Source organism: Cydia pomonella, chromosome 8 (genome assembly GCF_033807575.1).
Source record: "Cydia pomonella isolate Wapato2018A chromosome 8, ilCydPomo1, whole genome shotgun sequence".
Taxonomy (NCBI): Eukaryota; Metazoa; Arthropoda; class Insecta; order Lepidoptera; family Tortricidae; genus Cydia; species Cydia pomonella.
The window spans coordinates 4,937,684-5,009,772 of NC_084710.1; the positions used below are offsets into that span (position 1 = coordinate 4,937,684).

Genomic DNA, 72,089 nt, shown 5'->3' on the forward strand with positions numbered 1-72,089 from the left:
TCCCTTCTCCAAACAAAATTCTTTGGAAGCCTTATTAGGAAAGAATAGTTCCTTTCGTCAGACTTGTCCCCGAGTTCAAAACTTTTAATAAGCACATCTTCTAAGTCATTCTTCAGGTAGCTTTCTTTCTAGTTTTTCACTATACATATTTTCTTGTATAGTAAGTTTAGCATGCTTCTCAATAGTCATCTGGAATGATGTTTAGCGGTTTTAGTCATTTTAATATTAAGACGCAACAGGAGTGTTCTATACAAACGTACTCAACTGTTTCCTCCGTGGTTTTTGAAGCTACAGCATTGATTTTTTCAACAAAGATTATCATTATTTCATTTCATTAATTTATTTCATTCAATCAGCACTAACAGCTAAACCTTACGTGCTAATCGGCATTCTATTACTTAGTGTCTAAAATGTATTAATCACTTTTAAAGATACAATAAAAATACAATAATTGGAAAGACGAATTGCAATAGACAAAATAAAATAAAATTGAATTGAATTAATGAATTATGCGTACAATAGTGAAATATAGACTTAAGAATAATAAAAATGTCACAATTTTCTCAAATAAAATAATTAAAATGAAATTAATCTCTACAGTACAAATTAGGTATATAAAAAGATCATAGTTAATAATTAGTGAATTTTGAATAATAGGCAATGTCACATTTTACTGCAACAAAATTAATAATAAATTCAATTGTACAGAATAAATAAGGTACCTTAGAAAAATATATCAAATTGGCAAAATAATAATTATTGATTGATTTTAATACCCAATATACACTCAATGGTAAATAATGGAGCTAGTGGTAGCGATTTTCTGGATATAACGACATGATGCGGCTAGGAATTCGGTCTCGGTTGGGGTTACTATCAAAACGACTGAATCTCAAAATGACCTGTTTAGCATGAGGTCCAGAACGCAAAACGACCACAGTATCAAAAAGCCTATATCTCATAATAGCATGGTAGCAAAACGACTAACGAGTAAAAGGCCTTCGTCTCAGAATAGCTTAGTATCAAAACGACTTGTTCGCAAAACGACCACTCCGTGGAACGTCTACATCTTTAAATGCCTTAATAGCAAAAGGACTAGATCGCAGAAGAACTAAATCTCAAAATGGTTGAATAGCTAAACGACTTCGTGTTGAAAGGGCATGTAACACGTACTTTCATCTTGGTTTTTCTTGGTACACGGCAGTTTTACGAAAGTGGCTTTTGGTTTTAGTTTCATGACGATGTTTTCTGGTACCAAAGAGTTTTTTTGTAATAAATTCAGTTAAAAACCCTATAATTGTCTTTAGATCTTCGAAACTTACTTTAATTTAGGCTCCAATGTCTAACCTCAGTCCGAACTATAACATGTTATAGGTACACAAAGGTATGATACAATATAATACTTGAATAATATTATATACTGGCCACTTAAAATTTATCATTACAAGTCCTTATGACTCTCAATGACAGGCAATGTTATATTGTCTTAAAGTTTTCTTATTGAATGCTGAATTTATTTTGTGAAAAAATGGAAAAAAAAAATTGTGTATATTAAAAGTAACAAAAATAAAAATGCGTGCATATACGGCGACTACAAATATAATCACGTATATAATAACGTCAACGGAACTTCTTTATGGAGATGCAACAAGCGACAGGAGTGCAGTGCTTCTATTACTGTAAAACGTGAAAATGACACAGTTCTTCGTGAATCAGAACACGTTTGTGAAGCAGATCCAGACAAAATTATACGGGATATCATTGTTCAAAAGACAAAGGTCAATGTGTGCAAAAACATTAAATCCATCAAACAGAACTATGAAGAAGCCTGTCTTAAACATATTAATGAATGCAGCGAGCCCGAGCAAGTCCAATTTCCATGTTTTGAATCTGTCAAAGATTCTTTGCATCGAGCAAGACGTTCTTATCTGGACGTCAAAACGACTGAGTTTGCAAAGTCTGGCAGTGTTAAAATACCAAATATTATAGGCCATGACTTTTTAGGAGCAGAGTATAAGTTGTGTATTGAAACCAAATTGTTTTTGTTTTGTTATAAGAAAAACTTAAATCTGATACAATATTATGCCAGCCACAGCAAACATTTTTTCGGAGATGGTACTTTTAAAAGAGTCCCTCAACCATTCTGCCAGAATTATACTGTACACGTTGATTCAGGGAGCTCTGAAATTGCAACTAACATTGTGCCGGCTTTGTTTGCACTGTTGCCTGACAAACGTCAGAAAACGTATGAAGCAATGTTTTTATTAATACGCGATGTACTGAAAATTAATATAAGAAGATATAAATGTGACTACGAATTAGGCCAAGTTAGTGCCTTTAAAAATATTTTTGAAAACTCGAGCGTAACAGGGTGTTACTATCATTTTAATAAAAATATATGGGATAATGCTGAAAACTTTGAAATGACGGTGACATCCGAGCAAAAAGAAATCGTGAGAATGACAGCAAATCTGCCTCTTCTACCAGCGTCCTTGATTTGCGACGGATGGCAAGGTATCGTTATAAATGCTCCGACTGGCACTGAATTTGAAAAATTTAAAGAGTATGTCGAAAGATTCTGGATAAAAAAAACAAGTTTGATATCTTGTTGTAAAGAACGACATCGTACAACAAATGCCTTAGAGGCGTGGCATCGGCGTCTAAATGTTAGAGTACAGCCAAAGCCCACTCTCATTCTATTTTTGGAAAGTCTGAAAAAAGAAGCCGCTATCCAGAGCCTGAAATTACACAGATCTCTATTCCATTCAACAAACCGCAAAAAAAGAGACATTATATTTGATCGAAAATATAAGATGGAGCTGGAATCGCTGAAGGATGGAGATATTAGCTCATTTGAGTTTCTCAAAAGCATATCGGAAAAAAAACGCCAATTAAAAATGTGCCAATGATTTATTTTATTATTATGATATAAAAATCATTTGAGCTATTAGAGTTGGGAAACTCTGTTTAAAATGTCGTTATAATTTTAAAAATTTCATTGCGATAAGTAAAAGCAATTTTTTGTTAGTAATGAGTAAGCATATTTATTACCACGACATATATTGATTTATCTTTATTTTCTTTTGTTTTATTCCTTGCTATTTGACTATTAAGTAATTCTTTAACATACTTCATCTTCATGCATAATGTTTACATAATGTTATACAATGAGGTATCCATAGATGCCCGAAGAGAAATAGTGTTTCATGCCCTTTCAACAAGAAGTCGTTTAGCTATTCAACCATTTTGAGATTTAGTTCTTCTGCGATCTAGTCCTTTTGCTATTAAGGCATTTAAAGATGTAGACGTTCCACGGAGTGGTCGTTTTGCGAACAAGTCGTTTTGATACTAAGCTATTCTGAGACGAAGGCCTTTTACTCGTTAGTCGTTTTGCTACCATGCTATTATGAGATATAGGCTTTTTGATACTGTGGTCGTTTTGCGTTCTGGACCTCATGCTAAACAGGTCATTTTGAGATTCAGTCGTTTTGATAGTAACCCCTCGGTTGTTATGAAGATATCAAGTTGGTCGTCGCTGTCTATTAATATCTGTCAGATAGATTATTTCCTTTATTTATATTTTTTCTCTTAGGCTAGGATTTTTACAATATGTATATAAAAGTAAAATATAAAAACACTTAAAAAACAATACAAAAGATATAAACACATTATAAAAAACCTAAACTAGGGTGCCGCCAGCAGCGGGGCAGGGCCTAAGCTGCCGGTGGTCAGGGCCGCAGAGAGAGGAACCGCCCGATTATCCGCGCCGTGTCCAAGATCACCGCCTTCTGCATCTGACCCTTGATCCAACCACTTAGTGAAAGTCTCTCAAGGTGTTGGTCGAGACTTTTCGCTATGAGACCGTTCGCTGAAACGACTATTGGGACAATGATCGTCGAATCAACATCCCACATGGCGGTTATCTCGTGAGCCAAGTCTAGGTACTTGCTGGACAGATTATTATTATCAGATTAAGATTATTATTATAAATATCTGTGTCGGACTGTCTTGTTTTTTTGATATATTTGTTTCTTAAGGCGCTAGTGTACTTCAAATATTCGCAAAAACGGCCTAATTTACTAGGCCGAAAAAGAGAAGCATGGTATCCAACGTTGATATCAATTAGCCTAAAAAGCAAAAGAGTCCGACACAGATAATTTCATTACCATTTAGATCTCAAAATTTTCTTACTTTTGGTTAAGTTTTGGAGGAGGAAAGAGTCGAAGTAAAAAACATCATTTTTTGAGATTTGTATGCAGGATTTTTCGCCTAACCTAGCGTTGTCCTTATCGCACTAGTTTTAGGAGTCGCTTCCGTTAGTGAGACTGATAAATTTATCTAAAATATTTAAATTTCAGTTCCCGTATCCTCTTAATTATCTATTTAGTAATTTTACAGATTAGTTTAAAGGCATCATTAAGAATAAAATCTCCTCCTTAAAAATAACCGAGACCATTTTTATTGATGTACAGAAAAAAGTATTTAATATATTTAAATTAAAATTCTTCTAAGCCGAAATTGCTTGTGGCGGGTGGCGGAGGGATACGTGGGTAATTGATCACGTCTTAGCGCCAGCGGCTGCCGGCCGAACGTTTGCTAGCCAGATTAAAATGATCTGTTATTATTTCCAAGACAGCTTTCACTTTGACGGGGAAAATATTAAAATTTGTGAGCGATTTCGTAGAACTTCATTTTTACCTATAATTTTTGGGCTCATTGCTTTATTATTTTATCCAACCCTAATCCGGAAGGCTTAAAGCGCGTTTCGTGAAAACTCAAAAATGTTGTTGTAGTTAATGTTCTACATCTTTCTAGTCTAATTTCCTAGAAAGTAAACAAACGATATAATCTAATTCCTTTCATAGAAAATTATCATCGGGCACCATATTCACTTATTTCTGCGTAGAAAATAAAATAAGTATATACATTTTCTGGATATCATTGGGTCAACTGGTTCGATTCTATCGTATGGGCATGCATACTCTGCAGATAAGTGCAAGTGCGGTAATGTAGAGTGTATGTGGGTTGCACCCCATATGGTTCCAGTGCTCCGACGAATAATGTTATTTCTTGCCGCCATTTTCTGTTGATTTGTGGATCAGGGATCTGTCCAGCGTTATGCCCAGGTATTTGGGGGTGAAGGTGATATCCAGCCGACAACCCTCCCATATAAGGTTTAGATGCCGAGAAAACCGCATAGGTGTTTATGTTTATACCTGTGTTGTAGCAGAGTTTGGCCTGAGTTGATTCTCCTAGTAGTACGCTGAAAGAGACTTCCGCCAGGCTTTTCTCTACCACTTCGAAAAAGACCTGCGATTTTTTTTAACTTTATTATGAGGACTGACTGAAAGATTATCTAAAATTAACCTAATAATGGAAGTTTTATTTATATCGTTTAATTTATTATATTATATTATATTAAAAATTAAATATTGTTTCTAGCTCATGTCGTTCCAATCATTTAAATATTTCATAAATGTGAAAGTTCATTATTTCAATATTATGAGAAGACTACACCAGCATTACTGCTGACGTTATGCGGCGCGACATTGCTGCAAATGTCAAAAATTCGGGCAGCGATAATGATTTGCGGCAGCAATGGCGCTGCAATACTGCTGCAGTAATGCTGCCGATTTGTAGTGCCGAGTAGTAGTTATTGCAATTTAGTAGCTACTAATGTCATTGTCTCGATATGTTTAGTCCATATTCATATTTAAACCACATTTTCGACTCTCTTTGTTTAGCGTTATATTAGCATGTATTCTAAATGTTTGTGGTTATCGCTTCTTCTTCTTTCCATCTTGTTACCCCCTGCCGGGGTGTAGGGTTTGAATCATTTTCTCCCACTGACCCCGGTCCTGGGCAGCTTGGGTAACCTCCTCCGATCTCATACCCAATACACCCAACTATTGGTCCACGAAACGGCGCCAAGTAAATTTAGGGCGACCATGTTTCCGTTTTCCGGGCATCTTCCAGGTCAGGACCTCCTTGGATAGGTAGGTGTTAGACTTCCTGAGGATGTGCCCAATCCAATGCCATTTGCGCGTTTGGACGTGTGTGTGTGTACGCATGCTTGTTCGTATACGCGAGTAGGTACGAGCGAGATGAATAGAATGCACACGCTACCGAATATGTCAGTGTCAAACTGGCGGTTTCCGTACAGAACCAACACATCCAATGCTCAGCCTGCACTGTGGTTATGCGCTCTGCACTCTTTCTTCCGTGACGAGCTGACCTCTTTGCAATTTTTCTGAGGTCTACAATTGTATTGTATTGTATTATTGAAGGGAAGATTGAAGGGAAACGAGGACGTGGGAGAAGGAGAATATAATGGACAAGGAACATAAGAGACTGGTTGGAGTTGGACGTGGGCAGTACAGAGAAACTAATTCGCATGACTTCAGATAGAATGGCATATAGACATAATGTCGTCAACCTCCGGGATGGAGAAGGCCCTTAAAGAAGAAGACAATTGTACACAACACTGACTGTGTTACTTGTTAAAAGACCAAGGACACGTATCGAGTGATAATTGCCCGTTTTAGTAGAGTCTGCCTACCGAAATATTACACAAATTTTTGGCGGAAAATTTAAAAAAATCATGGGTTGGTCACAGTTTGTGTAGTAGGAATTATAGTTTTGATACTAGAACATATTTTTGATTTTCTGTGCACACGTAAGGTACCTAAGGCAATTAGTTAAATATACGTTGACGTGCGCTCAAAATCAGCTCACATTATTTCTACCACTATATAAAATACAATTACATGTATAGACATGTTTCGCCAAGATATTTTTATATATTATATATTGTTAAATCAAATTACTACTGACAAGTCACTTCACTCCACAGATTTATCCTAAATATTGGTTTTCAGTAACTAGTTACATTCCAATGTTTGGATTTTATTGATATTTTCCAGAATTTCTAGTTTATCCGTTTCTTTACACACTTGTCCTGTTCATGAGTTATTATTAAATTCACGTATTTAATTAAAGTTACAGGCAAATTGATAGTACTAGTACTTAAAGTATCAAAATAGTAATAGAGCACCAATCTACTAAATTGTTTACGACTTGTAAACATAGCAGTTTTTCGTTATACAACGCTTCACGTCAACTTCGCACATTGTCGTAATTATTTACGAGCTTATATGATAGTTTGCGGACCCCACTCGGTATAGTCATTATTAATATTATTTAAAATAGACCCCTTATAAACCGCGAACAATTTGCATGAATGACATAAATTGACAACAGCCTTTAGGTTTTTTTTAAATCATAGACAATTGGTGATACAACAAGGAAAAATCTGTCAACAGCTAGCTAGCCAGACTCTATAATTGTTTACTATTATAATATCAGCCCTGCACCGGCAGTCCCTAAGTTATGTATGTAGTACATTACCTAAATAAATATGTAAAATGAAAATGCAACTAAATGCTCAGTTGGCTGTCCACAGTTGACTACTGTGGTACCAAGAACTCTAATATCTTCATTAGCATCAGCGTATCAAGACTCGCTAAAAAGCATTAAATGAATATTTAACTAACTTTATGAAAAGCAGACTGTCTCTTAGAACCTCTTCAGTCGTTCATTTTAATTTATTGCTGAGAACATTTAGTTGACATCTAGGTCAGCGTTTTAAAAAGTTTCTAGAGCAAATACTTGGCCTGGACCTCCTTTTTGAATCAGGTCATAATTTATTCGAGTTTGTGATTTTAACGCGTTCTTTAATCGCATCGTTCTGCGAAATGGTAATTTTCTTACCCGAATTCGCCAAAACTGAAAGAAAAGGTTATAATTTTACTAATCTGGGTATGTAATATCAAATCAGGTCGTTCATTCCGTATCGGGTTTTCCATCTAGTCTTGACCTATTAGAATAGGATACATAGAATTTCATGTTAGACATTACAAGCGTGAAAAACTTGGCCATTGCGTTCATTACCTATTTTTTCTACGTAGTATTATCACAGTTAACTAACTTGATTTCTAGGTCTTTAGTCTGTTTCCCAAAAGTCTGAGTAAAGTATTGGATAGCTAATTAACAAATAAATTAACTGTCAGATAAAACTTCCTGCAAAACTTAGCACTTTATTTACCAGTTAAGCATATTTGAAGACTGTGACTTTATTCGTCAGATAGTGGCAAGTGGTATTTGGACATTGTGAAACAGGTATTTAGTATCTTCTGACAATGATGCAAGACCTTTGCGGCTTTCACACACACACACACACACACACACACACACACATACACACACACACACACACACACACACACACACACACATTTTTTGACAAGGTATGAAATGGCCAAGAGATATTGTTTGGCTGCACGTAGTGTAACATACACTTAACAATAGTGCCCAACCATATATCGTATTAGAAAACCAGTTTGACTTTAAAAAATTATAGAACAAGACTACGGTAAACAAGTGAATGAGCTTTCAAACGGATGTTACGGCTGTGATACACCGTTGGGCACAATAAAAATATCAACATAACCTAATAGCGCCACAAAAATCTCAACACCAATTCATCCTCACATCCGAATTCGATAAACGAAGCGGTACAGTCAACACAACATTCGGTGCGCGCGGCATAATCAATAATCGTTATGCAATGTCACGATTTGGTGAAGCGAGGAAAATTCGTACTCAAATAACACAGGAATAGGTTTGAGACGTGATGTTATTGTTTTAAACGATGTTATGGTCGTCGTCAAATTCACGGAAAGATATATTTTTCAGTAATATTTTCAATTAATTTAAGGTGCACGGCAGTACGTAAATTTGTTTATGGAACAACGTAAAAACCCAATAAACAGTAAAAATTAAATATCTAAGTAGGTATATTGGGCTAGGTCACTCATGTTATGGTTTTTTTTTAGGTTTTAATTTTAGTTTTGTAGGTAGTTTTAATTTTAGGTTACTTTTTATTCTAAGTTTGTTTTTATTTAAATGTATAGTTTATAAATATAATAAAATATACAAATACTTAAGTAAAAGTGACTAGTCATTACAACAAAATTATTATAAAATATAAAATAATCTTAAAAAAATTCTTCCCAGGTCTCCTTCATGAGTTATGAAGCCCAGAAGACTGGCCTCGTTACCATTTGGATGGCCAGACTTACTGTCTGGTCAAAGTAGCTGACAGCTCTCTAGTAAATTGTAATACAATCCACTATTTTACATCACAAGGATAAAACAAAATTTTATATATGTCCAACGATGAAGTTTTTATATTCAATCAAATTAAAAGGGCAATCCCATTGCTACGGTGTCCCAGTTCCTCTCAAGCGTAACAGAGCAAATGTAAAAGCGATAAGTTAGCAATTCAATTGACATATGACTTCGCCACGGGTCGCATACAAATGACAGATTTAAGAGATCTACAATTCCACTTACTCAAATAACAGGATTGTTCAGACTTAGTAATAAAATAAATAAAAAAACTTGTAAAACCATCAGATTTCTGATTTAATTGTTAATACCGGTTTGTTTTTGTTTTGATCCGAAGTTTCATAACAACACGAAAGAACTTTATTATAACCTAAATAAACCGGTCTATTCGACGAGCGATGAGACGGCCGTCCGGCCCGGTGATGTGGCTCGAAAACAAATATACCGACATATAAAGAAACCGGTTTTATTGTTTTAAACCGGTTAATTTGACTAGAAATTTATGGAAATTTTTCTCCTGAAAACCGATTTAAAAATAACGGTTTTATGAACGAAACCGAAATTAAAAGGTTTTGTGTCAAGTACATGATAACAGTTAAGAAATTTAACCGGTTTCCGAGCCTTGCTATTTAGCATCTATTTACATTCGCCTTTGTTTATATCTTAATTGCTCAAAGTTTAACTGAAAATGATTCCTTGAAAGAATAATCCGTTTTAGCTGTACTTATAATACATGAGGTGCAATGAAATGTTCAAGTACTAAGGTAGATGTCTCGGTAATTAAATGCCATTTTGTAATTCAAGTATTTGTCAATAGATGTAACTGCTGCAGGGTATCATCCAACCTCGACATTGGCAGAATCATCAACACTTTGATGGAGCCATAACACGAAAAATTTATTGATTGATCTATTGGGCATTTCCATGTCGTGAATTAAGACGTTAACATCACTACCGCTCAAAAATATTATTTCGGGAAAGAAGCAACAAAATTTAAACACAGATCCTACAAGTTTTTCGTACCAATGTGGTTTTTACAGCGCCTCAAAGCTTAAGTCTAAATTTTCATTATAACTACTTTCCGCATAATATTTGGCCATAAAAGTAGCAGGTAAGTAAGTATGCTAACTTGGAACCAACTTGAGCAAAGCTCATTTAAGTTTGTGCTACTCTTCAACAAGTTTTTTAGCATTGGGCGACGGTGGTTTAATTTCTGTTTTTCTTTCGTACCTATTCAGTTATACTTTAGTAATAAAATGCAAATTATACAGTATGTAACTGAACGCATCAAACCCATTAATGTTTAGGTCATACTGAGTAACTTTTACTATGAAACTAACGCCGAAATCGCGAAAAAAATTGACTCTCCCATAGGTAATTTCAACATCAGACCAGCAAAATGTATGAAACAGCCAAATTTTTTTTCGCGATTTCATGGTCCCATAGTAAAAGTTGCTCAGTATACTTCACGTTCAGTTACATACCTGTATATACATTTGAATCAATAGTTTCGTACGAAGCACAAATAGTTTTACGGATGCATCATGTTCCATTAATACGATTTCAGAATTGCGAAACAAATCAACAGCAGTCAATTACGCTATTGATATTTGCATGCAAGAGATCTGACGGGCACAAGCGACTAATGGACTGGTTTACTTTGGCGAGCATTTGTAATACAATATGAACACTCCAACGCCGACGCGTATTATAGGTCAAGTGTTTAGAAGTGCCTACATAATATGCGTATGTATTTCTGTGTAAGGGCAAGCGTAGACGTACGGAATGACTAGCCGGATTCAGAAACGGAATTTCGTATCTGTACGTAGGACGTATTACACTACTCTCTTGTACAGGCTAAGTAACTAGACTCCGACGACGCTAACTTTGCATAAACTTGGCATTAACAAATCCCATATAAGTGCCTTACTTGACGTAGCACTTGGCAGAAAAACCTTTGCGTGGTACGATTCAAAATAGGTACTTAATCATTTTATTTTAAGCTTCTCCTTTTTTCAGATTGATCTGTAATTGTCATGTTTTTGTGTGGTTTCGATTTCGTTGTATGCAACATAATAATATTTCTAGGAATGGGATAACGCTCCTTTTGATTTCGAAGAGTAAAAATAAGTAGACATATGTAGGGGTACATTTCATTAAACAACATCAACAACAACAACATCAACATTATTTCATTAAAGTTGCTATGTACCGAACCCCAATGGATCCTAGTTATCTGAATGAAGAAATTTATTATTATTATCTCCTTGGATTTCACGGGCCTATAAATCTCGATCTTTTGATAGGATATAGATCCAACACGTAGAGGCCCCTTGAAGACATTTAATGTCATGTAGAACGCCTGCTGGAACCCGTTCACAGTGCAACAATAGATACCCATGAACCGGTCGCAGCAGGCATTGGGACTATTGTAGAAAAAGTGAACAGTAAAACGGTCTATGGATTGAAATTTGGATGGACAATGAGACTGGATTATTGCAAAGACGTCCGGACACCTGCCATAAAAATGTTTTCACTAGTTATCGAGGCAGGCGGTGACTTGCCGCCCACTAGATGGGCCCCTGAAATTGCCGGCGTGAAGACTACCAGGAGCAACACCGGCGTGAGCAGCTCAGGGATGTCAAGAGGTGTACGCCGCTTTTTACCCAATGGCTGATAACAGCCACTGTGCAAACACGCGTCTTATACAAATTTTCACTTCCACCCCTGGAGCATCTAGCTCTAACGACTCTTCTCTGGACGGCCAATGAAGGCAAGCCAGAGCTGAGAATCCTGCAGGTCCCCTTGGGTTCCACTCCGATCGACGAAGACACGCCGGAGACGGAGACCCTGACCGACTCTCGGGAGTACTCGGCTCCGTGGGGTCGTTACTCCCCAGCAGCTCGCCACAAGCTATCCTGCGGGCTTATTATTATTAAAATGTTAAAAGGCCTCTACATACTGGCTTCGGCTCCGCGCATGACTCCCAAATGGAAAAAAACAGACAGAAGCTTGAAGTAAACAGTAGGTAACTCAATACATTAATGGGGAATATCCCTAAGGAACCTACTTATTATGAGGCTAAAGTGTCAGTCTAGACTCGGAATTACGTTACTGAATTTAGTAGGCAAGTAATTCCGACTGTGTAATAATGGGCTAAGTAGAAACGCTAAGTAGCCTTAGGGACATCAATCACGAGAACTAGATTTTATAAGACAACGACGCGAATAAGACGAAATCAGGAGCACTTGGTCTGGACTTTGAAAATGAAACTAGCGTTATCAGCTTTCATTCAAGCTATGTAAAACGTATTTTGGGATAACTGTTAAAAATCTGTACAATTTTATACTAATATTTTAAATGCAAAAGTCATTCTACGTGTATGTTATCTCTTTATGCTTGAGCCGCTGAACCGATTTAGATGAAATTTCGCATGGGGATATTTTCAATCCCAGAGAAGGACATAGGATAGTTTTCATCCCGAATACACCCCATAAGAGGGTATAATTGTTTATACATAGAAGTGGTATATTGATATACTAATTCTATGCAGACGAAAACGCGAGCAGAAGCTAGTTAGTTGGTTAGTGCTTCTGGGCATTTTTCGCAGATCGACAACCATTGTGCCTATTTTTCGTGAAACGAGTTAGCGCTACTCTAACCACCCCAGCTCCTTCACGAAGCCCAGCAATGTTTTCAGGTTGGTTTAGTGAACAGAAGATAATACGTATATCGTTATAAAAGGTAGCAACAAGTATTTAAAAAGAAATGCACCTGGTCTACATATTTTGAGAAATAATGTTGACGGCAGTTCGATTCGATTTAAATATTCGATAGCAGTGCTCATTACTATAAAATTACGCGTGGCATACATTTTTATGGTGTGTGTCTGTCTGAATTTCGCCACACGATAATGTATGTCTCTATTCTCTCTATTAACACATTGACGTCATTTGTGTTGAAAAGTAAGTTAATAACTTGTAAATGAAATGATTTAATATGGATGAATACAATGTAAAAATTACCACGGTAACCTAAAATGTTTTAGGATTTTATTGAAAATGTCTCAAATTGTTGTTAAACTTATAGTATTTTAATATATAAATAATTATAATAATAATTCAGCCTATATACGTCCCACTGCTGGGCACAGGCCTCCTCTCATGTGCGAGAGGGCTCGGGCTATAGTCCCCACGATAGGGACTTCACATACACCTTTGAATTTCTTCGCAGATGTATGCAGGTTTCCTCACGATGTTTTCCTTCACCGAAAAGCTAGTGGTAAATATCAAATGATATTTCGTACATAAGTTCCGAAAAACTCATTGGTACGAGCCAGGATTTGAACCCGCGACCTCCGGATTGAAAGTCGGACGTCATATCCACTCGGCCATTTTAATATATATTTATATCAAATGAATCGCACGTAGAAAATATTTTGCATACTCGTAAATTCTAAAATTTAGAACTTAAATTTAAAAAATTCTTTGTAACTATTATGTCGTAAATTCTAAAATTTTGAACTTAAATTATTTTTCCTTTTTTAAGCAAATAGGGTTGCTAAGTGATAGAGTTCAATAATATTTTACAAAAATTTAACAGGGAGAACAGTACTTACAGAGTAAAAAGAAATGTATTTTTTTTTGTACACTTCGCATGCACTACTTATAAGATGAGTATTGAGTACACTAATAACATTACATTTTGTTTTTAAATTTTAACTTTATTAAGTTCAAAGATTATCGAATATTGTTTTCAAAACATATTATTCAGGGTTGGCAAATACATGTGGAATATAATGTCTGATATATGTCCACCACTAACAGCAGGCAAATGTGAGCCCTTATACCTTTACAGCATATTTTCGCACATTTTCCACGTTATCTTAGTAAATTTGTGTCGGATGGTAGGTATTAACCGTCTAAATTTCATCAGCTTGTTAGCAGAAACACGTCATTTTAGATAGCCCCAGGAAAAAAGTCAGGAGCTTGTAAAATTTCGATGCCAAATACTGTCACTGTTAAGGTGACAGTCCATTTCCAACTGCAGCTGCACTACCGTTGCGACATTACTGGTGCGACATTACTGCAGCGGCCGACTGCTGCTGCTTGCGGCGTGCAGTCGCGGCAGCGTTCGTCAGTTCAGTGTCAAAGTCAATGAATAATGTCACTGTCAGACGTATAAATAAAATTACTAATTTACTTATTTGTATTTTTTACGAGAAGAAGTAAGTGACGATAATGCTACATGGTACACGAAAACGAAAAACAGTTTGCCTTTCTACAAAAGTCACATTCAGTCGAAGGCAGCTACGCAATATTATTAAAAAACCAGATATTGTTGGTGATCGTTTGTTTGCCGATTAAATGAATAACAATTTAACTTCAAATTGAAGAAATACAACCAAATTACTCGAATTAAATGAATTCAGAGGAGAAATATTTCTTCACTTAAGGTAAGTTAACATTTTGAAATTATCTTCCCCATCCTCTTGACTTAATGCGTGACCACCGCACACAGCAACCCGACGAGAGCGGGACTCATGTTGCTCGTGATGGATACGGTATGCGCACTTGATCCACTTGCATCACGTGATCCAGCCAAATCCAGCCGGTGGTGTCTGCACGTTTTTGGTGGCCAAGTACCGCCTGGATGTAGAAGTCTGCGATAAACGTCCCCTCAAAAAGCTAGGTAGGCTCTTTTATCCCGGGTTTACTTTATTTTTGCAAAGGGATTCGTGGGTTTCGGAGATGGCGATGCGACAAAATAAATTCTCCAATGCAGTCTTTCAGTGTTAGCAAAATATTACAGATTTATCTTTCTGAGTTTTCATATTAAACCAATCTTTCATTAGTTACCTAAAAGTAAAGAATAAACGAATAAATTGATTTGTAAGAGCTATAATTACGCAATTTACACTTAATATTGTCCAGTTTCCTATTTCAAACTAAAGCACAAATTTAAATCTTATAATCGCTCTTGTGTTGCAGGTGTCCATGGGCGACGGCACTCGTGGTCGTGGCAGATACAGTTTATGACTAGACCATATAAAACTTGATGGGCGAGACAAGAAATCCTTTATGAAGAAAGCTATTTACGTTAGCCAAGGGGCTGATAGAAAGAATATTTAATAAATTAATTGGAATAATAAATATTTTCCTCGTGATGGTGTGATAAAATAAATTCGTGTTGCGCTCTGTAGCAAAGTTTGTTTAACCCTCATGCCTTGAAGTCCTCGCAACTGTCAATACAATTTTATTTTAAAACCGCTGTCGCTTCTCTTGTGGTTAAATTTTGTAATTTTTCTTACGTTTGAGTATCCATATGCTACCATGAGGTGTTAAACAACAACTTTGCCTTTTGTATTTCTAGGTAATACAACTGAATTATTGCTTCTTATATCTCAGAAATGGCTTTGAAATGACAAAGTGAGAAAGTGTCACGATATTATACACCGTGGGCTGGTAAAACCTGATAGATTTAAAGTTGTATTCTTAATCGCATTTAGAGGCTAAAATATCATACAAATTTTCTGTAATCGGTCTTCTTTCAGAGATAATGGCAATTCTTGCGAAAATTTGTTTCTGCAATAACTTTGTGAAAAACGCCTTTTTCGCTGCGGCGCTGCCTCTATGTGACTTGGTTTAGTCCATACCTTCTGACAAACATTACTCAACTAAAAATAACACTCGCAATTTTGATCTATAGATGAATTAAGAAAACTTTACTTCTTCGTTGTAATGTTTTTTTTTCGCCAAGATGTAGAAAGAAATAACGTGCTGTGTGCAGAAAATGGCTTTTAAATCGGCTAAAAAAAAACAGAACATTTTTTTTCCGAATTTTATTAAACATTTTTTGATCCTCAGGAATGCGTGGTTAAGATCTGTCGGATTTTACCAACCCACGGTGTATATAATATGATATTACGACACTTTCACATTTTATCACGCCAAATTCACTGTGCCACGGTACTGTCAGCGAGAATTCAGTACCTAATTAATCCTGTTAAATATAAGCATCACTGAAACTCCTAAGCACGCCTCCAACTCCAGAAGTGATACATGCGCGTTGCCGACCCTTTAAAAACCTGTACACTTCTTTTTTCAAGAACCCCTACTGTAGACCTTCAGAAAAACATCGGCAGGGAGCTCATACTAAAGCCGGAGCGCCCGCGGGAGGAAATTCCTCTTAAGCCGCACAGTGCGCGACCATTGTTGCCACTAAAAAATGTAATCTACTGTGGTTTCGTAGTATCCTAACACAAATATAGAGGATACAGAGTAAGCTATTTCATTCGAAACATTTTCTCAGTCATATTTGGAAAAAGAGAGAAAGAGGAAAGAGAGAGGAAATTGCATACGACCACTCCGTTCAGACTTCAGTCTTAGAATCATCATAGAAATATTATGTTGTCACATTTTTATGCTATGTGTACATGATTGTACGATAATGGTTAGCATACCTACATCGATCTTATTCTAACACATAAGTGCGTCCTGTAATTTAGTAGTAGTAGTAGTAAAACTTTTTATTGTACAAAAATGAACACAAAACAGGAAAAAAAACACTCATCATTAATACAAAGGCGAATTAGTTTTCCAGTTTTTTCACTATTATTAGTTTGTAAATAATTTATATATACATACATACATAGCTACTATCTACTTATTGCCTACCATGAAAATCTTAATTTGAAAATCGTATATTTGCCTCTCTATCGTACTTGCCCTTTCGAGCTTATAGCTGTTCTCGGAAAACTACGAAAAAAGGAAAGAACTGTTTATTTAATGAATTTATCAGGAAACATTAAAAAAAACAATAAGAGCAACGCCAAGATACAGAGGAACTACCGCGAAACACAGAAACTATCGGGGTTGTTTATCCGCGGGTGTAATAAACTCCTTATATTGTAGTGGTTATATCCTCTTTGCTTAGAGCTACTAATATCTGTGACCAAAGACATTTCTGTAAAGATTTGACGTGCGGTTCGCAGTTGCGGTCGTATGTACACCAAACACTAAAAATCACCATGCTACGTGCAGTCGGTCTTGTCATCATTTTACTATGGAATTTGACAATAACACTGACGTATTCAGGCCGCTGCAGTAACGTCGGAGCAGTAGTGCAGCTGCGGTCGGAAATACGTTAAAATTACCATATTACGTGCAGTCGGTACCGTCATTGATTTTACTATGGAAATTGACAATAACACCGACGCGTTCAGGCCGCTGCAGTAATGTCGGAGCAGTAGTGCAGCTGCGGTCAGAAATGGACTGTCACCTTTTCTCAAAAGTGCCAAAAATATGTAAACGTTTGATACTTTGTTCGTATCGATATTTTAGACGTGACCGTACGTACGTACAAATCAGATCGAAATGAACGCATGAAACAGCTAATTGATATGATCCTAATATGATTCAAATATGACTTTATTATTTCTCTTGACTATCGAATATCCCAACGCCTTCCCTTCTAGTCTCTCGCCAACTATAATCCAACGCTCTTCCAATGAGACGTCATCAGAAACCTATTAAGTTGCATAAGCGTGCCATACATTCATTACTAATGTGCCGTCATTTGCCCGATTCGGAGTGATGTACGGGTCTTATTGCCGCAACAGCTGCGGTTGCCTCATTAATACGATAATTATCTCCGTCGGGGAACGCATCAGCGTCATCGCTAGGAGATAGATTTTCTTCGCCCGGCGAATTTAACGTATGCTCCATATGTATAACCTATTCGTATATATTTTAAGATTTGGAATAATCGATGGCTCCATATTTTATAACCCTTTCGTAAACATTTGGAATAATCGAGAATATAAAATCATGATTCGAATGTGTTTGGCGAAAAGTAGGGCAGTAGTCTAGCCGGTTCTAATAACATTAAAGTTAGCGTTTAGTTTAGTTCTGCTTGGCATATTTTTTATAGCATAGAATAGAATCCTAAGTAAATATTAAGTGTAATGTATTCTGAGTACACATATATAACCTTACACGCCGTCTTTGAGACTACGGGTGGAGTACTCATAATATGTATACAGTTTGGAAATTCAATACGGGCAAACCATTAAACGGTGGTTACCATAGGACCTAAGAAGTACATTAATATAACTTTTACTTAGAAATAAAATGAAAATATTAACCATATAAAATAATTCGCTCCGCAATGTACAGCAACACAGACGTTGCGAGATACGAGCTTTTTATAGTAATTGTAGTATAGTTACTATAAAAAGCTCGTATTTCGTTATGTCATATTTTATGTCTCTATTTTTGCAGCAGGGTCATAATTAAGTGCAACTTATTTGGCCCAAATGTTTCGTACAAACTTTTATCGCTGACTGTAATTTTCATTCCAAAGGCAACTAATACTCATTGAGACCATTCTAACAACCTCAAACACAATTCGTTTGCGTTGTTTTATCACAGAGTTTCCGTGACCACCTCCTGTCTCCATCATCAGATGAGCTTCATGTCAGCATAATATTTAAATGTCATCTGATTTACATATATATGCAAAATTTCAGCTTAATCGGAAATCTAGAAGTGGGTCAAATTTAGTTTTCAAGATTTGACCCACACTAACTAACAGGGCAAATTAAATAAAAGCTTGTAAAAACAGTACCTGCTAAAAAACGAAAGCTTTCTTGTTGCCGCCCTTGCCTCAAAAACATTGAAAAGTTCGTAAACAGTAGTTAAAAGTAGATACTTTTCTTTTTATTATACGAATTTACAAGTCACGCGTCCAATGCAATTCAACTTCTTTTTCCATGCGAGTTACTGAATAAATGATAATACCTCAGTTCTCAAATTTTAAAAATAAAATAAATAAATATTACAGGCACAATTTTACACAAATTGACTAAGTCCCACGGTAAGCTTAAAAGGGCTTGTGTTGTGAGTACTCCGACAATGATAGCTATAATATGTATACAAATACTTAAATACATAGAATACATCCATGACTTGGGAACAAATATCTGTGCTCATCACAGAAATAATTGCCCTTACCGGGATTCGAACCCAGGATGATCGTCTTCATAGGCAGGGTCACTACCCACTAGGCCAGAACGGGCGTCAAAGTTAGTATATATTATGATACTTGTTTTTTTTTAAAGATAAAACGTGTCATATTAAATTTAGTTAATTACCTATTTGTTTTTTATTTTACAATTTATATTTCTTAAAACCTTTGTTAAATTAAATGTCAAAGAGTAAATTGAAGCGCTTTGTGAGTCTAATTAATAGAAGTCCTCAAATTCATTAACCACCTTTCTATTTCAGCGACCTCAGTAAATTGTGGTGTGCCTTTTAACTTGACTATTCAACCATTAAACAAACATTGTAAAACCACAAAAGGTATTTTAACAAGCAGTGCCGAATTCGAATAACCATACAACATAAAATAGCTTAAAATAGCTCCCTAGCGCCTAATTTATATGCTTACAAAAATAGCGTTACTTGCAAAAATGATTGTATCTAACTACCTTATTCTTTGCAGAAATACGGCATTGTTGGTTACCCTTGAATTTTCCTAGAAATTTTCAAGAATCGAATCACGATGACAATGATTGACGAGATGGTCGATTTAACCACAGACCTGCAATAACACATAAACTGACAAGTGACATGACGCATTGAGTGCAGTATTAAATCCATTTGCGTATTTTTCGACAGGAAAGCTTTAATCTATGTTTTTTTTGGCTCTGTTTACTCTATGGCGAGGCTGATTTGTAAAGGGTTTATCCGGTAATGTTAGTATACGTGAAAGTTTGTAACAATAAAACTAATTCTACGGATTCCATTCACGTGTTTTTAGTCTTTTTTTAATACTACGTCGGTGGCAAACAAGCATACGGCCCGCCTGATGGTAAGCAGTCTCCGTAGCCTATTTACGCCTGCAATTCCAGAGGAGTCTCATGCGCGTTGCCGACCCTAACACTCCGCACCCTCGTTGAGCTCTGGCAACCTTACTCACCGGCAAGAACACAACACTAGAGGGTCTAGTGTTATTTGGCTGCGGTTTTCTGTAAGGTCATCTGGAATAAGATCCGCTGTGCTGTGCCCTACCACACAAAGCGAGATGACATTCACAATGCCCATGCCTCTCTTCGTTACTCGCGTCTTCTTAGTCACTCGCGCGCTATGTTTCGGAGAGCCTAGGTCTCCTTTCTCAAGCACTAACAGTGCCAGCAGCGTTCCCGACGGCTGTGATTCGCGTACCTCTAGGCTCTCCGAAACAGGTCGCGCGTGTGACTAAAACACGTAAGTGGATATACAGATATTTCTCTACAGTTCGCGTTCAAAAGTATCACAGTCTATTGTGACGTTATAAAGCAAAAGGTACCACATTGTACACTTACCATAAGGATGAAACTTGCTTGTATCTTTGTACGAATAACCTGTCAGAGCGTCCTTATGGCAAGCGACAATGTTGTACCTTTTGCTTGGAAACTTCACATTTGTACTACATAGTGTATTTCGGGGACATCTTATAAAGATTAGCCTAGCTCCAAACTAAGCAAAGCTTGTACTATGAGTACCTACTACGCGACGATATACATACTTGTATAGATAAATACATACTTAAATACATAGAAGGTGTCTTAGTCTACGACTCAGGAACAAATATCTGTGTTCATCACAAAATATATGTCCTTAACGGGATTCAAACCCAGGACCATCGGCTTCATAGGCAGGGTCACACACCCACTAGGCCAGACCGTCGAATATACAGAGACATGTCTCTCTTTATTAAGCTAGTTGAACATCACATGGTAGATAATTTTGATGTTTAGGCTGATACACTTTTGACGCGAACTGCACGTATGAAATACGATTTAACTATAAAAATTACGCTGTCTTTTTCGTTCTGATTTTTGTAGCTGGTAATGAAGGATGATCGGACAGACATTTGCATTATAATGAAGCATTGATGATATTATTTCAGTTAGTAATAATTTCTGCTCAGGAATTATCTCGTTTGAGGCAATTTGCGAAGAGCTCGGCTGCTGTTCAATGTTATGAAATACGCGTCCAATTTCGTATGCATAATTAATTAACTAATTAACGGTTCTTACAACAATTTCATCGGGTTGTAATATTCAATAAGCTTTCGATGTTACCTTTAGGTACTTACCTGGGTACGTGTTTCTACCTTTACTAACCGTACTGTACATACCATAGGTTAAGTTAAGAAGAATATGAAATATTAAATATGTAGGCTCCTCAAAATAACAATAATCAGGTGGCCGCCCCACGTGACCACCGCCATGAGGCGGGCGCAGATGGGAATGATTTGTATGTAGCATCTATTCCCATCTCTGCCCTGCGGGGACAGATGGGAATTAACCATCAGGTGTAGTAACTTTACTACTAGTATAAATCATATGTATACGACAAGCACAGGTAGAGACGGCTATTATAAAGCCTCATGTCACAAGTAACATTAAACATATATTTTAAAATCCACCTCCACCTTCTGGAGCCACCGGGTTTGTCACGTACGGATATGACGGATGGCAAGAGACCGGAATTAACGTTGGTTCCTTGGCGGAAGGGGCGTTGTCTCTTGTGGAATGCAATATGTGTAAGTACATATGCTGCATCTCATTTGAGACACACTCTGAAGTTGGCGGGATCGGCGGTAGAAACCGCTGCAAGGCTCAAACGCACCAAGTACTCCACCTTAGAAGTGGTGTACGATTTCATACCGGTCGCCGTGGAGACTGCTGGACCCTGGGGTAGGGAGTTTGGTAGGCGTTTACGGGAGAACGGTAATGATCCTCGCTCTGGGTCTTGGCTGGACCAACAGGTTTCCATCGCCATACAGCGAGGGAATGCTGCCGGCATAATGGGAACTTTTGGGCCGGGATTGTTGCAGAGTGGGGATGGGTGTTAGATTATAGATGTGTTTGACGAAGCTTGTTGCGGAATTTATAAGTTGTTTTAGTGTTAATGTACAATAAGTTTGTGACGATGCTTGTGCGGAACACATTTGTGTTTTGACGAAGCATGTAGTGCATTGCATTTGTATTTGATTATTAATAAATTTTGTTTTAAAACATGTTTCATCTGTCGAAAATTTATTTTGTTACCTTTATTTCCGACTTTTCGTTACAAACACAAATCTCTGTTTTGACATTTTGCTGGGACATCAGTTATCCGCGACCAAAACCAGTGAAACCTACGTCGAAACGTCGGACATAAAGGTAACAAAATAAATTCGCGATAGACCCGGTTTTAAATATATTTTAAAATGTGTTCAAAACGCGATACTTTTAAATGTAATATTAAACATAATTATATGCAAGAATCCGGAAAAATGCCGAGATCGAAGAGTTAAGTGCCCGTGCCAAATATCATCGGCGAAACGAAAGCCCACAGACTTCCCTAGTTCAGTTACCTACTCAAAATGGGAGAGAATTGGGCTATCAAGAGGGTGTTCTTGGGACGACCGACTGGTAGCTGTCCGGTGGGTCAGCCCAGGTATCGCTGGGAAGACAGTGTGGCGGTGGATCTGCTTCAGCTTCGCGTCAGTAGCTGGTAGGAAGTTGCGCAGGATCGGGACTGGTGCCACGCTCTCGTTTCGGAGGCCAAGATTCTTTTTGGATCACTGAGTCAAAATAGTTAGTTTAGTTACTGACATGCAACAAGTAAAGTCAAATACATAATGGAACAAATTATAATTTATTTGGAACTTTTGTTATTTATTAATTTTAGGAAATATTGAAGTAATTCGTTAACATTCGGTTTTATACAGATTTAAAAATGTTGATATATCGGGGTTTTAAACATCAGAAATGGCAGTCAAAGACCAAAAAAGCTGCAGTGATTTCAACCACGTTAGTTTGCAACATGTATTTTTGTAAATATGAAATACTGATCCAAACATAGTTAATTTTTCCGGTAATAATCCGGTATTACGGGAATATAATAGTACAAAGTTAAATAGCCTACTGCATTTATTCTTTAAACAGTGACTAACTGTCTGAGCAGTATTTATGCACATATTTTGTACGACAAGGCGGAAAATACATTCCTCGTACCTACATAGACGTACCTAATTGTTAACATCCTAAGGATAATATCAAAGTTTCCAAACTCCAACTTATGTTATAAGTTCCATGAGCATGCAAAGACACAGACCAGTAAGCTTCTAGCTACTCGTATTTGAATCGCAAACAACCATTTAAAGCGCAAAGGCAGCGCTTCTCCTATATCGGAGTCGCCTGGAACAATCGCATTTTTAACGTGGCCGCACTCCTTTGTGGACAAACTTCTGCTCGATTCCATTCCAACTGCGTTTTCCTTTCATGTCTGTTGCTGATGATGCTATATCTATGTCAATATTTTCACGGAGTTTTCAGTTTACTTATTTTGACCAAATTAGAATAAGATTAAACCTGTTTTAATAGATTAGCCAGTTCGATAAAACTTGTACGATTTAGTTACTTGTTTTGATATGATGTGACATGGTTAAAGCTGTAACGATATTTTTATCCTCACTTTCTTAGGTTCGTACTTACACATTTTTTGAATCAAAGTTCCCAAACTCTAACTTTGTTATTAGTTTGATGAGCATGCACAGACAGAGAATACGCTTCTTGGTACTCGTTTTTGAATCAACCATTTTAAGCGCAAAGCCAGTACTTTTCCCATATCCGAGTCGCCTGGAACAATCACATTTTTAACGTGACCGCACTCCTTTGTGAACAAACTTCTGCCCGGTGCGATTCCAACTGGGTTTTTCTTTCATGTCTATTGATGATGCTGTATCTATGACAATATTTTTAAGGAGTTTACTTATTTTGACCAGATTAGAATAAGATAAAACCTGCTTTTTAACGGATTACTACTTGACCAAATTTGAATGTTTTAGTTACTCGATTTTTATGATGTGATATGGTAAAAAGCTGCTAACAATATTACACTCACTTTCTTAGGTAATTACACTCATGAAATTCTTGATATCAAAATTGCCAAGCTATAACTTATGTTATTAGTTCCATGAGCATACACAGACACAGAATACTAAGCTTCTATCTACTCGTATTTGAATCGCAAACAACCATTTAAAGCGCAAAGCCAGCGCATCTCGTATATGGGCGACTCCAGCCTGGAACAATCGCATTTTTAACGTGGCCGCACTCTTTAGTGAACAAAGTTCTACCCGATCCGATTACAACTGGGTTTTCCTTTCATGTCTGTTGCTGATGCTTTCTCTATGTCAATATTTTTATGGAGTATACATAATTATTGTGACCAAATTAGAATAAGATAAAAACTGTTTTTAAAAGATTGGGTATCTAATAGATAAAACTTGTACGTTTTAGTTACTCGCTTTTGTATGATGTGACAAGGTAAAAAGGTGTTAACAATATTTTTATACCCTCTTAGGTTTAGTACTTACATTCATTCTATTTTTTTTTAATCACAATTCCTAAACTCCAACTTATGTAATTAGTTTGATGAGCATGCACAGACACAGAATATGCTTCTAGCTATTCGTATTTGAATAGCAAACAACCATTTAAAGCGCAAAGCCAGCATCTCGTATATTCGAGTCGCCTGAAACCATCGCATTTTTAACGTGGCCGCCCTTTGTGGACAAACTTCTGCGAGATTCGATTCGAACTGTGTTTTCCTTTCATGTCTATTGTTGATGTAGGTATCTCCGGTTTTAATGTTTTTTATGGTTTTACTCATGTTGACCAATATTGATTGACCCTTAACATCGCATAGGTTTTTTTATCCCCACATTGTTTTACTACCTATGGATTTATTTCTTACGTTTACAACTAATATCTAAGGTTCGATTCCAAATGTAAAAATCGGACAGACAGACGGACATGACGAATCTATAAGGGTTCCGTTTTTTGCCATTTGGCTACGGAACCCTAAAAAAGATCATATTTTGTACGTATTCAATACTCTGCCTAAATTTAAAATATTTTGTAATTCACATAGAGGTTTTAAGCATGCGTGTCAAGCACATGTACCTGACGACATACGACTTCTGGAAACTGTTTCATTATATGTCCAAATTGTTATTTCATACTTTTACCCTTATTATTTACATGGATTTGACCAAAATCCTGTTTTTACCTAAAGGCGGATTTGACCAACATCGAAAAAACATAACACTTTCATTATTAAGATAAGGTCTTTTCAAAATATTTCCAGAGCGAGAGAGGTTGTACGCTATCTTCATTTCTTGAAATCTTGAAATCCTGACGAGTTGTTGATCATCCTCCTTCCTTTGACGACCGGTTTGGCCTAGTGGGTAGTGACCCTGCCTACGAAGCTGATGGTCCCGGGTTCAAATCCTGGTAAGGGCATTTATTCGTGTGATGAGCATTGATATTTGTTCCTGAGTCATGGGTGTTTTCTATGTATTTAAGTATTTATACATATTTATATATTATATATATCGTTGTCTAAGTACCCTCAATACAAGCCTTATTGAGCTTACTGTGGGACTTAGTCAATTTGTGTAATAATGTCCTATAATATTTATTTATTTATTTATCCTACTACCTATATACTAGTCCAGAAACTTTTTGCCTCCACCGGCCATATCCATGCCTTTTTGAGTTTAAATTTGTGTAAAGAAAGTACTAATTATTACCTACTTTATTGAAAGTTAAACCATTTGAATTTTATTTATTTCGTTCTATTTTTAAACAAAATAAATCAATATTATTACCCCCATAAGTTTCAAATTCAACTGTTAATTTTTCTTGTATCATGTGATTGATGTATCTAAGGGTGGTAAAAGTAAGTACTTACCTAGTTTTATTTTTCATACCACCTAACACAATGACTTATAATAATTTTATTATTCAGCATTGCCTTGATTGCAGATTAGAAGACTTGTTCATTGTTGAATCAATTAATTTTCCTATCTCGCGGACCTACCACATGTATAGCACAGGATATGTAAGATGTTACGCTGAATGCAGAGCATCGTCTTGACTGAATTATTCATTTCAACCATTTAATTCAGACGACGTCTTGTATCAAGGATATGGGGTTTCTAACTCCTTGTCTAGTAAAGTTTATCCATGATATTGATTTGAACTTAAAGCGAAGATAAGCACAAAAGCAGGTTATTTAATAAAAAAATTCTTACAGAAATCCGTTTAAATATTTGCAGTCCACTAAAAGAGGCTAAATAAAAAGGAACCAAATAATTGCAAAAGTTAGGAGTTTAAGTATAGATGGAAAATCATGCTTATGTTTGATAACGTTTTGCCCTTTGTATCTACCGTATTTGTTAATTTATCTAAAGCTTTTTCGATTTTAAATCATATGTATAAACTTGGTACAACATTCTAATATTGGAATTTGGCAAGTTGATATAATTTTTACGTCACCACAGCATTATTGCACCAGCAGATTAAATCATAGTCAGTCAACATTAGGCAATTTATAGTTTAAATTCCATTTCCTGGCATTTTGTTCATATTATAGCGATCAACACCATGTCGGGTTAAAGTGTAAGGTTTCATTAACATTGTGTTTTGTAGGTATAAGAACATTAATTGTCTGAGATCTGAAGCACGAATGAAGTCTTTGTCGTGATAGGTTTTCTTTGAATCTTCTTATAAAAAGGTAATTTTCAACCCGGCGAGAACTTTCTTAAATATATATATATTGGGAATAGCTAGATTGAATCATGACCTGATATTTACTTATAAATAACACGGTCTCTAAATATTAAATAAAACGATAAATTTTAGGAGTTTTATTTTATCAATACTACAGTCTTTGTACAAGTTTTAAACAGATTGTGGTGAATCAAAAACAGAGTATAAACTTGTGATTATTTGGTACAATGCTTTATATACAATGCACCTGATATCTTCGATTTATATACAGTTAATATACTAATTAATTATTCAGTTGTTAGCTATTCGTTACTAATTTGCATTTCGCTAGGTAAATATTCGTTTTCCGTGTGGCACGTATTAACATTAGTCATTTACAATGTATTATCTTATAATACAGTAACACCTACCGAAATGGGTATAAACTATAGATGATTATACACAATAATTTTACTACTTTTTTACAATATCCTAGATAATTACAATCAATTACAAATAATCACAATAATATATTCATTGGTATCAAAATAAACATTCAACGTTAAACGTTGTAAAATAAAACTAGGAACCGCATTAACATTAACGTGTCACAAAATAAATATTAAAAAAATATCGCCGTAACAAGCCGAACAAATACAATTTAAAAAATTTCGACACAATTTAAATAAACACGAAAAGGCGGGGTTGAGTAAACAACTCCAGCATTTCTTGTTCTTTTGATGCCAAATACTTTCATTTCCAAGGATCAAGCGACTGCCACTGTGAAAAATTACTCCAATGATTAGGCAGAATACACAGGCGGCATTTATTTCTGTAATGTAACAGCTTTTACATTTTTATATTTTAAGAGTAGCATCTGGCTCTATTAGGTTTGCTCATCTTAAGAGCTACATAACGTAGGTAGCTTATTGCTCCAGTACACACACGTCAAGTAGTTTTTACAGGTGAAATTACATTATTAACAAGGTCTGAATTTGTATTCTTCAGCATATCGGTGGTTCATGTATTTATAATACATAAGAACTAAATAGGTTCTGTTTGACAGACCAGATTGCCGTCCGCGTGTTCTTTAATATAAAAGTTTTTCGATTATCACACATTTCGTTATTGATAGCCCCGAATCGTAATAATTCATTCGCGTCTGTCAAACTTCCCAGAAGTTTCAAAGACGATGAGGGTTATAAAAGGTTCCTACCTATCGTGAGTGATACTCAGTCCTATTCATAAGGGAACCAAAATGAAAAAATCCCTTCAAACCATAAAGGGATACTCACGTGTGTAAGAAACTTTTATTACACTCATGTTTGCATTGTGTTTTTATTTTTATCTGTAATTATTGTATTTACATCCATGTCTGTAGTTTGTACTTCTACGCTTGGCGCAGAAAAGTCATCGTATGATATATATTGCGGTGCTTGCTGCACTTCTACTTTAGCGATAACTGGACGTTTTTTTGTTTTTATATAACCTAAAGCCGATACTAAGACCACAAACACAATGAACCCCATGCAACATCCCACCACTAAGCTAAGTCTTCTTGTTAGTATGTCAGCAATTCCCATGTAAGTATTAGAGAACGGACTGTCTACAGCTGCGCCGAAAATTTCTATAGTATTTACAGTAGTACATTTACTTATAAGAGAATCGTTCATAAACGGTTTGAGGTTATTGAATATCTGTTCATCATTGTACAAATTGGTACTTGAATTTTCTGGCAGAAGAGCAATTCTTGCGTCGGGCATGGAGGCATCGGAGAGAGTTGACGTCTCGAAGTTTCCAAAAGCAATGACGCAGACAGTATAGCGAGCGCCTGGGGTCAAGTGGTTCAGCCGTATAGACCTTTGTGTTGCATTCACTATTTTTCCGCGAATCTGCAACAAATACAGGGAAAAACGTAAACAAAGCTGTACAATTTTCAAGTTTTCATATTAGGCAGATGAAAAATCTGTGCACATGAGCCGTAGCTGAAACGAAGATTTAAATGGATTCACAGTAGCACCATAAATATTTTTTATGGACCATTGAAGTGATGCACAGCGTTTGTATTCAAATGTTTGTTGTAAAGGTTGCCGTACGTATTTTATACAACTCGTTATACGGCAAGTTACTACGCTTTAATTTATTTATGGTGGCATTTAATGACAATTTCAGGTGAAATCTCCAGAAATTTTTTAGTACTTACAACACTATGATTTTGATCTCCAAAGTAAGCCACTCTGTAGCCATTTAAGCCATTCTGGTATCGACTTTGCCACGTAACGCTGACAGTGTATGTTGTGATGTCTTGTATAGCGACTCTTATTACAATGGGTAAGTCACAAAGTTTTTGAGACGGTAACTCTATAAAACTGTGCCCATGTAGTTCCTCGGGGTGTTCGCAGAGCAGGTTGGCGCTGCCGGCTAATATTATCTTATGATGGTCCTGCATCCACCTCCACAAATCTTGAGATTCACAATTACAAGTTAGAGGATTATCTGAAATAAAAATAATGGATATTAAACTCATCTGATACTGATACTATCAACTACTTACATCGTTTAATTTTAAACATTTGAACTAATAAATGCTTTTACGCATTGTATTTATTATATTTTGTAAGTGTCTCTGTTTGGCCCTATGGTCGACTGGTAGAGAATGTAATTTGGCATTAAGTGCGCACTTTTGTACATTGTTGTATATATTTTGTGCAATAAAGTTTAAATAAATAAATATCACGTACTTATATGTATGTGTGCTCAAAGACATTACCTACAAACGAGTATTTTTCTCCGAAAATCAATGTTTAAATTTTGCTAAAATTTACAACTATGTACTTGAAGTTTAAAAACGTAAGAATAAAATGTATGCTTACCATTAAACGAAATGCTTTTGACCTGCGTTTCTAGATACAAAAGCATATTCATTCTTATTACTTCGAAGTAGTTACGGCTCAAATCGATGTGCGTTATTTTATTCAAATGTCGGAAGGCATCTGGCGATATTGCTGCTAACCAATTTCCACTTAAATACAGCTCTGTAAGGCTCTGCAATCCCCGAAATACGTCCTTATTTATTCGATTAATGTGGTTCGACGACAGATCCAATCTTTGTAAACTATGTAGGTCCGCTGTAAACTCTTCGAGGTCCCGAATGGCGTTTCGAGATAAATTTAATAATCGTACCGAATATAATCCTTGGAGTCTCTCTCTGGGGATGTTGTCTAACTTATTCTGGCTGAGATCTAGTATATTCAAGTTATGCAGTTTAGCAAAAGCACCAGGAGATAGTCGATCTATTGAATTTTCTACTAAAATTAACCTTTTGAGGGCTGGGAAATTTTCAAAATCTTTGCTTGTGATAATTGTCAAGTTGGTTTTCCTTACAATTAATTCTTCTAAAGCTGGATATTGCCGTGACGGATATGTTTGCAACAGCTGTACTAAAGGGTTAGAAGACATGTTCAGCGTCGTGAGCGCTGGAAGCACGGCGTCTGACAAACCGTTACTAGGTATATGTTTAAAAAGATTATGTGATAAATCTATTTCTTTTAATCCTAATGAATGTTGAAAAAAATTCGCTGGAAGAACTGAAAGCATGTTTTTGCTTAAGTCTGCAGTCAACAGATTTTTCAAAGCAGGTGAACTGAAACCATTCAAAACTGATATCTTATTTTCGCATAAACTAAGTGTTCTTAAGTTTTGCAAACCGATAAACTTATAGAAGTCAACACTACTAAGCTGATTCTGACAAAGATCCAAGTGCTCAAGAGAAGTGACATTAAATAGAGCCACGTGAGGAAAATCAGTAAATCTGTTGCCTTTAAGATTTAATTCTTGTAAAATAGTCGTGTACGCAAAAACGTCTTTATGCAAATCTTTCAAACTGTTAAAAGCAAAGTTTATTCGTAAAAGATTTTGGTTCTTAATAAAAGTTGTCGGAGGCAATTGGGATATGTTTGATAGTTCCAATGACAGCGCTTGTAACGAGGGTAAATGAGATAAAGTTTTGTTTTCTAATATCGAAAAGTTATTTCGGGATAAAATCAGCGATTTAAGGCCAGGTATCTGAACTTGAATGATATCCTCCCAAGTTAGCAGATTACTGTTCATTTCCAACTCACTCAAGTTTGGTAAAGTTTTGAGTGAGTCCGCTTCAATTATTGATATTGAATTTTTATTAAGTCTGAGTTGTTTAATTGGGAGTGACGAAATGTCAAAATCCAAGACAATTATTTCGTTTTGGGATAACTCGAGAACTCTTAATTTGGTTAAAAACTTAAAGGTATCTTTTGCCACCTGATTAATATTATTGCATTGCAAATACAGTTCTTCCAACGTTACAATCTTGAAAAATGTTTCATTATTTAACTTAATTAGATTATTGTTACTTAAATCTAAGTATTTGAGTTTTTTTAGCTGAAAAAATGTCTTATTTTCTATATGTACAATGCTGTTATTTTTCAAATACAATCTTTGAATATTTAACAAATCATTAAATAAATTAGCGGTTAATATTTTTATGTTATTTTGGCTAAGCCACATTATTTGCACATTTACTTGGCCTCTGAGAGAGCTGTTTTTCAACAGTGACAAATAGTTAACGCTTAGTTGTATCGACACTAAAGATGAATTTCTATTTGGAAATACGTCTCCAATAGTGGTCAGTCGATTGCCTTGCAAATTTATGTGCTGAAGATTTTTCAAAGTGATAAAAGCCTGCGAGTCTATATTTTGTATGAGATTATTTTGTAAATGTAATTCTAAAAGTCCTGGTAACGGACTGAATACGTTTCGTTTAATATGTTCTAATTTATTATTTTGTAGCCGGATTTCTCTTAATGTGACTAAACTATCGAATAATAATTCGTCTAAACTGGTAATTTTATTATTATCTAAACTTAAAGTGACTAACTTGGTATTGAATTTAAAAATGTTACGAGGAAGTTTCCTTAAGTAATTTGTTCCCATATGTAATTGCGTTAAATTTGGAAGAGAAACGAAGCAATCGTCGTCTAGTCTCTGCACAGCATTATGTTCTAAATTAAGAACTGTCAAACCTAAAGCGTTGCTAAACGCATCGCTCGGTATTTCAAGAATATTATTTTCCGACAAAAATATTTCGGTCAGATGATGAAGGTTTGCAAATACACCTCTAATATAATGGAGATGGTTGTGACTCAAATCAATTGTTCGTATATTTCGATTCCTTTGAAATGTATTTTTTTCTATATTTGTAATTTTATTTCGACTTAAATCGAGTGTTTCTAATTGTTCTAATGAGTGAAATGCTTTTTCATCTATAACTTGAATCTGATTACTAAAAAATGTTAATGTTCTAATATTAGGCATAGATCGAAACCAGTTGTTTTCTAATTTAGCGAATACATTTGAACTTAAATCTAAATTTAACAAACTTGATATAGTGAAATTATAGTGAACTGGGATTGAACTGATTTTATTCCAAGCTAGCCTTAAATTGTTCAGTTTGTTCAACTTCCCTAAAGTTTGCAAAGGAAAATAGTTCAGAAAATTTTCAGTAATATCCAGCTCAGTCAAATACTCTTCTAAGTTATGAAATGCAATCTCGGAAACATTTACTATTTTATTTCCTTTCAAACTAAGTTTCTTAAGTCTAAGCCCTTTGAATGCGTTTGCTTGTATGTCTTCGATATCGTTAAGTTGTAAATCTAGTGCTTCGATACCATGCAAGTCAAAGAAAGACTCCTGTGGTATTCTGTTTAATTTACTGGAAACTATGCTCAGGGATTCTAGTGAATTGCTGAGTGGCATGAAAGCATTAGAACTTATTTGGTTGATGCCGGACTGTGAAATTTGTAAATTTATTATTTTTGTTTTTTGTGGGAATAAATCGGCTTTTAGCTCGGTGGTGGAGCGCTCCAGGTCGTAAATGGACAGAGATTGGATAGTGCCTCTGATCTTCGATAATACGTTTTTTACAGCGCTGGGGGTAGCACTGGGACACTCCAAAAACAGACCTGAAATAAACCAATATTTTATATTTGTACACGCTACGGAAAAATAAAATACTAAATTACCAATTTTTTGTAGAAAATACCCATGAGGTGAAATAATTGTGTTTTGTTTTAGATTATTAGTTAGAAAACTGTAGCGTTGTGTTTGACAGTAGGTAGATATATTTATTTTTAGGTAGTGGCACATCTCAATTTGAAAAACAACATTCACTGTGTGAAAATGAAACCTATGGAAAAAAATTACAAAATCTTATTCAATTTTAGTGTTATGCTTATGAGGTTAACAGTAGGTACTAACCTTCCTTGAAGCTATAGCACGGACATATTGGGTTCTCTGCTAGAGTAGGGCACATGGGTTGTTCTTCGCCTTGCAGTATCGGAATATGGATGATCATTAGAAATGCGTACAGTCCACATTTTGCACCGGAGAACTGCGTATAAATAGCCATCCTGATTCGACGTCATGTCACTAACATCGTGCATTGGAACTTCCGTGTGCTTCGTCAAGTGTTTTGCAGCTAAAGGGGCAAAATAAAAGTTATGCATTAGTTAATGCGAAGAGATTGGTTAGTTGGTTATATATAAAATTGAAATAAAAATTTAGGAATTGGTATTTAAATCTAAGTCAAATATTGCCACAAAAACGAATTCAAAAGTTTTCAAGGAAAAAAAATAGGACTCAGTCTCAAAATGATACATTTTACCTAATAATATTAATAAATCAGTATTACCTATTTTCTTTTAATGTGAGTGTAAACCGTAAAGTTAGTAATATGTTAGCATGTCTCACGACGCTTTAAATCACATTATTATTTCGATGCATCATGAACTTTTATAACTAGTATGTGAGTAGACTAATTCAAAAAATAATTCTTAAGAAGGGGACACATGATTATCAATGGCTTGTTGACTTGACAGTCATGAATGACTAACGCCATTAATTAGTATTATACAATTTTCAAAGTTTTTCAGGTTTGTTAGTGCAGGCTCCTACTTTACTACCTACTTAATTACAAGTATTACTCGAATTTAACGAAGAAAATATTTACTTAGTTAAATTAAAGAGCATCAATAAAATCTCTTTTCCCGGAACATTGTTACATATGAATATTGCAAAATCAATAAAAAAAAAAACATATCGTGCAGCAATGGCGATAATTTAATAAAATATTGCTTAAATTAACGAGTGCCTGGCGGCAACGGGCGCGTAAACAATTTTAAATTCATCCAATAAAGATTAGTAGCGGGCTGTATATCAATGAAACAATTTACATATAGAGCAGCTTTTGGGAGTTTGTGCTTAGGTTGAATAATGGTAAATAAACTTTTAATTATTTATTTGTTTTGGTAGCATTTGTTTCAGAAAGGTGGACAGATGGATCTTTAGATTAAATTGGCCATCTATTTTTAGGGTTCCGTAGCCAAATGGCAAAAAACGGAACCCTTATAGATTCGTCATGTCCGTCGGTCTGTCCGATTATGTCACAGCCACTTTTTTCCGAAACTATAAGAGCTATACTGTTCAAACTTGGTAAGTAGATGTATTCTATGAACCGCATTAAGATTTTTACATAAAAATAGAAAAAAAGCAATAAATTTTGGGGGTTCCCCATACTTAGAACTGAAACTCAATAAATCTTTTTTCATCAAACCCAAACGTGTGGGGTATCTATGGATACGTCTTCAAAAATGATATTTAGGTTCCTAATATCATTTTTTTCTAAACTGAATAGTTTGCGCGAGAGACACTTCCAAAGTGAAAAAATGTGTCCCCCCTCCCTGTAACTTCTAAAATAACAGAATGAAAAATCTGAAAAAAATATATGATATACATTACCATGCAAACTTCCACCGAAAATTGGTTTGAACGAGATCTAGTAAGTAGTTTTTTTAATACGTCATAAATGGTACGGAACCCTTCATGGGCGAGTCCGACTCGCACTTGGCCGTGTTTTTTTTCGCGATTTCGTGGTTGGTCCCATTTTAAAAGTTGCTCAGTATAATACCAATATCAGTATCAGTATCTTCTTGGCAAAGGAAATGCAGTTATTTTTTAGCCACTGTATGTTAAATGTAGTATGTTTCATTTTTATAGTTGCCCAATTTCACAGTAGATGTCGCTGTTCTATCGGCTACTCAGATCACGCTATTAAGATTTTTCTACAGCCCCTTATAAGGTAAATTTGGTTTCGGAATAAATGAGTATTAAGTTGTCAAGTAAAGTGTTTCATTACAAAAGGTAGGAAGTGCAGTGCAGTGTAGTGAGTGAACAGTGTATATCAAAATATACGTTCGAGTCGATCTCATGGTCTGTATTCTTTCTAAGATGTGTACGTATTTTTATTTGCCAAAACAAGCAACTGCAACAATACAGGATAAAATAAAGAACTTATCAATTTACTCTAAATGTTTATTTAAATAAGGACACGATTCCTTGAGCCCCTTGAGGGCTCTTAGAATAACATAGAAAAAAACATGAAAGCTTAACTTTTCTCAACGCAAAACCCGGAACTTTTCAAAAGGAAAATATCCCTTCGATACTGTAGCCGTCTCAAACTTAGGCATTTACACGTTCTCTCGTTTTACGAAAGATTATATTTTTAAATCTCATTTATAACTTAATTTCTTTTTCATCAAAAACTTATCATTAAGACAAATTAAATTATACTTTGAAAATATTTTCCCGGGGCCATGGTTACGTTTTTTTCGTAAACATATGAGATTAAATTCGGTTTGAAAACTTACCAGTTAAGAACACGTGCTTATTTCTTCATAATTAATTATTCTATATAACATAGTGCACGGCCTCTAGAACTGATGAACTGAACTGATGTTGCCAGCAGGGACTGCATAACCGGAAAATAACGATACCTTTATATAACAGTATGACGTCAAACCGGTTTAATCCGAACCATTTAGGTAGCCGAATAAATTTATTTCGCTACCGGTAAATAACGGTACCGTTATTTTTTGGGGTACCTTAACCGCTTTCATAAAAGTACATAGTAGTAATCTTAGGCCACGTTGCCAAGCCGCCCGCGCTTTGCGCCAATTTAGTTCCTATAGGATGAAGCTGTCTTTGTAAGTGTAAGCCCGTAAGCCCTTTTGATTTTATGTAATACTATCAGTTTGCCTATAATAACTATTATAACAGTACTGGAAAAAATACCGGTACTGTTATATTAAAACGATAACGATACCTTTATATCAAAGCCGCCGGTATAATGTATCGGTATCGTAATTTTATAGCGCTACCATACCGTTATACCTCAACCGAAATCAGTCCCTGGTTACCAGGTGGTGTATTTCCCCCAAAGCTCCTTGAATTTCAGATTCTTGAAGCTTGGTAGTCCCGCTACAATGATAAGACGTCAAACTACTGTCTAATAATTATGCATACGGCACTATTCTGGAGACATTGAACTATAAAGCAAACTATTGAATCAAAATTTAAAACCATATCTTCAAATGATTTCTTGTACGAAATAATAAAAAAGAAGTACTCCCCGGCACCCTACTTTTTAAAAGTCGTTTTGAAATCACCCATGGCGATTCTGAATTATTATTACAGCTAACAGAAGTTGAAGTTTGTAAAAGTCATTTATCACGCGATTATTTCGAAATCACAATATAATTACGCTAATGCCCGGAGCATAGCCGGCTATACGTCATTGTTAATGTCGTCTAATTAAATTTTATTGGCCGTATATTTCCGAAAATGCAAATTTCATCCATTTTTATCGCAATAAATGATGTATGTCATCTGATAATGTAGCCTGGCTTATTGATAGATTTACGCAAAGTTTGTAGAGCGTTTCCAGAGTTTAAGATGGCGACAAACAAGAAAAAGTTACAGTTCGACACAACTTGAAAGTTACGGACGGTTGACTGCTACGAATCCACTTAAAGTTTATGTTTTAAGGTTATATTCGGATAGCGACTGCAACAGCGTTGCTGTTGCTGTGTCATTACTGCAGCATGGACACGGGTGATATGACTATTAGTTCACTTAAGGTGCAATAGGCTCAGAGAACGAAGTTTTAAAAAAGTTTTGGCGCTTTTTATGGTTTTTAAATTATAATACGGTTGCCTAAATATTAAATAAGCAATGTTAAGGTCTTCTACTATGGACTTCAGCAATTCAAATTATGAGTTTTTGACTTTCGCTTCATAGGAAAATATAACGAACATAGGTCTAAAATGCACTTTAAAAATTATAATAAATTTGGCACAAAAACTAAAACTATGACAATTATTTACAAAAATTAGCAATATTATGCTTGAGGAAACTCGGCGATAACTTTTTTTTACTATTAAAATAAAATAAAATTCAAAAACATGATATCCGCGGTCCCCAGCATGCACATCCATCTCGCTCACACTTGCGCTCAGTAAGAGTGAGAGAAGAACGCGAACTTACTGGGCCTTTATAAATTTCGGTGCTGTTTTTTCCGTTGCGCAATTAGAACGTTCAGTCTGTTTATTTTTTATATCATTATAATAATATATACTATTGATATTGGTAGTTCGTCCTAAATATTGAACACGTGATTCGTCAAAAATGTGCAATTCAGAAAGCCAATTTTTTTCTGCACGATTAATACCGAGTTGATTCATATACCAATATTTATTAAATCGACGCGATTGAATAAAAAGTATAGAAATTAAATATGGCGGTCACTTTTTTACAATTTCAACTACTAATTTATGTAACAGCCTTTCCGATCCTCAGATATGAATTTGCAATCAAATAAAAACAAAAATGAAGAAATTAAGATGGTGGGCGTTTATTACATTACCTTTCATATATCCTCAGAACAAAAATTAAAAACTCTCTGCCTATGCCATCTAGCTTGCCAGAGCGAGTCAGCGATACTTAGAATGATATAGAGAGCTTTCTGGACTTACCCGTTATCTGGTTTCTAGCCCTTTTCTCCTACATGCGAAACTTTTAAGCCAAATGCTTTTATACAAATTGAGAAAGGTATGTTGAAATGGTTTGGACACGTGGAAAGAATGAGTGAAAGAAGGTTAACAAAGAGAGTGTATAAGGGAGAAGTAGAAGAGGGAGTTGGAAGGGGTAGACCTCGGCGGACTTTCTCTGATCAAATCGGGGAAATCCTGAAGAAAGGCCAGGTCAAGAGCACCCTAAACCGACGAGCGTGTATGAGGAATATCATGAAAGTGAAGGAAGCGAAAGAGGTATGTCAGGATCGTAGCAAGTGGAAATCCGTGGTCTCTGCCTACCCCTTCGGGAAATAGGCGTGATTATATGTATGTATGTATGTATGCGAAACTTTTAAGCCAAATGCTACATTTAACTGTTAGTCAATTAATCCGCTTCTATCGTAAATATCAGATGCAAACATTGACCGTGTTGACTACAAAGGTCCAAAGCTGTACCTTTGGACTCAAAACGTCATCAATAGCCAAATCACAAAATACTCAGCCCTCTATAATTGTAAACAATAATTGTATGTTTATCGTTTCGTCTATTTAAACAACCTGAGGTTAAATTTATTACATAAATACCTTGGAATATCTTGGAAGATATTCCGTAAACTCGTAAACAGTTAGATATAATAACAAAACAAACTTCAACATTAAGAAGGTGTTTATGGAAAAGGAAGAGTAAAAATACAGGTCAACCTCCTTTGTGGTTATGTTTAAAGATCTCATAATAATAATTAATATAATATAAAATCATATGCGATGAAACTTATACATTTTATTACACCAGTAAGAAGAAGTAATTTTCTCTAGAAATATCTATAATAAATTAACCCGTTTTTGATCTTGAGTGTGTCAATCGTGAACGCGGACGGTTTACAATTACATTGCTCGTAAGAATTTTCTCAGAGAAAACGGTGTGCAAAAGAACTCGCTCGTCGCTTCTCTTTTCTCGCTTATCGTTTGCGGGCAGTGCGACAGCTGCCATAAAATTATAAAATTGATATTCCTGATTTCTTATTGGATTATTATGCAGCAATACGAACGGTATTAACCACTTTTCTTTGACATTAAAGTAATAAATAGGTTTACTCAGAGTACCGTGACATCTATTCAGAGATTGGAAAACTTTGCCAACTTAAGATGAATGATTCAAAATCGTTTGCTTTCTTACTAGCTTCCCTTATTTTAAACTGTAAGTGCATTTACAAATGTTATAGGCACATTTGTTTGCAAATGATATTTACTTTTCATCCAACAAATTACTTAGCTTAATTTGGTTCAATTTGTTGTTATAAAAAATCTTTGTATCCTCAATACGAGTCTTAAGCCAAGAAGATTTCTTCAATTTGTAAGGTCTGCGCCTTTTATTCAAATCGCTTAGTTTACAACTCAATCTTAATTAGTACGTTCGCTTTTTCATTCAACTTTCTACCTTTACCCGTATGCTCTCTTTGCGTTACAGATCTGTTGATCCTATTTAACGCTTTAGCGTCATTAAAAACCAGAGTAAAAGATCCTCAAGATCAGCACATATTTAGTATAGTCGAAGACCAAGCTTGTACTGGTTACCAGAGCTAAATGTTCTGGAGTAAACGCCGTAGCACATTAACAAGCATGGAATATTTTCTTTCTGCAGTGCTTAATTTAAGACCATTGAAATAGGGAAGGAGTCAAACACATAATTAGGTAAAAGGGAGTGTTAAGATGAATGGAACAAATTATAATAGCAGTTCATACCAGGGCTCGAAAACCGTTTCAATTTTCAAACCGGTTTCGTTCATTCACCCACGAACTAAAAGGATTTCCGTCCGTTTGGGGTTACTGGTTAAAGAACTGTTAAATTGAAATATTAATTTATGCAACATTCATACATCGTTCATTCTTGTGAAACGGAAATTAACCGGATAAATTTAAAATGTCAAAGCAAGATATAACGAATAAGTATTGCTATAAAAAAAAAATTAACTTCGTGAGTTGAACCGGTAATATATATCGTTTATCGCGAGCAATTAAAAATCTTTGCTTTAACTTACCAGTAAGAAGAGATCATTTTTTTAATGCATGTTCCATTTTTAACCGGTTTTTGATTGAACGGAATAATCGAACGGTTTTGGAATGATATTAACAGGTATGTTAATACCGGATCCAAGCCCTGGTTTATACGCGACTTTCACTGTGTGGCTTTACGTTGTCGTGTTTGATAGTTTAGTTAGGGGTACATTAAATAGTCTCATTAACAGTTGTGTCGTGTACCGTAAAATTAGTCTAATGAATATTTTACTGCATAGCAAATTTGCTGCCCAACCATGGCGTTATTCATAATTTCTTGTCAAGTCTAACATGTCCATGATAATCGTTTGTGCTTATCTGATATTTTGAATTTGTGTTTGTTAGAAAGTGAGAAAATTGAACAGTTTGCCAAGTTTTATTAAAGGAGGTTATAATTTATCAAACCCTCTACCACTTGCAACGCCTGTTGTTGTTAATCACTGTTGAATTCAGATGAACCTGTAAGCGGCTGTTATTTGCACTTTATCCAAACAAAAAACCCCTGTACGCATAATAAAAACAGGCTTTACAAAAAAATTTACATGCTCCACATGGCTCTGTCATAAATCGTGTCGCTCGCAGTCATTATAAGTATAATTCTATATTTTCTGACGGTAAGCTGCCACGCCGCGTCATGTGATATCGGCTATTATGCTATTAACGTTCGTGATCCCCTCTAACTGCTCCATTTATTTAATGTGACGCAGAAAAGGACGCTATGTGGGAAAACCAGGTTAATACTGTGATAAAGAAAGAATATAGTGATAACATATTGTTACGTGACAGAATTGATCTGATGTGACGTCTTGATATAACAATGCCTGAAAACAATTACATGTAACTCATATAATATTATCAAAGCAGCAAGGGTTTCCAGTAAGATTCAAAACTGATACAGGACTTTGCGTATACTTTTATTATTTGGGAAAATGTTGATACAATTCGTTGCCAGTCTGCCTGTGACCATGGACATAACGTCACGTTCGAAACGTCAGGCCAAAGAACAAAAGTAGATAAGTGCATGTCATTAAGTCCCGATTCATTTTTATAATTGTGAAAATCGTGTTAGTTTACGTAAGTTACCATATAAGATTTCAAACTATTAAAATATACAATTTATTCATCAATTTGATAAATAAATTGTATATTTGAAGTCATACGTTATACCTAGTTCGATTAAATTTAAATTAATATATTTGATCATATTAAGCGTACCGTACATTTCTAACATCTTTGTTATAAATATACATGAGCTTATCGTTCAATTCGCTTCATTATATAATTTCTCTTTAATAGAAGCGTTTAAGACAAAATTTAATCAAAAATAATGAACAGTTAGAAAATTTCCACTAACAAGGATTTTGTTTGCATCACAATTAATAAATTCAGCAATATTATTATTTTGTCTTAACCTAAAAAAGCGTGGGTAGTCAAGTAGAAAAAAATATTTCGTTTGCATAAAAATTAAGCCTGCGGCACGTCGTTCATCGCTCTATTATTCACGAGTTCCTCTTAATTTCATTGAAAAATATGCCGTGGAGCTCTATATTTTATTCCATTTTAAGTCTCGTTAATGTATCTTGGGTCTTTTCCTACAGCCGATAACTTATCGTAAGTTTGTCTAGTATCTTTATAATTCATATATATCTCATAACAATGAATACCAGAACATTATGGTAATTATACTACTGCCACGCTACTGGCCACGGACCATCTATTCGCCAATACTAAATTATGGGAATTGACCAGACAAAATCCTTTAGCAAAGGAGATATTTCTGTAGAAATAGCGCTGGATAAGACATGTTTGACGAGGGCCAAACAACCACCTATCCAGCAGGGCAATGACTTGGAAAATTCCCGGAAAAGGGGACAAGGTCGCCCACGTACCACCTGCAGGCGCACAGTGGAAAAGGAGGCTGCATCAGTTGGCCTCGGCTGAGCGGAGCTGGAGGAAGCCGTGCTGGACCATGAAAAATAGAAATGAAAGCGTTTTCAGTTATTTGAGGTACAATTAATCCTTAAGTAAAAAATTAATTTGTAAGAAATGTCGATATATTCCGTATATCACGTTAGTGGTGATATTTGGAATATTCGGATACCATGGTGATACGGTGGTGAAACTTGAAGAGCTCAAAGTAGGTAAAACAAATGGTAACGAAATAAGGACATCGTGATATTGGGAGGTATATTTGTGTACAAAAATGCAAAATATTATTAACGGTGAACGAAAGATCAAAGCAAACACATACGCATTCAGAAGGGCGCTACCCAAGGACACAAATAAAACGGAATATTGATATGCTTTCATTTATTGTCAGGAAACCATATTTTTACACCCGTTATGTATCATGGCGTATAAAAAACACGGAAAACCAACTATTTTTGACTCCAGTTAAGTGAAAAAAATCTGTCTTAATTTCCTTTTTTTATATATGACGATATGGTGATGTTTTTGAATGTGATGACCTGTCTGGCCTAGTGGGTAGTGACCCTGCTTATGAAGCCGATGGTCCCGGGCTCAAATACTGGTAAGGCCATTCATTCGTGAGATGAGTACGGATGTTTGTTCAGTCATGGGTGTTTTCTATGAATTTAAGTATTTATAAATATTTTTTTATATTATATATATAATTGTGTAAGTGCCCACAATTGCCTTATTGAGCTTACTGTCAGACTTAGTCAAAAATGTATATCTATTTATTTTATATCATTTGGTAAAAATAACAAGATACACAGCAATCTGACAATGTTCCTACTATAAGATACTAATTACCTTATAGTAGGAAGATTGTTAGAAATAACATTTTTTTTAAATGTTATTTCTAATAACCTTCCTACTTACAAACAAGGAAATACTTTTGTTAAATCGAGGTACAATAAGTATGTGGGTAGAAGATAATAAGGCATATAACAAAAGTACGAGGCAACATCATTAATTTTTTTTTTCTTATTTAATGCATGTTAATTATAAGATGTAATGTTTTGAAAAGATGTGGGTTTCTTGCCGGTCCATATTGGGATACCCTCCTCCAATTGAGGGGGGATTTAAATCTTCTCGGGTCAGAGGTGTAGGGTTAGAGCCGGTGTAGCTTTATTTAACGTTCATAAGCGCACTGTAATATGCCTACTTGAATAATAAACTATCTTTATCTTTATCATGTGGGACGGTGAGGGGTTTGTCGGCGGAGCCAAAAAGAATATAAATAATTTGCTTTAATCAAGCATAACTAAAAACGTGTGAAATTGTGTGTATTTCAGATACAGTCAAGGTATTAAATATTAATACGGACAAAGTGCCAAAATTATGTAAACACGACCTTATTACTTATATATTAAAGTAGTGTTTACATATTTTTGTCCTCTCCCAATACCTTGACTGTACATACGTTTATCTGTGGTTGAATCGTAATTTTTACTTTACGTTATCGATAACCGATATTATTTTAATGATATTCAAATTTAGAACATCTCTGAGAAATAAAGTTATTTGATTTGATGTCTATTTGATATTAATCAGTCGAGATGACGTTTCCTGCAAAATGAAGTGTCAGTTGCACATATTTTCAGCAAATCTCGGATGTTACTTGTTATCGAACAATATGGCAGTCGGACCCCGACTCCTCTGAATTAAAAACAAAACTACGAATGCGTGACATTCGTGAAAATAATTTTTATTTACCGCCATTTGACGTTTAGTGAAGTTATTGAGTTTTAAGCTATTCTCGCGAGATCTACGGCTCACAGAACCGCTGGGTCCGCTGGTGTTTTAATTAGTTTGTAAGTATAAAATTACTTAGTTTATTTTGTTGAAGCCTATGATATGGATGTATATAAAGAAGTGTATGTAACTGTATGTAAGTGTATGTAATATTTAGGCATTAAAATATTCGTGTGATTATTTTATGAATCTCATTTCATTCGTTTCCTAAACCTACACTCGTATTTTAATGCCTTCATTACATAGTAGTCTCATAAACTACTATTAAACCAACTGTCATATCAGCACGTAAATCTGTAGGGCTAAGATGGTCGGATCTTTATCATTTGTCACCATGCTTCTCACGTTCTAACGTGTGAAAGTGACGGGCATAGTGACTTTAAACATATGACAAATACGAGTACATTAAAATTTTCACAAAAAAATTGTCATACCCTATAATTTACCCTCATTGTGAATGAAATTTTATGAAAAAAGAACATTGCTTTCATTCCAATTTTCAAGCCGCTGCACGCTAATGCGCAATGCGCAATCTCTCTCTCTCTCTCTCTCTCTCTCTCTCTCTCCTTAGCATTCTTATTTCCATCTGATTATAGAGTCTACTTTTCTTGTTATTTATCTCCACTTCGCGTGATCGGACGTGTCGTCTACTGTAACGTGGCAGGCACTCATGTCTTTTGCTATGGTATCTGCCCATCTCATCTCTGATCCTCTTCTTCTTGACCCAGTAGAATTCAAATCCATAGCAATATTCCCGATATAATCAGGAGTTTTACGTGTCCAAACTATCGTAACGCCAGTCACTTCCCAACACTAGTTAAACTTCAGCCAGGCAGCGGCGATCCAGTGCTGCAAGTTTACCACTAATTTTTTGAGCTACGCAACATGGTACCCAGATATCTGTATTCGGCACACCGAGTGACTTACTGTCCATCGATAACGAGAGATTCTTTAAGCTGGTTTGGTTCGTTACCCACCATGTATTGGGATATTGCCATATCAGCATGTGATCAGGCGAAACACCTTCAACAGACGCTTGCAGTCACCGAGAACTATTTTACGCGCAATCAAGCGCTGTTGCGCAATCATGTAATACAAATTCTAACATATAAATTACGATACAAATTTTGACTGTTACGATAAGTAGGATTATTGCCGCTGATTGTTATTCGTTTGGTCACATAACTTATCGATGCGACTGATTACATCGTGGTCGACAAATTAATTCAAAATATATTGACGTTATTTTGTGAACGGGGCAAATTATGATTCATTTAAATATAATGGTTTTTATAATCTATTAAATATAAATCTATTAAAACAGGTTACTCACGTATTCTTAAGTAAAATAAACGCTCGACATGTTTCGGTCCGATTTTCGAGGATCTTCGTCTAGGAATAGGAATAACCTAATATCTTATTATGTGTGTAGGTATGTTGTTGTTTGTATGTTGGAATCTCACCGTAGTTTTATAGTTAGAATAATGGTTTTTGCCTGCGATTTTAATCTGCGCAGATTGATTTTATTTGTGATAATGTATATGTAACTTAAAAATATAATTCTTACTTTACCGTGGGCCGTGTGAGTTTGATGCCACTAGTATTAAATAAATGTGTCCATTCCTTTCAATATAAATACAACAGATTTGTGGTATGGATATAGCAAATCACAGCCTTTTACATAAAAGATCCAAGACTGATCTTTATCAGCGTTACGACCTTTCAGAAGACAATTAATAAATTTCCTTGATCGCCCCTAGTCCGCATGAAAAGATGATTACATTGACAAATCTCTCCCGGGCCCCAGGTCACTAATCTACTGCCGAGAGTAGCCAATTAATTCTCTTCTTAATATCAATGGGCAATAATTTGTTTAGCTTTCTTTGAAGCTTTGTGGAGATCTGAATATTCTGAATGTATACGTTGTAACGACGTAATTGAGTGGCCGAAGCTTATGGGAATAGGATTTACGCTCTAATTGCGTGATCTTTTTTGGTTTTTAATTAATTACGACTGATCTGGGCGAATGAAGAGATGCCATTTTTTATAGAGTTGGTAGGTTTTGTATAAGTATATAGGTATAAGTAGGTATGTTTTATGTCAGTATCTGTATTAAATTATATTCATGGTTGTTTAAAGTAACGAAATAACTTTTAAATGAGTTACATATACACTAACCGAATTACGTTTATTATTATTTCTATTACTTCACTAAAATGTACTACTTTCAGATCTTATTGTTAAGTAATATTAGGGCCGAATTTCATTGTAATTCGTATATATAATAATCTTCCTCTGAGGTACGAAAACATATAATTTTTATTTATTTATTTAAATATTTCAATATGAAACAAACGGTCATACAAAAAATATTATTACAGTTTCTTATCTTAATCTAGACCTATAGTTTCCATGTATGTTAAACATATCTTTATATAGAAGCACGAAAAGTACTTATCTACGTTTAGGTTCAGCTAAATAGTAAGAGGTTACACAGAATTTGAGAAATCAGATTTACAAAACACTCAGTGAAAAGCACAATGTAAAACACGTTCTACGTTTATAACAACTTTTATATTGTACTGATGTTTTTTCGGGTCAAGTTTTGATTTTATATTTGTTCCGCCCAAAGTGAAGAGCTCTTCAAACCAGCCAAAATTTATTCAAACTTAACGATAAAAAATAATTCGACGACCAAATAAAAATTGGCCCATTGATGCCTCAATCATCAAACAACAAACATTTTTTTCATCACACTTGTTCGAAAAATATCTTGGAAGAAAGACAAAGGCATGTATTGTTCCCCCGGGAGTTATGGATTATAAAAAAAAGCTATAACTCCCGCTTTATAATTGTGTCCCTAATTCATACGAAAGAAGTATATTAAAATAAGTTATTGATTAGTTTAATAACCATTTAAAATATTTTTGCAGAATTTTCAAACGTAAATTAATACCGGACAGACCAGTGCCTTCAATGCCTAACCTGTCAAACGGCCCGATTCGAAGAATGATTAAGACACGTTTAAGATCTTGGAAAGATCTTTAAAAGATCGATAACTAAACGACATGTCAAAATTGACGTTTATTTCGATTCCGCTGTGATCCCAATAAGATCTATCTACAATATTTCTAACGTCAAAGTGACATTAGTTGCCCGAATCGATCTGCTTCTGTCAATTATACGAGAACTTATCTAAACCAGAACTTATCGTTATCGGATCTCATTCTTCGAATCGGCCCGATATAATGACAATATGGCGGATGAATGTTTGTAATTTCACCGTATTAAAGAATTATTTTGCTTAAAATGTGATGAAAAACACTTACTCCCCTCGTTGCACAATGTACTATAAGAATGTGCCCCTGGGATAATTTTCCTTATAATAAAAACGGTGCCAGAAAACATTCACAACTTTTTTGCATGTGGTAGGGCAATAAATCACGCAAATGATAACGTCACTATACAGACAAATTGCTCGGTGGGTTGCTTACAATTGTCACAGTTGGAAAAAATACGGGATAAACCAGTATCGTCAAATAAAATTGCTATGAATTAGTATTACGAGTAAGACAATCATTGGCAAAAGTGATTAGTCTATGTCAAAGTTCCCGTGTAAATATTGACGGCCCGACTTGTACTATATGATACGTCAAATATTAGCTCGTAGATACTATTATATGGATCGGATATGTCAGTGTAAAAAGTGTCACCTTTGACTTGACACTAACATATCCGATTCATATCCTATCTAGACCTAATATTTGACAAATCGGGCCGTATGTTTGTGGTGGCGCTGCCATACCTTAATTGTTGCCGATAGCTAAACCTTGTCAGGTTTAATTACATAATTTAATTTTAAAACGATTACATATAGGTGGGTTAAATTATATTTCAAAAAAGCTTAAAATCTTATTTTTACGAAGGCTAGTTACAATAACTTATTTAAAATTAAACTAATTACAATACTTGCAAGAGGAAATAACGAAGAGAAGTAGTCGTACTATATTTACATAGAACTGGTTAAATATGTTATGGTATAGATATATATTTTATCATGGAAAAGACCCAGGTTACTGATGGTCATAATTGAGTTGCAGGAAGGTAAATTACGTTATCTAAACTTTCACCAATTCATCTACTTTAATTAGGTTTGACTTACACAAACCAGGTCAGTCATATTTGTAAATTATTGTTGAAAGTAAACCGTGAAAAGTATCAATGATAAAAAAAAATATGACGCTCTCCTTAAAACGACTTCTTCCGGTCTAAAACACAAAGATCAAACATAAATCACGTCCCGATTCGAAGAATGAAATACGATAACGATAAGTTCTTTTTGAGATAAGTTCTCATTTAAATATTGTTTTTTTATGTCGTAAAATTGACAGAAGCAGCTCGATTCGGGCAACCAATGTCACTTTGACGTTAGAAATATCGTAGATAGATCTTATTGGGATCACAGCGGAATCAAAATAAACGTCAATTTTGACATGTCGTTTAGTTTTCGATCTTTTAACGATCTTTCCAAGGTCTAAAACGTGTCTTAATCATTCTTCGAATCGGGCCGTCAGGCGACAATGAAATAGGTAGACGATTTTATCGACACAAAGCGACAGCGAAGCAAATACTTTTTAGCACGCACGAAATTAAAAACTCAATGAAGTTAAGTGGAGTACAAAAAATTACACGATAAAAAGTAATAAACACCTACAATATACCAAACCCATTACACCTACACTAAAATATACATTAATAATAATATAGTAATAAATTAATTTCATTCAAAGACCCAATTATTCTTAATAATTAGGCCCAAAAATTTTGTAACAAAATAAATACAAAAAGCACTCTGTACAATGAATTCTTCTTAAATTAAAGAAGTCTTATTTTTCCAAATTGATCTGTGTGATGTGATCAAAGGATCTGCTAGACATAGAATGATACCGACTAATCAGATGGTTTGTAACCTTAACGCTCGAACATTACGAGCATGAACAGTGAAAAGGGTATTTTGATAATGGCATCCCAATCGAGATTCGATAAGACGGCTGTCATCAGCATTCATTGTATTTTTCCTTGCTATTTACATCCTGAGACAGAATTGATCGAAAACTCTTTAAACACTTGATTTCGATATCAAATAGGTCGTGGATTAAATTGATATTAAAATGCGTCTGGTTAACGTAACTGGTGACCGAACTTAAATCGCTAGGAATACTAGCAATTGTTAATAATACCATAGTTACAACAGCACTCCAGGATTTGTTTATCTTTTTAATTCGATAGTTGAAAATCGATTAGAAAGGTTTTGAATTGATAACTAAAACAAGCGGATAAAATAATGAGAATGCCACGTGAGAATTCGAAACAATATAAAAAAAAAACAAGAGTTAACTAAGAAATCATTAAGAGACACATTTAAATGAAATGAATTTAAACAAAGACGCTGTTATCTTGTAGGACCATATTCTGTGAAATATTAAGACGAAATAAATGTAATCCATAATTATAATGGAAATTTGACTTCGCACTACAAATATTGACGTTGTGACTTAGTAAAATACAAAATATGTAATAAGGGATAATTAAAATTACGTAACGTAATATTTTATGAATTTTGTGTTTAATAAAGTAACAGATACATTACCTACTCTGTTTTGAGAGACTGCAATTTTTTAAAGGCTAAGGTGAGCAGCGCCAATAAGTGTTGGATACAGATTTATTAAATATGTGTTTTCATGTATTGTTTTCATTTAATACCTAAATCATTATTAGTATAAAACGATAGATAACGCAGATAAGGTGGGCATCATCATATGGCAATCTCCTGCAGAAGCTGTTTTTCTCATAGGTGCCTTTCGAGATCCGATATCGGGAAGGTGCTTCCGATAATTTCAGCCATGTCGGAGCCCCTCGTCAGCTGTCGTACCGGTAGTATTTATTTGTGTGCGTATGTAGGCATAATATTTGTTGTATTCTACGTGATGGAGACGCCGCCCCCGCGGCCTGGCTGCGCGAATGTAGGATCCTAAAACGCCTAAAACCGGATTTTTCCGAAACCGTAGGTTGGGCTTTGCTCTAGTTTCTTCGAAACCCAAACTTTTGACATGAATTTTATGCCGAAACCAAAACTTTGGACGGACGCTACCGAAAATTACGATCTATTCTGTGTGCCCAAAAGTTTCGGAAGTTTTTTGGCCGAAGCCGAACCTGTGGTCGAACCATGATTTTTATACCGAAATCTACCAACACCGAGACCGAAACTTCAATCAAATACTAGATTTTGTAAAAATATGGCTTCAAAAAAAGCGCGGAGGAGTTGAACTACTTCGCTCACTGAATGTGACGAACCTTTGATTGCTACCGGTATCATCTCTTCAACACCATCTAAATATCTACAGCTGCCCAAATAGAAAGTGCATAATAAATTATTCTCTAACAAATTTAAATAAACAATGCACGCAGTCTAAACAAAATCTTGCTATTAATAACACAAAATACTACGTCTGTTAGGAATCAAACCTCATGTTTCACTATTTGCGGATACGGGCATGACGGGTGACCCTCGGGCTGTCATTTGGCACGTGTTGTGCCCGGGATCACGTTCTCATATGTAGTTACTAGCTGTCACCCTTATTATCGAGGTGATAGAGTTGAATGTAGAATATCAACTGAGTGGTGTACACGCGTCTGGCCTTACCAGCGTCTTGGGAAATGAAGCGCACATTTTATACTTCATTTTGCTTTTAAATGATAAACATATTCGAAGAAATAATGTTGATCTTTGTTTGTTTATATTTATTGATCAAAAGGAGATGTCTCATTTTGGGTCGCTGGGCCAACGGAGTAAGTAACTAAGTGATAAAAAGAAAAAATTAAGCACATTTTTGATCAGGATTTGAATCAATGGTTTTATTTTACTAAATCTAATTAGTTTTTGGTAAATCCTGGATAAACAGTATCACCTTGATATCTTTCATTTGTCATTATAAATAAGTCTTGCCTCGTGATTAATTGCTTTGTTTTTTGCTCATTCATATTATTTAAAGTGTAATATCGATAGCTTATTATACAATAAACTAATGTGGTAGTGTGCAGTGAATGGAGAATTTAACCACCCCAACGCGTTTAACCACCATTTTGGAGTCAACGACCGGTAGTCCACGTGTTCCCAGCGATCGCTTTACAAGAGCTGATAAAATCACCGTACAGTGTCTTGTACTAACCGTACAATTTTAGTCGTATTTAAAGCTCTTAAGACCTTGATACTTGCGAAATAGTAGTAGGAGTAGTAAAACACTTTATTGTACAAAAAGAAACATAAAACAGGAAAGAACACACATCATTTGTACAAAGGCGAATTTATCCCTTTCAGGGATCTCTTCCAGTTAACCTTTGAGCAATTGAGTAATTTTGGCAATAGTCCCAATGGACTGAAGCCATAATTATAATAAAAAAGAAGAAGAAATAAATTAATTGATTTTATACATAGGGATAATAAGAAGTGAAAATGAACAATGCTATTTCCTATTATAGTTATAAATAATATTAAAAAATAAAAACTCGTTAACAGTTATCCGAGAATTGAACAAATCGCGAATATGAAATAAAAATGGAAACCCAGTTAATTAAAACTTTTACGTCAGAATAGTACCGCTGGTATAATATTATACCAAGTTTTATCTTTTGCAACGCGTTCCTAAAACCCTTTGTATATTGGGTACCTAGTACCTAGTTCCGACACCCGACACAGCTCTCATCGCGCGTACATCGCGGCCAGTGACGAATGAAGGCCATTTATCCGCGCAACTGTACACCGCGCTCCGGGCTCTAAATCTGCTTTTCAATTAAAAGCTTTAGCGAAATTAGGGTTGAACAATTATATTGGACGAGTGTAATTTTACAGGACTGTCTATAATGATATTTAAAGAACTTTTATTTCTCAAAGAAATTAACATTTCGCTTAATGAGAATACGATACGAGTACATATAATATTTACCTTGAATTAAGGGTTTAAGGTTGTGGTAAAGACGACTCCAGGTGACAATTACTTAGTTTCAAACAAGCTGAGAAATACTAAGCCATTCCCTTTATGAAAATAAAATTATGTACTTTAGTTTAAAAAAAAGTATGTTAATTATGAACATTTACTAAATATACGATATGGATTCGATATGTCAGTATCAAAAGTGACGTATTCAAACAAAAACTCCACTTTTTTATACTGACATATCCAATCCATATCGTATCTTAAGGAATTTTTTGACGTATCTTAAAGTTCGAATCAGGCCGTCAGAAGCCAATGTACCTATTTCAAATTCAAACAAATATTTATAGACGAAACCTACCTACTTCACTAAACTTCTATACGTTCAGAGATAATATTAAGACAATACAGTTATCATAATGGCTTACTTTTAAAATTATTATTTAGAAAAAAGGACCTTAATAATAATTTACGTGTAAAATATATAGCAATCTAAAAAAATTGATGACTATAATGTTGCATGAAAAAAAACTTTTCAAAAGCTCATTTTACTATTTCTGTAATGAACTCACGTTACAACAGCTTATAGATCGTGTCATTCACGCAGACGCGCGCCTTGACTCGTATTGTCATTCTATTAAAGGTTAGATTTGACAAATGTGCGCGTCATCGTGGATGACACGAACTATACAGCACAAAGAATGATTGTTATCGAAATGTTATAGGCATTATAGTCAAATCAATACATTTTTTAGATATTGAATCATTGACATTGCAGAATTATCTGCAACTGATATTGTGAAATCTACAATGCTAAAGTTTGGTTAAATAATTCATCTGAACAAAACTAGCTCCGAAGAAATCAAAAAAGGAGGTCGGGAGCCGAAAATGGGCTTCATCCTGATGGTCACCGAAGCAATCAGACCGAGAAGAACTCGTGATGACTAGCAACTATTTATTACGAGACTGGCAGTTACATTCGTCAGGAAAACGTGCCAAGAAAAGGAGAGGCCTTCAGGTCAATGAACCATACCTCAGCAAAATAGTTAATAGTTTTTCGCCCGATTATTTACTGTAGCCGCCGTGCCGGTCAGGATCTAGACGACTCAAAAAAAACTTCGATTCTTAGTGAAATGTTTTAATTTCCCAATGTACTGGTTACAAGGGTTTAAATGTAGAAAGTGGTTGGTTGTTGATAGTATGGAAGATGATGAGAGAGTGATTTTGCAATATTTGATCAGTACAAAAGGTGGTTTAAATTTAGGTGCTTCTAATTGTCCGCGATACATTTGAAAATCCTCCGAATATTAGCCAAGCCCGACAGCTGCGTTTAGCTACTACATTGGGAATATTTTTTATAAAGTTGCATTTGTAATATTTACTGTATCTTATACCTTTAAACGAGCAATTCTTGTATATATATATGTATATATATTTCCGGGATCTCGGAAACGGCTCTAACGATTTTGCTGAAATTTGGTATATGGGGGGTTTTAGATTAGTCTTATGTTTGGGAAAACGCGTGTTTTCGAGTTTTCATGCGTTTTTCTTTCGACGCAGAATATGGTCGCTTATTTCGTGTTGCCGGCCACTGTCCGTCTGGTCCAGCGGGTTAAGACACGGACTGCTAAACGAGTGTTACGGGTTCGAATCTCGCCCAGCGACTAACTTTTTTTTTTATATGTTCAAGTTTATATATATTTTTTTTATTTTTATTGTTTTAGACAAGATTAATGTAGTAAAAAAATGTAGATAAGATTATCACCTATACACCACCATATTATTGTAATAAATAGTTATAACCGAGCAATGCTCGGTCGCCCAGGTACTGTTGATTTAAACTAACACGATTTTCACCCATAACGAAGACGATAAGGATTTAGACGATTGTTTACTTTAAGCACTTATAAAATAAATTGTTTGAGGTGCTTCACTTTAATTCCACAACTTTCAAATTCTAAAACACCGTTCAATTTGCCCTAAAGTTTCAAGGATTATTAAATTTATATAGCGGTCTCTATCGCCAAACTCATTGTATTATTTATCAAGCTATTGAAAGGTATTAAGTGTAGACTATTACGATTGTATTCTAAGTAATACTTTGTAGTTTGCTTGTTTTCTGTCAATACTAGTCTCAAAAAGATGACTTAATATCCCGAAGACAATACATATTTACTTAAATTCAATATAATAATAAGGGGTAATATGTGGTAGTTTATTGTTATTATTTATTTATGTAGTTTATAAGTATGGTTTGCTTTTTTTATTAATTCAATTTTTTTTTCTCTGCACCAATTCTATGTATCTCTGTTTGTCCCTATGGTTGACTGGTAGAGAATGCCATTTGGCATTAAGTCGGCCATTTGTACATTGTTGTATATATTTAAGGCAATAAAGTTTAAATAAAATAAATAAATAAATAAATTTAGTGTATCTTATTTAAAAATATTTTTACACGCATGGCCAATGTAAAAATTGTAAGTCATTTCCTTGTCCGTCTACTTATCAGCTAGATCGTCGATTATCAATGTTAACAACAAACCTATGAAAATAAAAACAATTTTAACAAATAATAATTCTACTCTTTTTATGAGTTTTCATATAAGACATATATGTACATACGTTAGATTTGTATAGATAGATAAGTTAGTCTTTCTTTATCGTTTTCGAAAAAAAGTATTCTTTTCCATTAATATTTTCTCAAGCAATTTTTTGTCATAATTGTCGTATTTGAGAACTCTGGCAGCTGCTTTTGTTTTCGATAATATTTGGTACAGATCATTTAAATAAAATCAATCGGTCATTTTATATGATGTAGATGGAATAGGACTTTCCCGATAGAAAGTGGAAGTTTTTGATTATTAGGGAAAAGTAAGTTAAAACCAGTTAGCCCTCTATTTCACATTTTAACAATCGCTGACTCACTCTGGAATTTTAGATGCCACAGACGGGGGCTCAAGTGCGAATTACATCCACACTTTATCAGGCCTGATATCAGACCCGATTTCGGGCCCGAGAAAGAATAGTTTTCCATTTCACCAAATATCAGCACATCGTTTACAATATTCGAAATGTAAAAAAATGGTTCATATGCAAAAATATCAAACATTGAACATTTTTGGCAATTAGAGACAAAGTATTTTTTACATTTCAAATATTGTTAACGATGTGCTGAAATTCCGTGAAACGGAAAACAATTATGAGGTAGTGAGTTCGGGCTCGTTATCGGGAAGTGTGTATGTAATTGACCCTTCAGTAAGTGTGCAAAAGGCAGGTCATATTGTCCTTCGTGGAATGGATGTATTTGGTATAATTTTCATACTGTCTTCACGTACGTATTGGGGATTTACATCAAAACAGTGCCTGGGAGTAGGTACGTGTAAATATTAAAATGTTTGTTCTTCAATTTGACCGTCATATTGTTGCATATAACTTCTAAAATCAGAAGTTCTGATTTGTGAAAATAAGTTTTTGGCTAAAATTTCATTTTTGGTACAAGCTTTTATCGCTGACTGTACTTTTCTTTCCACAGGCAACTAATACTCATCGAGCAAATTCTAAAAACCCTAAACACAATTAGGTTGCGTTGTTTTATCACAGAGTTCCTATGTCCACCTCTTGTCTTCATCATCAGATCAGCTCGATGGTACCATAATATTGCATTGTCACCCGACTTACATATGTATGCAAATTTTCAGCTCAATCGGAAAGCGGGAAGTGGATCAAATTTAACTTGCAAGATTTGATTACAAACAGACAACGGTCAGGTGAAAGTAAAAATAAAAGCTTGTAATATGACCATCGGATAAAAGCAGATGAGGTGATATCGGATACGCGTTTCCATTTATTTTCTTTTAAGTTAGAAATATAAATTCGTGACCCCATTCGTTACCTCAAGTAAAGAAAAGTAGACTGTATAATTTACAGAAATTTTGTTAATTATCTGGTTTCACCCACTTACAAGGGGTGAAATCGGTTTTGTTAATTGTAGTAATAGATGTTTAATCTCTTTAGTAATTATTTGATCAAGTCAAGTTGTTGCCAAATGATAGTCAATTTTTTGCTGCCCTTGATATATCAAAACTATTTTTAATAATATCGATCCGATGTCTACATTTAATGGATGACTGTCATTGGCCTTCTTCTATGTAAGCATTTATATGTTTAGTTATATATACGGCTGTTGTTATCCTGAATACCAATAAAAATAAAAATAAAATCTATTCTAGTGGAGGACTCAAAATTATCAAATTAGTTTTTTTATTACAAATAATCCGGCTCAGGGATTTTACAAGTTTCTGTAGTAAAAACTCTTATTTTAATATCTTCATTTAAGTGGGAGTATTATTTGAAAATAGTAATTATATATTTAAATCCCTACTCGTAACAATATTATAAATACGAAAGTATGTCTCTCTGCCAATCTTTCTGTGTGTTACCTCCTCACGCTTAAGCCGCTGAATCGATTTTGACGAAATTTGGTATGGAGGTAGTTTAAGGCCCGAAGATAAAACAGAGGTAAAACGGGACCCTAAGACTCCGCTGTCCGTCTGTCACCAGGCTGTGTCTCATGAACTGTGATAGGTAGACAGTCGAAATTTTCACAGATGATGTATTTCTGTTGCCGCTATATAAACAAATACTTAACAATACGGAACCCTCGGTAAGCAAGTGCGACTCGCACTTGTACGGTTTTTTATCAATCACCATTTTCATCATCCCACTCAGACGAAGCGAGTACTTTAATAAATGGAAGAAAAACTCAGTAAATTGGCTAGGTACTTATACTTGGTTAGGTCTGTCAGTGGTTTTACGGTACCTAATTATGATTGTCAATGAAACAAAGTATTGATTAAATTCTCACAATTGTGTCATAATGAATCCGTAAAGTATGAAAACTAAATTTAATTCTTTACATACAGTAAATTTAATCACCTGCAATAATTTACGATGTATGTCATACTGAGCAACTTTTATAATGAGACCAACCCCGAAATCATGAAATAAACATTGTTTGTTTCATATATTTGGCTGGTCTCACTTTGAAATTTTCTACGGGTTAAATGTTTTTTCGCGCTTTCGGGGTTCGCCCCATATGAAAAGTTGCTCAGTATGATCTTTATATTCACATCGTAAATTATTGCAGGTCACAAATTTACAACCTGTATATCATTTTGTTTTCATGAAATAAATTAATATATGTGAAAAATATACACGGTATTTTACGAGGAACCCGAAAGATGTAAAAAGTGTATTCCTGATCATATTTAAAAACTAAAATGTCCTTTAAACTTTTCTGGAATCTGCATAGTTTCAGAGTTAATGCCAGTTGAAAAATAAAACATATTTTTATTGTTGCTTAGTGCTTAACGCTTTTTTGATGGCAATGTTGCTAGTATGGGACGTAGTCTTTCTAATTCACCTCATTAATAGGCGAAAAAAGTGATAAATAGCACATTGCTTTTTTTTTGTTGTAAAAGTTAAAAGTAATTTTAAGTGACTGGATCTTTTTGTACAAATACATTAAAAAAGGAAAAGAAAACAAGATTTTTTTATGGCGATTTTGACCTAAGCTCATATAACATTTTTTCCTTGTTTTGGCCTCAGACATGCGTGGTTAAAATCTTTCGGGGTCCTCGTGACACACCGGGTTTAATGGAGACAAGGATGAAAGCAATCACAAACCGAGCTGAGGAAACTTGATAAACGCGCACACGTCAAGTCAAAGCTGGCTGACAAGTTAAGCCCTGCCCGCAAGGGCCCCACTCAGAATTTGATTCCCATTTAATATTGGCATTTTCCTGAAAAGTCGAACCGCTATTGGATCTCGGCGCAAGAATCCCAATTTCATGTATGTACAGTGAGCTGTAAAATTGCATGGATATATTATGAATGGAATTCATTCATGAAGTGGCCTTGCATTTTTCAGCAGGGTGTACCTTTAGATCCTTCATTTAAATTCATGATTCATTATTTTAGACTCATAATAACATCACGGTACCTAAAATGTTTGTTTTGTTTTAGTAGTATCATTGCAGGTGTGCTTATTTTAAATGAGATAAACAAAAAAAATCGTTTTCATTTCCGTTTTCAAAAATTAAATAAACAGGTGTGTTGTTTCTAGATATTTAAATAAATAAATATTTTACGATATTATTACAAACTGACTAAGTCCCACAGTAAGCTCATTAAGTCCCACAGTAAGCTCATTAAGGCTTGTGTTGTAGGTACTTGGACAGCGATATGTATAATATATAAATATTTATATACATAGAAAACACCCATCTCAGGAACTCTGTTATCTGTTGAATATCTGTTGTTCATCACATAAATAAATGCCCTTACCAGAATTTGAACCCGGGACCATCGGCTTCATTGGCAGGGTCACTACCCACTAGGCCAGACCGGCCGTCAAAATAAGCTTATATATACATAAGATACTTATTTGCTAATTGCTATGTACTTGTACGCCTGTGAAATAAACTATTTAAAAATGTAGTTGATGATCTGCAAAAAGTGCTTACCTACGTACGGTCACGTCTGAAAATATCGATACGAAAAAAGTCCCAAAAACAACATTATTTATTTATTTACACGACTTTATTGCCCATATGTTAAGGTAGTGAATACATATCTTTGGCACATTTATACTTACCGTACCGATATTTTCAGACGTGACTGTACATAACTATAAAACCACTTCATTCAGTCACTCTTTGCGTACTTGTCAGCCCATAAAAATTACTAGTTTGTACCCTGGCTAGCTTTTTGTTCTTATAATTATATCTTTATTAATTCATCTCTTCATCAAATCGATTCAGCGGTTTAACCGGTAATGGACCGACACAGTCTAACGATTCATTATTAAAAACTTTTTTACTCCAATTCAGTGTCTACTGCTACTTTTCATATTTTTTAGTATCGGTAATATTAAATCACTATAATCAACTGCTTAATAAAAGATACCTATCACTCTATACTTTTAATTCACTTACGAAAAAACAAAACTAATTTATAATAGTTTTTAACTTCTTCAAGATGCAGTTCCAGTAAAGACAATAGGAAAAATCGAAATACATGGAGATATTTTTCTTTAGTAATATGAATAAGTTTTTGTGGCAATATTATCGGAGTTGTCATTTATTAGAGATAACTGCTACTATAGGTAAGTAATTCTAATTTTAAAACAAACTTACATTGTTAAAACTTACCAATTGCACACTCATTTAGCACTTATGTTATCATTTCCACAGTCAAACCGGCACTCAAAGCTGCCAAGTATCCAATCCGTGAAAGCGGGAACGTTCAAACACTGACCGTAGAGCTCGGCAAGTTGGGAGTCGTCGGGACCGGGAGCGACCGCCGCATCCAGGCTCCCGAAACACACTGGAGCAGCCATCTCGACGGAGTCTGCGTAGAACATCCCTACACATCGCTATATGAGAATAAACGCTAATAAATTACGTACATCGTACACGCGTAACGCGAACAGTGCTGTTCCTGATTAGTTTGAAGTTCCCGTTAGTAAGACGCGGGCGAAGATTCTGCATGCGATTTCAGCAGAATTAGTTCGTTTGATCGTTGCGCTCCCGATGTTGCTGCTCACTTTATGGCGGTGACGTCATCAACTACTTATGCGTTTTATTTTCTGTAGTTCCGTTTAGAAAATCCAACTTTTTCTGTTGTTATATTTACTGACTATTAGGCATAATTCTTGTTATGATAGTATCAAGTTACTGTGTATAGCAGTTTCTAAAAACAATTAAATTTGTGAAAAAAGTCCGTAACAAAATTAGAAATAATTGAATCAAACTTAACTCCAGACTTGTGCCTTTGTCCGTATAAGAGTCGTTAAACTCTATTCGTATCTGTCGTAGTCTGGTCTAAATGTCAAATTGAATGAGTAATGATTACATACATGAAAATATAAAATAGTAAAATTCTGATAAAAGAACTAAATAACATGAATCACTTAAAATCGAATTGTAAACGTACGAATACGTTTTTATTTTTCTGGTGTTGAATATGCTTAAACAATGAAGCGACCACGGTATAAAACCATCAAATGTCAACAAACGACTAAAATTATGTAACCATATTCAAGCTGTAATAAAATTATGTATGTACAATGCAATCAATATCGTATTCTCTGTGACCACTGAATATTCCCAAAAATACATAATCTATTACACTGTTGAAAAAAAAAAACTACCATATGAACCCTACTCCATGAAATTAATGCGAAAGATAGGATTTGTAACAAATTACAAACTTATTGTTCCGAGTTCATTCCTAAATCGTTTTGCATGGAAGGTCATAACTACGTATGAAATCATGGAGATAAATGATAGCCATTGAAATTTGCCATTTCGTTAATTTAAAACGGTTGATAAAGACTTACGAATGGGCCGGTGGCCTTTTGATACACTTTGGGTACATGTTTTTGTTTCATCTCTTGTATTTCCATAATCCATAATGGGTTATTTGCGAAGCTCTTCCGGGCCGGTTTAGGGTGTTGCGAACTAGAACTTTATTTCTGCGTAAACCATGAGCTTGATTTTTGTTTTGATTTCTTGTTCTGAAACTATTTGATTTATCAGCTGTGTGACCTTTTCTGGTCCGGGAATGTCACTATTGACGGGTGACAGATCAAATCCATATTATTATTATTGGGGTTTCGGGCCTTTGAGTGCCACGTCGACCAGGTCGTGATCTATTGTGACAGCCCTTTAAAGTTCATTACTGATGCCCGTTGAATCCAGGAAATTCCAGATTCTTTGGGCCGTAATGTTCTGTACCTCATAGGGTTGCAATACGTGCCGCCCTAAGTGGGTACTTCTTTTTGACATTAGTGGTCCACAGGAACAGAGAATGTGCATTGCAGTCTCCTCTGATTCCTTGCAGAACCTGCATGTCGCGTCTTGTTTCTTCCCAATTTGAAACTGGTCACCGCGCAGGTTTTATGTCTTTTGAGCTCTAAGAGCTCCTTAGCAAATTTGTTGTTGAACCCTTTGATTAGAGCTTTCGAGTGTTCTTGTCCTTTGACGAATTTCCACCAATCGATTGCTCTTGTTTTTTCTAAGTTGCTGAGCAGAGAATATGCATCCCGTTTTGTGATTCCACAGAACGGTTCTGGGCCGACCAGGGGTGTGTCTGCGCCCTTTCTAGCAAGTTCGTCCGCTTCTTCGTTTCCGTTAATGTCGGAGTGCCCTGGTACCCATCTAAGTATGACTTTGTTGGAGTTAGCCAGTGCATTTAGGTTTGTTTTACAGTTCTGGACTAGTTTCGAGTTTGACTCCAGGGATTCTAGTGCCAGAAGAGCAGCTTGGCTGTCTGAGTTGATGTAGATATGTTGGTGTCTTAGGTTTCTATCCAGATTAATCTCCGCACATTTGTTGATGGCGTAGACTTCTGCCTGGAAGATTGAGGCCTGTGTGCCCATGCTGACGCTAGCACTGAACTTAGGTCTCTCACCATAGATCCCACATCCTACATCACTGCCTTTCTTGGAACCATCAGTGTACCAAATATGGCTTCCCTCTTCGACGTACATTTGGTCGTTGATCCATTTGTCTCTAGGAGGAATTTCTACTGTGCACAATTTAGTAAAATGACATTCTGTGTGCGTGTCATCCGTGGGCATGCTAAGGGTTCTATTTGCAAAAACCCATCAAATTCATAACAATTTCACACTATGAAATTAGAATCAGCATCGGATTCTTCATTTCTGATTTGTGTGATTAGTCCTTTTTGAAGTGATTATTTAGGATATATGGATTATTAGACATTTTGATGCTTTTACTAAACCAAAATTTACTATTAGGTTTCGTAATTTGGTAATTAGTATTTACGAGTGAATACACAAATATGGTGATCAATTTCGTGGTTGGCTAAAACTTCGGTTTTACCTAATTAATTATTACTTCAGTGTTTTCCAGAATCTGATAGATAATAGGTAAACTAAGTTTTACGCGTATTTATATTAAAGTATATAAGTAAGAAAGTATGTATGTAGCTTTAATTTATAACTAGATATTTATATTAGGTACATTTATACACGTTTTTATTTCGGATAAAATCCTTTGTACTCTTATCAAATCCTCGTGAATTATATATGATGAATTCCCCCGATTTCTGTCGATTAGGCCCGAAATAAAAACAATAGGTTGGAAACCAATAATTAAAATTAAAGAAGAAAGAGATTTTTTCAAATCAAGAAACGTTCTTTAAAGTTGGTATAAAAAATATCCCGACGAACTTATAACCTCCTTCTTGTTAACTCGGTTAAAAAGATTGGGGACTGAGTGGCTGTCTGGGTCATCTCGGCGAGTCCTTGGCTAACTCGATAGTGTGTTTACACGTCGCCACTCGCCAGCGCGCGGCCGAGAACTCTGGTTCGCCACTGTACTCGTTTCGCGTAATAAAAGGCATGTAATAAAAGCTATGAGATTTACTATACCATAACGCGGTGATCTAATTGAAAATTCATCCTTAAATATCAGATCCCTTTCCTAATTTTGGATATTAATGCAGTGCATTCGTCAAAATTTATAGAATAGGTACTACTTTGGACCCGGGTACGTCCTTAAAAAAAACCGGATGTCATTCCAGATCTAGAGCAGAGCCCAAATGAGGAAGTACCTCCACCTTAGAGAAAACCGCAGCCAAATAACACTAGACCCTACTCATAGTGTTTGATTCCTGCCGGTGAGTAGGGTTGCCAGAGCTCAACGAGGGTGCGGAGTGTTAAGGTCGGCAACACGCATGTAACTCCTATGGAGTTGCAGACGTACATAGGCCACGGAGACTGCTTACCATCAGGTAGGCCGTATGCTTGTTTGCCACCGACTTAGTATAAAAAAATAGATACCTAAAGAAATTAACTTGCTTTTACCAGTAAAATAAAGGAAATACCTAGGAATTTTAAAGTCCGCATTAATACTCGTATGCTTCATCAATTACCTAAGAATCTCAAATTCATCTATTTTTAAACACGAATTGTAATAATGTAGTAGTGAATTGACTATATGACTATTACATATGTATAGCAGTTGGTAAAATTAAAGAACTTTAACTCTATATTACAAAATATCTGCGTCCTTTAGTTTAAAGGTGAGACATGCCTCCTTGGAATTGAAACGTACTTGTATTAATTACTGTAAGTTTATAAGTAGGTAACTGAAATTCACGCGTGACGTCACGTTGCTTAGCACCTTGAACAATGCCTAAGACCGACGTAGAGAGTAATTAGCTCAGGTTACCGAAGGACATGAATCACTTCTCACAGGCTCATCAGACATACTGGTTGTTTTTCTTGTAAAATGTATTATATAATGTAACTGTTACACTTTAACAGTTTCTACAGTTCCATAGTCAATTGTATTTTCCCTAAGGCCGACGTCTGTTCGTCCGCGACTAAGACCGCCTGTTGTTACCTGGTTCTATTTTCCTTTAAAATTCATTTGTAGTTTTACATGTATGTAAAATGTATAATTGTTGGTGCAATAAAGAATATTTACTTACTTACTTACTTACTCAGTGACTGTGAGAACTAGAAAATGAGCACCTCTTTAAAGTAAGTAAATATATGAATTCACCTACTTTAAAGAGGCACTTTAACTTTATGGTGTTGGAGGATTCGAAATTTAGGATATATCACAAATTTGGTAAGGATACCTTTATGTCAGTGTCATGTGACGTTTCTTTAAAGAAAAACGTCACTTTTGACACTGACATATCCGATCAAAATTGTATCTTTAGCAAATTTTTGACGTCTCTTAAAGTTCGATACGGGCTGGAACACTATTTTGTGTAGTAGTTGTAGGTAGTATGGTTCGTGTCATCCACGATGACGCGCAGATTTGTCAAATCTAACCTTTAATAACATGACATTACGAATCAAGGCACGCGTCATCGTAAATGACACGATCTATAGTATGTAATGTATATACTCGTATTAGTTACTCATAGTACTGGTAGTAAACATGGACGGAACTTGAAGGAGCGATCGCGCTCTCAAGCCAAATTAGTTTGGAAGCGCCAATGATTGGTGACCTCTAGTCATCTTACATGCTCCATATAGCAAAGTGATTATTGAAGGGCGACTAATTGCTTTGTGTGCTAAGTAGCCCAAGTACCACACTGATATAATGGGCTTGGCGTGTCAGTGTTACGATCGCCTAAACACACTCATTGGACCGAACCCATCAAGGTGCATCGGCACATATTTGCATGCTCCGTTTAAGTGGATTACAAGAGCCGTTGTCATTGGCTTTGAGTGGCCATTTCGATGTTAGTTAATCAAATAAGTTTGTTCCTACGATGCAGTAAAAGTCATTAATTGGTGTACGTAATTTTGTTTGTCAATCATTTGCAGTTTATAAGCTGAGCAGTATTATGTACAAGAGTACTAACAATTCGTTCACAATATTTATTACGGGTAACTAAAGTGTGGCTGTAGGGTACCTTAGTGTGTACAGGGTACCTTTTAAAAGGCTATTTGGCTTGGCGATCATCTACATATATCATATGTTTTTACAACCGCCACAAATATTAAAGATGCCGAACTCATCGCAATCGAACTCAAACCGGATAAATTTAAAAATCATGTGAGATTTTCTTGGTCCTATAACGAAAACATCATCACAATACATCATTGCTAAAGCAAGTGCGACGGCAGAGGTGGCTGAAAAATTTAATAAGACCAAAAATAGGGGTAGTACTTTTTGATGTCGAGATCAATGGCTCGTGGGGTCCGAACGCGTTTACACTATTTAAGGAATTACTTAGCTAAAAGAATAGCAGACGCCACCGGTGATCGTAGAACTGGCAGCTTCCTCGAACAAAGAATAAGTATTGCGATACAACGAGGAAATGCTGCCTGCATCTACGGCACAACGCCGCAGGGGGATAATTTTTAATTATTTATTTTAAGATTAGTTTTATTTATTTTTAGATTTAGATTTTAAGTTTTGTAGGTTACTTAGTTATATCATTGTTATAATAAAATTTAATAATACACAAGTTATACTCCATCCAGCTCGGTCATACAGTACAAAAATAATCTACCAACAAAATTTACTGGAATGTAATCTTTATACAACAGAATCGTCAAATATTTAGAGGCAATCACTGAAACAGAAGTAAAATATTACACGGTCGGACCTTGCAAGAATATCCAAACATGAAATTCCTGTATTGTGTACGTATACCTGGCCCGATATCGGCACAACTTATGTCCTCTATAAGTTGACTTATCCCTAGGGAAATAAGGCAAAGCAGGAAATACGCCTGAGAACTCATGCAAAATATCTCCTCAAGTTTTATACCTCACTACAGCCGTATGCTCTCACGAAGATTTCACTTTAAGAATTTTATTCTATTGTCCATTTTTAGTCATGCGTTGCATGGTTATAAAATCTGTTTTACAGTCGTTTGTTCTGAATGTACACCGAAGTCAAATAAATCTTATACATCCGTGCCGTGTCCGAGCGTTAACCGGTGGTACAGCGATACAGTCCTCGTCAAAAATGATTCATTGAAGTCAATTAATCTTTCACCTGTCTTTACATCTCGAATACGTACGGTCAGCTGCAGAGAAGAGGTACCACCCGTGCATACAAACTTCTATGGCTATTTTTTTGAAGTGGATGCTTCTTTGTTTACATAACTCAATGTACGGAAAGAGAAAAGTCATAGAATATATTGGTTCCCTTGTGCGTTAATTACTTCGGTACTTATGTAGTTAAGTACGTAAGTAATTAAGGACTCGTATCTGCGAAATAAAGTCATTCTTTTTGTTATTAGGACGTGACTATTATACGCATTCAATAGAAACAAATGATAAGGTATTCCAGGAAAAAAATAAGGTAATAATTATATCGTCGTCATATCAGCACATTTACGTCCACTACTAAACAAAGAACCACTAAACAATTACCTTCACAAAGAATATGCTGCCCTCATTAAGGGCTCCGTACTATCTCAACCAGATCGCCGGTCTACATGTAGAGGACTTTTGCCCGCTACCTTTTTCGATGCCATCAAAGGACCATCCTGCCTCCGCCACCATATTTTATAAACAATTTAACCCACTCACTGTGACATATCCTTGAAAGTATGTAAGTAGAATATTTTTCCGCAATCGAAGTTGAAACAATTAGGTATATAAATTGCATTCTCTATCGGCTTTTCCAACAAGCAACTTTGAACAAGCCGTAGTAATCGAATGGACAAATTATAAAACCGTTGCCGCTAACGCGACGTCGCAACAGGGGAGCAGCAATCGACGTCGATAAAAACTAGGTACTCCGCTCCGCAAACATCCGGGCGCACTCCATTACTCCATTTTGTTCGAGTACCAAGGAATTGCCCGCATCGGAGACAAGTCAATTATAAAGACTATACTATGTTGCATTTACCGTTATTTTAAATTAAAAATTCCCGTACATATCTGATAAAGCCGTGAGTTTTATTGGTATAAAATACGTTTAATTATATTGAGCTTGACCTATTTTGTTTTATTAAAGAAATAAATGAGAGTAGTGTTTATTTATTATTGTATTATTTCCGCGTAATTGACGTCAGATAATGTTTTGTTTGATATTTTGTACCACGTGGCAACTCAAAAATGACGTAATTTTTTTTTTCACGTAAAATGATGAGAAACGTAACTTGATCTACTCGGGTACCTATACGAATTGAAGCTAATACGGTATAACTTTGAAAAGCGGGGTATTAAAAAAAATATTATAGGACATTATTACAGAAATTGACTAAGTCCCATAGTAAGCTCAATAAGGCTTGTGTTGAGAGTACTTAGACAACGATATATATAATATATAAATACTTAAATACATAGAAAACACCCATGACTCAGGAACAAATATCCATGCTCATCACACGAACAAATGCCCTTACCAGGATTTGAACCCGGGACCATCAGCTTCGTAGGCAGGGTCACTTCCCACTAGGCCAAACCGGTCGTATTAATAATATATATTTATTTCAATAAGTTCCCGACATTTTGGCACTGTTGCAATTATCATTTTCATGAAGGAGCTGTCTCCGCTGCGTCAAAATATCGGTGACATTAGAGACATGGTTAATATTATGTAATTAGAAATCTGTATTATTTACTTTTCTATACCCACACTACTGCGTTTATTTTCCGTGTAATTGTTTATTAACTCCTTTCTTGACTTTCAAACCGATATTGACATAAGACTCCTGGAAAATTGAAGTAACTTGGCAATGAAGTTGTAATGTTTACACTGTTAGAAATTGACTCAGGAGAGTGAAGTTAAATAACTTTGTTTTTGTCAACAATTGGATAAGTAATAGACAGTAGACCTTCGATACACCACGCTTCTTTGAAAGAAAATATCTGACTAGTATAATATATATTTAGAAATATACCTGTTTTTATCCAAATATTTATACCTGTGACCTCTAAACAAAATCAGGAAGCGTTGATATTGATTTTAATGATAGCAGCTCATTAATAGAACATCTAATCATACGCGTTACATGCCAAATTTAGGTTTTTAACTTAGGCATCTAAATAAAAATTTATATAAACGCAATTAAATTATAAATACCCTACTCATAGTGTTGTGTTCCTGCCGGTGAGTAAGGTTGCCAGAGCTCAACGAGGGTGGGAGGGGGTTAGGGTCGGCAACGCGCATGTAACTCCTCTGGAGTTGCAGGCGTACATAGGCTACGGATACTGCTTACCATCAGGCAGGCCGTATGCTTGTTTGCCACCGACGTAGTATAAAAAAAAAAATATTATTTATTATCCATAGGTGTTTACAATCTCTAATAATTTACGAAACTTTCATTCAAACGAAATTCGGAACACCCATCGGGGTCAATGTTCGTAAAATCGATTTCCAATTTAATTCCCGACGATGTAATTTCAGACAAACATCCCTGATTAAAATTCTGAATCAATTAGAGGGTGATCAATCTATTACTACGAATATTAGTTAATTAAAAATTAATAACCAAACCGTCACCGTTGTTAATTAGACTTCTTTAGCCGCGATATCTTTTGATCTCCGTTATAATGATTCGGGTGTTTAATATTGGCCATGTTGTTGTTACCTTTTCAGCGGATATGAATGCAACCAACGTGTCTATGAATGGCGGGTCACTGATATGAGATTTGATTTAATGTGAGAAAAGTAGTTACTTAAATGTACGTTGGAAGAAGAAGCAACAATAAACACTTCGTTAGTGAATCGGCCACGACAAGCGTTATCTACAACCTGACCAAACCTCTACAGACTAAAGAGCACTACATAATTGTAAGGTACGTTTTCTCGGGGCGTTTCATTAATTTTCGAAGCTATATAGCTACGGTCGGCTATATGAATAAAAAAGCCACTATTAGGATTTGATGTAAACCCATATGACAAATTAAAGTAAATTTCTATATTGATGCTTAAGAATATCATTAAATTTCATTTTATTTTATCTGAACGTAAATCATTTACTTAAACCCGTTAATATTTAGGTCATACTGAGCCAGTTTTATTATATGACCAACCCTGGAATCACGAAAAAATTTTGGCTGTTTCTGACATTTCACCGGTCTGCTGTTGAAATGTCCTATGGGAGAGTCTTTTTTTTTGCGATTTCGAGGTTGGTCCCATAGTATCCCATTGTACTTAAAAGTTGCTCTGTGTGACCTACACGTTAACGGGTTTGAGTAATTGCTTTACTGTTAGTAAATCTGCACAACGATATTTTTATAATAATGGCATTCAAAAGTAATGCTCAAACGGCTCAAAGTAATATACCGTACGTGTAAGATCCGAAAAACTCATTGATTCGACTTATACTTCAAACCCACGATCGCTTTGAAGCCACATTTTTATTTTGACTTTTTAAACTCTATATCATCAAGAAAGAGGCAAAATCCACTTAATCATCCGCTTCATCAATATAATCCAGCAAAAAACATCCGCAACACGGTTCGTTAAAATACTCAAGAGGATACGGGAGCTGAGATTTAAATATTTTAGGTGAATATATCCGTTTCGCTAACGGAAGCGCCTCTTGAAACTAGTGCGATAAGGACAACGCCAGGTTAGGCGAAAACACCTGCGTAAAAATCTCAAAAAACGATGTTTCATACTCGACTGTTTCCTCCTTCAAAACTTATCCAAAGTGATTGAAATTTTGAGATCTAAATGGTAATGAAAGTATCTGTCTTAGATTGTTTTGCTTTTTAGGCTAATTGATGTCAGTGTTGAATACCATGCTTCTCTTTGCGGCCTAGTAAATTAGGCCATTATTGCGAATATTTGAAGTGAAGTGGCGCTAGGCACAAATATTAATAATAAAATGTGTGTTGAAAAAAAACATTGCTCTAGCTTAAAAAACCACGGAGGAATCAGTCGAGTATGTTTGTATGGAGAAATGACCACTCCTGTTGCCTCTTAAGCACAGTACTTACAAAATAAGCATCCACAACCGGTTGCGTCAACTGCCTACCTAATAGTACCTAAAAACAAATATAAATCATAATTACCCCCACTCTGATATTCACACGGGCCATAGAGAAATAATTAAGTTTAAAGTGTTCAGTCCCATACATAGATATAAACTCATTTACTTTATTTATTTTTAAGCTAGCTTACCAAAAACGTATGATAAAATTCAAGCTTAATAAGTACAATTAACTTTAAAACGTATACCTTTTCATCATAAGTTTAACCATACTTTCCATACAACTTTTTATTATTAAGTAAGGAAATCCATGTACGGAGTGAGCACTCTAAGCTTAGGTACTTTTTTCTATATGCCACGTCTGCCCAGACCAAGTGTGCCAAAAATACTTGCGGCATTCCGTCGCTGAATGGCTTGATATTTAGAGTTTTAACTACGAATGAAAAATGAGATTACCGCTTACCTAATACCCAATATAAATTTAATACTTTTTATGAGTTAGACTTACTTTTATTTCCACAGTATTTTACGAAAAAAAATTATATCTTAATCTTAAAAAGTCTTTCATACGACCTGTTTTAATACCTAAGTCTGAATATTACTTTACTTCATTAAATTAAGATTCTCAAGTCACCCACTGTACTGATTTGAGATCTAAGGCAGCAGTAAATAATTACTTATGCTAGGCATTCCCAGACGTCGCCGACTTGCCCAACGGAGCGTAGTCAGCTGTCAATCTCTCTTGTATCAATGTTAGTCTAATCGCTCACCAGATATTCGAACATACGTCGAAACCAATATAAATGCGCTCTCTTATTACGCATTGGTTCGAATCTCGGTTTCATAGTTAAATTGGTTAGACTGAGCGTTTGAATCTCTGGTACTCGATAAGCAATAGAAATACTAGGGCAGCATCGCTCCATGCCAGTCTTTGTTTATTGCCACAGGATGTAGACCATTTCTTAGATAATGGCATAATTCAATCATTCAGTTAGTAATAAATAAAAAGTCGTCCGTTACTTTAGACTAAATAGGTACCTACTTAATATAAAGATACCTTACCTCACATGCCAGTGTAAGTATTTTTTATTGTGTTTAAATCGGGGTGCCAATTTTTTTTTTCATTTGCACATTTTAATGGGGTAAATTGACTTTATTTTATCAGTCTGTCTGTATGTATGTTCGCGATAAACTCAAAAACTACGGAACGGATTTTTATGCAGTTTTCATCTATGAATAGAGTGATTCTTGAAGAAGGTTTAGGTGTATAATTTATTAAAGTTTTATGTGACCCCTTCAAATCGGGGCGGGTCGCTAGTTTTGAAATAAAACTTACAGTATTAATACTACAGCATGACTCAAATACGTTGACAAAATAATCTTTGTAGGAATAATTATCCTTACTTAGACATATCTTACAAAATGTCATTAAAAATGAAAATTACAATTATTTAACTATAACAAAGCACCCAGGGTAGTCGTCTTTGGAATTCACTCCTAAGTTTTCTTACAAGCGTGTGTAACGTAAGCAATTGCTAAAACAAGAATTCGAGAAATGAAACTCACAATTTAACTAATTAAGAGGCTACATTATCATCGATTTTTAACGTCATACACTTCAAAATAGCATATCACAAAACACGCAATACAGCCAAATCTCGTTCATTAAGTTCCGGTAATTTAATTAAGAGCAATATTTAATAGCTGACGGAGTTTGAGAAAACAGAAAAGTTATTTGTCGGAAAGCCCCAATTAAGGCCCAAGCTTTCTGGACGTAATCCAATAAACCTACTCATTTAGTGAGAGGAATGAAAGGTAAATAATTTTAGGGAGCGCCGCCCATGGATTGGGACAGAGTTCTGGGCTGTGATTGCGATCGCTTCACGAATGCTTGCTTTTGCGAACAAGGCCCCTGTTTCATCGTACTAACATTTGTTGCCTGAATGATAATTTAAAGGGCCCACTGATTACCAGTTTGCTGGACGATATCAGCCTGTCAGTTATTCGTAAAAGCTGACTATCACGAATAACTGACAGGCCGATATCGTCCGGCGTCCATAAGTGAACATTGACGTTCAGTATGATAACGACTTACTGACCCAGAAATGTATAGGAAATTATGTCAGCATCAGGTGTCCATTGTTATGTTGGTAAAATAGGAAACAGCGGCGATAGCACGGTTGCTTTTTATCGCCTGTTACCATGCCTGTCACGTCCTCACAAGTATATTAGTGCGAAAGTGACGGGCATAGTCACAGGCGATAAAAATGCAACCATGCTGCCACCGCAGGAGGCTTATAAATCTCGCAAGATGGACTGCGAATCGTCTCATGTTTGTATCATCTGAATATCAATTTGGATAAAAATTTTGGCACATCGAACAGTAGCCTTACGTAGCGGCTTACGTGTGCGAATAACTCGCGAACGCGAAGCGGCGCGGCGCGACGCGACGCGGGTGAATCAATCCTTTGATACCTATGGAAGTGTCCTACGTGGGCGAACGCGAATGCCACAGGCCGCCGCGCCGCGCCGCGTCGCGCCCGCGGCTTCGCTTTCGCGAGTTATTCGCTCACGTAAGCCGCTGCGTTACCCAGAGCTTATCACTGACGTGACACTGACATATTCGTCAGCGTGTACGCATCTCGCTCGTACTGGCATATTAGTGCGAGCGAGATGTACAGAAAGTAAGTTACGCAAACGTTAGTGAATATGTTAGTGTCAGGTTAATGACAGGCTCGTGGTAGCCGTACTGGGTACCAGAAGCGAAATTTTAACTTACCTTATCTCAATTCTCAAATAGTGATAAGACACCATTCAACTGAATCACGCTCGTTTTTATAAGTATTATAGTTCAAGTGAACAATTTTTAAAAGTTCCACGTAGCCACATTTTGTATGTCGAATAAGGGCTGTGATCGGCTTGAGGCGAGTGCTCGGTAAGCGATATAAATTATAACTGTGTTTTGAAACTGAGAGTTACTTACAACTTACAATACAACGGCAAGGCGGGGCTTATCTCAAATCAAAACGAATTGGGATTCTTCGATTTGAAATGAACATACGGAGTGTTTTTATCAGTTTGTATAACGTGGTTTGTTGTTTTTGAGAAGTTATATACAGCCTGTATTTTTAACATAATCGCATA

The 72,089-nt window shown here is 35.4% G+C and overlaps 1 protein-coding gene across 1 annotated transcript; it reads right to left on the reverse strand.

Moving 5' to 3' along the window:
• Nucleotides 1–26,318: 26,318 nt before the first annotated feature.
• LOC133520411 (protein artichoke) lies at nt 26,319–58,987 on the reverse strand. Its single transcript, XM_061854803.1, has 5 exons — nt 58,700–58,987; nt 33,074–33,293; nt 29,656–32,778; nt 28,986–29,278; nt 26,319–28,674 (listed from the first exon to the last, which is right to left on the reverse strand). Exons 2-5 carry the CDS (start codon nt 33,222–33,224, stop codon nt 28,102–28,104), a joined length of 4,140 nt encoding a protein of 1,379 aa, XP_061710787.1. The 5' UTR covers nt 33,225–33,293; nt 58,700–58,987; the 3' UTR covers nt 26,319–28,101.
• Between the last annotated feature and the right edge of the window lie 13,102 nt (nt 58,988–72,089).

What these genes read in the sequence shown, in the direction of transcription:
- LOC133520411 (XM_061854803.1), bottom strand. Translation starts at nt 33,224, where the DNA reads ATGGCTATTTATACGCAGTTCTCCGGTGCAAAATGTGGACTGTACGCA. An exon ending in CAAAAGCATTTCGTTTAATG is followed by an intron (nt 29,279 to 29,655) that starts GTAAGCATACAT and finishes TTTTTATTTCAG; the next exon opens with ATAATCCTCTAACTTGTAAT. An exon ending in GAGATCAAAATCATAGTGTT is followed by an intron (nt 28,675 to 28,985) that starts GTAAGTACTAAA and finishes TATTTGTTGCAG; the next exon opens with ATTCGCGGAAAAATAGTGAA.